This window comes from Gracilinanus agilis, chromosome 1 (assembly GCF_016433145.1).
Source record: "Gracilinanus agilis isolate LMUSP501 chromosome 1, AgileGrace, whole genome shotgun sequence".
Taxonomy (NCBI): domain Eukaryota; kingdom Metazoa; phylum Chordata; class Mammalia; order Didelphimorphia; family Didelphidae; genus Gracilinanus; species Gracilinanus agilis.
In genome coordinates, this window is record NC_058130.1 from 86,311,810 (window position 1) to 86,383,898 (window position 72,089).

The following is a 72,089-nucleotide window of genomic DNA, read 5'->3' on the forward strand; positions in this document are numbered from 1 at the left end:
CCCTAAAATAATATCAAGATGAATATATGCCTGGACTCCTACAAAATGTCTGAGGCCACATTTGCACTCAGGAAGCTGAGTCTTCCTGACTCTGGCTCCTGGTCTGCACTGTACCACCTTAGCTTGCATTTCATTGAGGGTGGGGGAAGTCATAGGATCTCAGTGATTGTTTTTATGTCTTTGGGTTTTATGTCTCTTAGATTTCCTAGTGTCCCTTTACTGCCCCTCCTCCTACCCCAGGAAGTCATCCCTTATAAGAAAGAATTTAGGCTACTACCACCACCACCACCACCACTACTACTATTACTACTGTTGACTATTGTTGCTGCTACCTAGAATGTCTATGTTGCTTTAGGATTTACAAAACACTTTACAAATATTTCCTTTTATCCTCACAACCTAGGGAGGTAGGTGCTATCATTATCCCCTTACAGTTGAGGAAACTGAGGTGAAGGGAGAACAAGAGACTTGCCTAGGGTCATACAGCTAGGAAGTATCTGAGGCAGGAGACACCTGATGACCAGTCCAACATAGTACCACCCAAGTGGATAGATTTCAAGATGGAAAGGACACTAAAAACCATATGGTCCAAACCTCTTATTTTACAGAGGATAAAGCCACAATACAAAAATTCATGCAAGGATACCCAGCTGCACAGTTTCTGGGGATAGGATTTGAACTCAGTACTCTGGCTCCAAGTTCAATGTCCTTCCTACCAAACTTTGTTGTATCTGAATGGGGGTGGGGTGGGTGGGTCTCTCTCTTACCTGTTTGTGCCCATTCTCTCCTTTCCTCATAACAGTGGGTAGGGAGGTGGGGATTTTACAGATGCTGCAGCCAAAGCAGGACCAGAGCTCTAGGTTAGAAGTCGATTCTTGGGTTCCATTCCTAGTTCTCTCTCTAACGGGCTTCTGTGAAGATGATGAAGTTCCTTCCACTCACTATGTGTTGAAAAGTTTCCCCATCTTTCAGGGATGGTCTTTGAAGTCTCAACTAATGTTGACATTCAATGCTAATCAAAAGTTAACAGAATCAGGATCTGAAAAGTTTTAGGCAGACCAGGTTGATGATGGAGCAGAGGGGGGAAGTATAAGGGGGATAAATGTGAAGTTCTACATTTGGTTTTTAAAATACAAAAGCAGCAATCACACAAATATAAAAAGGCTGAAGTTTGGCTCAACAATAATTGATTTAAACAAAGATCTGGGGAGTTGAGTAAACTGAATTTTGATATGGGTCAATAGTGTGGTGAAATTTTCTCTTGACTGCATTTTCTTTGTCTCAAAGACGACTAAATTATTTCCACAATCCCTTCTAGCTCTAAACAGCATAATGTTTTTACTTTGGACTACATCAATAGGAGCCAAATTTACAGAATGAAAGAGGTGATCATCCTATTTGTTTTATGCACTGGACGGCAGCGTATGTTGGGAAGACACTGACAAACGGGAGTACTTCCAGAGAAAGGCAACCAGAATGGGAAGAAAATTGGAAACTCTTCCATTTGGTGATTCATGGACGATACTGAAGATTAGTCAGGAGAAGTGAAAATCCAGAATGGGCTGATGACTCACTTCTACTTATCCAGCCCTAACCTCTCTGTGGACCTCACATCCATCTCTCTACTTACCCATTGTATATCTCAAGCTGGATGTCCCAGAGACATTCAACTCAACATGCCCCAAACTGAAGTCATTGTCTTTCTCTCAAAACCTCCCTTCTCCTTCCTAATTTCTTTATTACACAACCATGTTCCCAATCACCCAGGCTCCCCATCTCAGCTCCCCATTCTCTCTCATCTTCCATATCCGATCTGTTGCCAAGACCTGTTGACTTCTCCTTGGCAACATCTCTGGAATAAATACACCCGCTTCTCTCCATTGGCATTGCCATCCCTCTAATGCAGGCTCTCATCATCTGCCAGCTGGATGGTTGCAATAGCCTACTGGTGGGTGTCTCTCTTCCACTCAGCTGTGATTTTCCTAAAATGTTGGTCTAACAGTGTCAGTCCTTACTACATAAATAGAGATGGCTTCCTATGGTGTTCAGGACCAAACATACTCCTTTTTTTGGTGTCCATAGCCCTCCACAAGCTAGCCTTCCTGCACTTTCCTAATCTTTTTTTTTTTTTAATTTTAACTTTGCTTTAAAATCAATACACATATCAGTTTTAAGGCAAAAGAGGGGGGAAAGCTCAGCAATTGCGGTTAAGTGACTTGTCCATGGTAGCTAGGCAATATCTGAAGTTAGATTTGAACCGAGGTTCTCCTGTCTCTAGACCTGGCACTCTCTTCCCTGAACCATCTACCTGCCTCTCTAATCTTACCTTCCCCCATCCCCACCTCACCTCCCTGCCAGGTACTCTGCCAATCAGGCTCACTCATCTTCTTGCTGTTTCTCTCAAACAAGACACTCCACCCCCAGGCTCTGGACCTTTTCTCTGGCGGTCTCCCATGATCAGAATGCTCTCTCCTTTCTCCTTTCTCCTTTCCATCTCCTAGCTTCTCTGGCTTTCTTCAAGTCCCAGCTAAAATCCCACTACCTACAGGAAGCTTTTCCAGATCTCTACTCATTCTAGGGCTTTCCCTCCCCTGCTTATTTCCAATTTATCCTATTATCTAGCCTGTTTGAACATAGGTCTTTGCATGCTGTGTCCAAATTATAGCGTGAGCTCCTTGACAGCAAGGACTGTCTTTTGTCTTTTCTTTTATTTTTTTGTATCCCCAGCACTTAGCACAATGCCTGGAATATAGTAAGCCCTTAACAAATGCTCACTGACATGGTTGCTATCTTCCAATATCTTAAGCAGCGTCATGGAAGGAGGGACTGGAATTTGTCTTTTTGTAGAATGAAAGAGATGGCCTTTCATGAAATTTGGGGGCTGTCTTGATTATCCTGATTTTTGAGGTGAGGGGGTACCAGGGCAATCCTGGATCTCTCCATCTCTTAAATCCAACTATCCTATCATGACCGGCCCACATCCTCTTCTGGTCCCATGGGACTTGATAATGTCTTTTAGGCCATTTCTTGAAGGCCATCATTGCTTACTCACTTATGCTGGGAACCTTAATCTTTGGGTCACCTTAGATTGGGATTCTATGATCATGGCAAGCACCTAAATGCCATCTACCCCATTTCCGTTTCTTTTTTGATGGGTTCTTAACTAGGAGTTCATGAGTTAAAAAAAATAACTATTTCACTAGAATTAATTTCCTTTTTAATTTACCTAGTTTATTTTAAGCATCAAAGAGTATGATTCTGAGAAGAGGTCCATAAGTTTCTTCTTATTGCCCAAGGGGTTCATGGCACCAAATAAAGATGAAGAACTCCTGTTCTATTTAATTCGGAGCCCAGCTGAAGTGATTGAACAAGACATAAGTGTAGACAAACTGACTTATTCTGACTGCCTGTCGCACTCTGAGCAGCATGTGATTTTTATCCATTTGATTTTTTTTCTGTTTAGGCTGCAAAGTTGCTTTTCAGAATCAACCTAAATCTCCTTAAGGAGGCCCTGTAGTACAGCAGAACTTGATGATGATGAACACATATCCAAACAGAAATATCTGGAGATTCTTGTGATTAAAAATGCAGACACACACACACACTGTAAGGTACTCACTTTTTGGTATTTTAAAAACATAGTTTGACATAATTGGCTTCCTTTTTAATCCCACATATTTGGTTTTCTATTTTTAAAAACATGATTCTGAGAAGGGAATTCCAAGAAGGCTTCATGGGCTTGACAAAGGGTGTCATGATACCCGAAAGGTTAAGAACCCCTGGTCTCAAGACAGGAGCACTGGGGTGCGTTTCCTCATCTTATTAGATGGAAATAATTCTATGAGCTGCCTCACAAGGTTGTTGAAAGGTTCAAATTAAATAATGTTTGTGAAGCACAACATAAATGGCAACTATTATCTTCTAAGTACTTCCTCCCAAGGTAGCCCATTCCACTTTGGGAGAACTTTGTTTTTTAGGAACTTTTCCATAAGATTAGATCAGCAAATCCTCATTCTGGAATCTGGTTCCACTGAGGGAAAAGGAATGGTATTTGGTGGGGGAAAAGGGAATTCTGTCCAGCCATCCCTTTTCATGCCTCTCCAGCAGCTGAAGGATTTCTGAGCAAGGCCAGCCTCGGAGGAATCTAGTTTCCGAGGCCAGAGCCTACTCTTTGTCTGGGGGTCGGTGCACCCTCTCAAACATTATCCTCTGAGTCACTGTGTCTCACACATGCCATTGCCTCCTCCACTTTCATGTGTTCCAAAGTCCTCAGAGTCAGCGTCCAGAGCTGAGCTGCTCTTTTGTCCCAAAGGCAAGAGGAATTGGGGAGAGGGTCCAATTTATTTCTCGTCCCTCAGTTTCAGTACTCCAACTGGCCTCAGCTCATTCTGGGCTTTGGGGAAAACTTGGTCATCGCCAGCCTCCCCCTGCAGGGTCCAGGGTCATTTCCTGCTATTGAAATGGCCTGTTTCTAGTGCAGGGGGTGGTGGCGGTGAGCTGTGCAGATATCCACTTCTCTTCCCCAGCCAAAGATGGCCCCGTTTCATGGCGCGGCTGGGTTTATTATGAGCAGGGGCCAGCCTCAGCGAATGGTCCCAGGGACCACTGGTTCATTGGTCCACACCAGGAAAGACATCTTGGGTTTGCTCTTCTAATGGCTTGCTTTAGGAACGCAGGCAGAAAGTTAGGGATGGGCAGGATGGTAGAGGTCATCTTTCATGTTGTAGAGGGGAAGCTGAGGGCTTCTAGAAGGAAGAGACTTGTCTAAGAACACATAGGAAGTGAGTGGCAGGGCCTGAACCAGAATCCCTATTTCCTGTGTTCTTTCCACAGCACAATGTCTTCTGCTTAAAGCATGAGGGTCTTCCATTCTAGTTCTTGTATTATCATCATTAGTCATTCTTTTGGGGTTAAAACCTGCTGATGTGAATATGAAGTCAAAATTGGGTGAGGGTTTGTTTGTTTTTTTTCCTTCCAGGGACATTATTTCCCTCTAAAGTCCCGGGTGATTACAGGCCCTCTTTGCAGCATCTGAATATATGGTACTGTTTTTGCAACAGGAAGTCAACTTTGTTCATTTTTAAAATAAAGTTCATTCAACAAGTATTTACTGGTATCTACTACATTCAGGGCCCTATGTGGGAAAAGGAGATGAGTAATGGTGTCCTTTGCCCTCGGGACTCTCAAAGGCTAAGAGGGAAACTAAGGCTTAACATGACAAAAATAACCATGTTACAAAGCAAAATGTAGTGAGCACCGAGGAATGGCAAAAGGCTCTTGTTGAGGGGGAAGGGGTGATAATTTTCTATTTAGGGAGTAGATAGAGGATCAGAGAAGGCATTACAGGTAGTATTTGAGCTGGGCCTTAAAGAAGGATGCAACTGGCCAGGGTTGGGTTGGAATAGGGAATTGTTCTGGATGAAAGGCTTAAGAATCACTATGGGTCAGTTAGGTCACTCCGTGGATACAGCGCCAGGCCCAAGGACAGGGGGATCTGGATTCAAATCTGACCTCAGATGCTTCCCAGCTATGTGATCCTGGGCAGCTCACTTCTCTAATTGCCTAGCCTATACCAATTTTTTTTTTAAACCCTTACCTTCAGTCTTGGAGTCAATACTGTGTATTGGCTCCAAGGCAGAAGAGTGGTAAGGGTAGGCAATGGGGGTTGTGACTTGCCCAGGGTCACACAGCTGGGAAGTGTCCGAGGCCAGATTTGAACCTAGGACCTCCCATTTCTAGGCCTAGTTCTCAATCCACTGAGCCACCCAGGTGCCCCCCTATACCAACTTTCTATCATGGAATCAATACTTAATATAAATTCTAAGATGGGTTTTAAAAAAAAATCACTGTAGACTCTTCCTTATATAGAACCTGGAAGGAAGGCCAACTTTTTTTTTCAAAATTTTTAATAGATTTTGGTTTTACATTACCTACATTTCCCACTGTTCCTTCCCACCCACCTTCCAGAGCATCCCCTTATTTAAATTTTTTAAAAAGGGAAAAGCTAAATTAATCAGTATACCAAAAGCGGATGTTATATGCAGTGTTCCATACCCTTGGCCCACAAACTTTGCAAAGAATGAAAGGAGAAATTTATCTTTCCTTTGGGCCATTATAATTCCAAAGCACTGGATTTTGATGGTTTTATTGCTACTGTTCTTTCCATTCACATTATTTGATCATTTTGTGTTTATTTTCTTAGTTTTGCCTTTTGTATAAACGTTTTCAAGCATCTCTATATCATTTCATCACTTTTTTTTCCTCAAGGGTGGGGAAAGGTAGGGAACAAGTATTTATTGAGTTCCTGCATGCCAAGCACTGTGCTAAATGCTTTTCAAATATTTTCTCATTTGATCCTCATCAGGGAGATGCTATTATACCCATTGGATAGTTGAGGGAAGTATGGCAGAGGCAAATTAACTTGCCCATTCACAGAAGTCTGAGACTGGATTTTCTGACTCTAGACCTAGCCTTCTACTCACTTTACCATCTAGCCACCACAGGACATTAATATTTCTCTACATTCATGTCCCACAATTTGTCCAAAATAAAAGGCTAAATTTACTTTGTTTCCAGGTTTTTAGTATTCAAAAAATTCTGCTTTACATATTTTGTTGCATATAGGGCCTGGTATGTGCCTAGCAGTAGAATCAATGGATGAAAATGCATCATGGATGTTTTGGTTGTTCTAACTCAAAGTGGCTTTCCAGAATGACTTGGGTAAGTCTCAGTTCCACCACTAAAGTGCCCATCTTTCAAACTCTGGAATTAACCAACTATAATCAACAGCATGGCATGGATTGAGATGGCACAGGAACTCAGATTTAGACCTCAAAAGGAACAAAGTCATCTACTCCATCTACTCTGATGCCCTCATTTTACTGATGAGGAACCTGGGAATTTGAGGGACTTTTTAAGGAGGCCATGTAGGTCTGTGTCTAGCAGACGGCAGAGGAACAGAATAGGATTGGATTAAGTTTCTTGTTCAAAGTATATGGCTAGGAGTCCTTCGAGCTTAGGAGAGAACCTTCCCTGGATCTCTAGTGAAGGTCCCAGGTCAGGCCAAATCAGTCTGAAAGCTGGGTAGGCACTTGGTGAATTTGGCTTATAAAACATTGCTCCCTTGTCAACCCATATGGAAGTTGACTTCACTGTGTCCTCTGAGAGGCTAAGAAGGTGGAATTCAGGCTCTCATTGCGTTGCCTAGGGGTCTTCCAAGATCCCCAAGAGTCTATGTCTCTAGGTCTGAGTTAAGCTGGAAGGAGGCATCAGAACAGCATGGCTGCAGAGTTGGAGGGTGGGGAAATTTTTATCTGAAGTGATGTATGAAACAATCTCCTTAAGGCAGAGGGTCTTTACCTTTTTGTGTCACAAACCCCTCCTTTGAATGTTCCTAAAAGGTTAAAATAGAGGATGGCAAAGGAAACAAATTGAAAGAGTTCTTGTTCACAGATCTACGTTAAGAGGAGAGTTGATTTGAACTGGCTCTGTGGAAGAATGCCTGTACCTATGAAGCCAGAAATCCTTGAAGTACTCCGAGTAGAGAACTTTCACTCTACACAGACTGACTCGATGCAGATTTTGAAATCCACTTTCCAAAACACACCTACTCACTTTATTGTACTATGCATGCTTTCTACTCCCACCCTCCCATAAAAAAGCCTTTAAAAAAACCCTCCAAGTGAAAATAGAACAGCCGTGTGGCAAGATGATCACTGCTGCATGATCAGGAGTTTGGCTTGAGACCTCTGCCCATCTGTGCCTGGGGACCGGGTGTCTGTGCCCAGCCCCTGTGGGTTCCTCCTCCTGCTCTCACTTGTCTCTGTCCTCTCTCCATAGGCACACAGCCCCCTTCTCTGCCTCCCTCCTCCCCTCCTACCGGCAAAATTCCCATTTTAGCCAAATCCCTTTACCTAGAGGTCTGCAGAATGGTCCACTTATGTGAAGCAAGAACTGCCCCAATTTTAAGTGAAGAGATGGGGTTTGGAGCAAGTAGAAGAGGGGCTATTCCTAAGCTATTCCAGTCCCCTTTCTAGACTCTCCTAGATGCTGCTGCTCCATTTCAGAGATGAACCTGTCCTCCCCAGAGGCTCAGGAGAAGCGTAAATGCAAAAAGAGGCTCATTCAGAGCAGCCCTTCTCCCTCCTGAGATATTCCAGCCTCATCTAGAAGGACTGTGACCCAAGAAAGCAAGGCTGTGTCAAATTCCACTTTATTGGTACTGTGAAAGGAAGCAATGGGGTAACACTCGGTGCGTGGAGGGTGGATGGCCCAGTGTTCACTCACATGCATCCGGTCATCACCATCTTTGTTGTTCATGACACACATGCACGTAGATTCTGGCAGAGACGTTCCTGGAGTGAGCGCGTGCCACTCCCCCACCGAAGTGCCGTCTCCACACGTGGGGTATCTTCATGTGAATTTTGCTATGAGGTTCATGATTAGCAGCAAAATAAAAACCAATTTTGACACTTCATAAAAAGACAAATGTAAAAGTGTCCCTAAGATCATATTAACTTAAATGTTTAGCAGCACACCCAGTAAAATACAGCTCACACGTACCACACTGCACTTTGGGACATCACGAGCACTTCTCTTGCCATGACTGACAATGGCGTGGGTTGGGTAGACAGATATATACAGGAAACGAATGGGGAAATAGAGAAAGCCCTAGACAGCCTTGTCAGGCCGATCTGACTCCTTCCAGTTCACGCAGGTTCCCAGGAGGCAGAGCAGGAGAAAGTGTTTACATACTTAGGATAACAGAAGCGGCTGCCGCTGCCCTGCACACACGGGAAGTGTTCTAGGGAGGCTAAAGCCCTCACCTGGCCTGGGCCGACTTCTCCCAGGCCTTGTTCTGGTCCCTGCCCATCGCCGGGCATGTTACCCCGTGAGCTCGAGGGGTAGCTCCCGTCCACACAGCGTTTCCCACTGTCTGGCGAGCATGGAGATGAGCTTCTCTCGGCTCTCGGCACTTGGGATGAAGATGTACCACTGCACTTCCCTGCCCCCATCACGTCCCCTGGCTCTGGGGACTCCCTGGGCAGTGACCAGAGTGTCTCCAAAGTGATCAAGGGTCAGGTTCTGCATTAAGTCGTGGTTTTGTACATCATCGAACACGAAGGTGAGGGCCTGAGGGTACATCTGGTAGCCCATGAGTACCCGGTCCAGGTCCCGGATCCTCCGGCCATCAGCAAGCTGATATTTGTCTTTCTTTGGCGGCTCCTTGGCAAAGTCAGGCAGTGGGTAACTGACGTGGTCCTCGTCAAAAAGGAAGAGATCTGAACTGGTCAGAATGAGTGTCTTTGGCTGGAGTGAAGTGCTGGCCAAAGTACCTTCCCCAGGATTCACTTGGAATGCCAAAACATAGAGGAGGATGTTCAGAGCGGGGCGGTCTGCCAAGCCATCCATCTTCTCGGCCACGATGAAAGCCAAGTCTCCAATCTCCTCCTCATTAGGGTAAATAAACTTGACTCTGCTAGAGTGGATCAACTCATAGTTGTCCATCTTTCCTGCAAAGACAAACACATGAATGGCATGTTGTAACTTCATAATTCTTGATGTAGTTTAGTGGAGATAACACAGAATTTGGGAGTCAGGAGATCTGAGTTCTAGCCCCACAGGTCTGATGTAGAGCAAGTCAGCTTCTCAAATTGTCACGTTCCTACCTAGAAAATGAATACTACACCTGACTTCACAGGGCTGATTAGTTTAATCATCATTACTCATGATTTCTAAGGCAGAGTAACCCATGGCCCTGGGAAAGGGTTAGAGCAACTAAGGCTTTATTCATTAATTCATTAAATAAACATTTTCTGAATTTCTATCACATGATAAATCCTGAAGGAGATAACAATGACTGACCCTCTGAAACTTGGAATTGTCAGAAATAAATTTAAATAATGTTTAAAATAATATTTAAATTAATAAAAATGTAACTTAAAATTTAAATAAAAATATGTAATAAAAATAAAATAAACAGAAATAAATTAAATAAATAAACAAATAAAAAGGAATAAAGAAATTCTGAGCTAAAGATCCATCTTTAATTGTGGGAAATTAGAGCTGATGGTCCCCAACCTGTGTCAAAGACCCTTATTTAGATGTTCAACAGTGTGTTTTATAGACTTGACAGTTAATTAGCATGAGTGATTAATAAAATGTTCAGACCATGTTAAAAACATGTTATAATAACATTTGGTAACAAGTTTTGTAATTTGATAAGAATAAATAAATCCTAGTGCAAGGTCAAGACAAGATAATTACTCTTATAACTACTAGTCCAAAACTCTCATACTAATACTGGGGAGAGTTAAATCAGAGGAGCCTGTCTTTGACTCTAAGACTCTAAGGAGCCTGTAATGGGTATAAATTTTCACTGAATCAAATATCACACCTTGACAAGCCAAGGTAGTTTCCCTCTTATCTCATTAGGCCTGCTGTGCACTCATCATTCCAAAGGAGTCCAGCTCCTCTCCTGCTGTCTGACTTGCAGCTTCCCTAGATAACTGCACAGATCTGAAGTTTTTATTTCTCCAACAGAAGCTCTTAATCTAGTTGGTTGCTATAATACACCAAACTCCACTCTTTCTACTACTCTGGTTAATCTACTATTAGAATCAATATCTTATATGCAATAGTTTACTAACTGGGTCTAACTCTAAGAATCATAGTTGTAGGGGCAGCTGGGTAGCTCAGTGGAGTGAGATTCAGGCCTAGAGACAGGAGGTCCTAGGTTCAAACCCAGCCTCAGCCACTTCCCAGCTGTATGACCCTGGGCAAGTCACTTGACCCCCATTGCCCACCCTTACCACTCTTCCACCTATGAGACAATACACCGAAGTACAAGGGTTATAAAAAAAAAAAAAAAAGAATCATAGTTGTAGTTACTTACTCAAAGGATTATGTGATTCCTTATTCTATAATCACTGATATAAAACTAATAAAGACAATTTCCTTTTCAAAATCTAGCAGAGAACCAAACTTGATAACTCTGAAAAAGGGTCCTAACCTCATTTCAAATTCTGTCTCTTCCCCTTGGCTAGGTGATGAGGGATAAATCATGTCACCTCTCTTCAAACTAAGTCTACAAATAGATTTTGGGGAGAACATTACTGTCTCCATTTTGCCTTCTGTCCCTCTTTTCAGTGACGCCTCTTTAACAATTTCTTTGCTAACTCCCTTTCCCCACTGTTTTACAATTACAAAAATAAAACTCATACGATTTTGAATGTCCAACACACAAAACAGGAATTAATGTTGTCTGATAAAGATGCAGTTTAGTGTGTGTGTGTGTGTGTGTGAGAGTAAGAGAGAGAGAGAGAGAGAGAGAGAGAGAGAGAGAGAGAGAGAGAGAGAGAGAGAGAGAGAGAGAGAGAGAGAGTTAAGTTTCTTTTTCCTGGTGCATACAGTGAAAGTTTAGGCAACTAATCATTCATGTGGTTTCATTTCTTTCTCTATTCTCCATTTTCCTTTTTCATTTCCCACAATACTTAGGCATCTTATTGAATAAGTAGATAGATAGATGGATGAAAGAAAGAAAATGCATTTATTAAGTACTTAGTATGTGTCAGGCACTGTGAATACAAATAGAAATCACAAAACAATCTCTTGGCTCTAGAAGCTTACATTTTAGATCAGTGTTGGGAGTCAGGAAGATCTGAATTCAAATATGACTCTATACACTTACTAGCTATGTAACCTGGAATATGTCAATTAACCTCTCTCCATCTTAGTTTCCACATGTATAACATGATGAGAATAATGGCACTTATCTCACAGGGTTGTTGNGAGAGAGAGAGAGAGAGAGAGAGAGAGAGAGAGAGAGTTAAGTGACATACATGTGTCCATGGGTCCATCCATCCAATAAATAAGTGGCTAAATAAACTAAGTACCTTGTCTTGTCTGTTCTATTTGTTTTTATTTGTGTTTGTGTGGTGGTTAGCAAGAGCCCTGAAAATTCTTGTGACATAAGTTATAGATGGGATGGGATCTGCTGCATTGGTGGAGAAAGTTTTCACACTGACAAAAATCACAAATCCCTGACATATGAAGATAGCATGTGTAGAAGAGCCCAAAGGATAGAGATCAGGGTAGCCTGGAGTAGTCAGGGAATGCCTATCAGAATTGTGGTATTTGAGCTGGATGTAAGAGGAGATCCAATGTCTAGGGTTATTGTGAAGCTTTGCAGAACAGGAACAAAGGCCATAGAAATAAGCCAACTTTATGGTTATCAATCCTTATTTGAAGGTAGGGAAACTGAGGCTCACTGAAATTAAATAACTTCCTTATGGTCACACAGGTTCCATAAGGAAGTTATTTAATTTCAATGAGCCTCTACCAAATAAGTTTTTGCCAGCTCCAAGCCTAGGATTCTTTTCTAATACATCCTGCATATTCCAAACAGGGAAGTGAGAAAGATCAGCCCACCAAGCTAATTTCCTGAAGGAAAAGAGGAAATCGGAGTTTTTCATTACCTGTATTTTTGTTTCCAAATTCAGAATAAAAATCCTTGTCGACTGGTTCTGGGGAAGGTGTACGGGCCAGCAAGGAGAGGACAGCCATGAGGTGTTGAATGAAGGTGTGAGTAGAGTAACTGTCTCGAGTCAGACAAGTTACAATGTGATCTGCAGAAGAGCCTAAGGGAGAGAAGTCCGTGCTACTTGGAAATACCCAGCCCCATTCCCTTGCCCACAAGGCCCTGGGATTTTTACTCTGCAGCTTGTTTGGGAGGGAGCCTTTGGAAATCAAACAACAGGATGAGACGTCCTGAACAGCTTGAATATGGAGCTGAGAGACTGGCAGCAGTTTCGAAGGCAGGAAAGGCTGACACACATTTTTTTTGGAATGGATTAGGAAGGCCAAGAGAAAGAGCTGAGCTTTCTCTCTTTAAAATATATTTAGGAAGTGTGAGCCAGAAACATCCTGCATGCTACTGAGAGGGAACTCTGAGGTTCATTCAGTCTGTCTGTTTATTATTCTGTTTACTTGGTTCCTTGCTGACAGGTCACTGGTGAAATTCTTGACTTTAGACTATGGTCAAAAGGGCAGATTCAGCAACCTCTGTTGTTTCTAAAAGTTCATGGTCACTTCCTCCCTCCCCAGCTACTTGGCTGAAAGTATCCATGCATGCACAAAGAAATAAATCTGCATGTGATAATGAGGGCTGGATATAAGAAACCAGAACTGAATAGAGCTATTTGTTTGTTAGAATAAGAACAGAAGAAATGTCACTCACCAGTAACTCGAAAATACTGATCAAAGAGCCCAACATTAACTGACTGTAGGTCGTTGAGCTTTAAAACAAAGCACTGGGACAGATGGAAAGGGCTATTGTCATAATCAGAATTCCTTTGATTCCAGAAGTCTATGCATAAAAAGGAAAAACAAATTAGCAAAGATCAGTTCAGATTTCCCTAAGTGGGCGAGCCACTTCAAACTCCCCACCCTAGGAGTCTATGTGTTTTGGATAAATAACACATTTCTCTTTTGGAAAACTCATGTCCAGGAGCAAAGTACATTTTTAGTACCTAACAAACTGTGCAGAAGGGAACACAACTCAAGCCTCTGAGAAAAGATATAGAAGTCTTTTTCCTAAGTCAAATGAACTCTTGTTTGCACCTTTGTAAAACACCCCAGGAGGCCAACTGGAGGCAGAAGAGTCAAAATACTAGCCTGGCCTTGTGTGACACAGCATGAGATCAGTTTTAACTAAAGCCACCTTGGATTTCTGTTTTCTGAAGCAGTGTGTATGAGTTCTGTCCCAGAGTCCAATTCTAAAAAGCCAGTGCCCCAAAGGGCAAGGCCTGTGCCAAGCATTCATGCAGAATAAAGGCATCAGTTAGTCTAATCTCTAAGAGGAAAGGAAGTTTTCAAGGATAGAAAGACCTAATGGCTAGAAGTCACCAATCAATCCAAAAAAACATTACCAGCCAAATAACTGCAATAAGTACAAAAACTTTAGACCAAGCTTCAGGGTCAATAATTCTCAGGAAGAAATATAATATTGCTGTATCATATGCTATTTTGGGCATGTAAGGAACAGATAAGTCTTCCAATTCAGCTGGAGTTTCACCTAAAGAAGATCACCAAATCCAGAGAGCTAAGTTAGGACTTTATAGGTGTGGAAGATTAAATGAGATGAAAGAAAAGTGGGCATGCATCTTGTAGACTCCTAGCATCTCCACCTCTACCGTGGTGATATCCAAATAGCTCCATGTCACCTTACCTAGCAAAGGCTCACAATGATGACGAATAGAGTCATCCAGAAGAAAGTATACAGCTTTGGTTGTTAGTAACACACAGGCTGTGACTTCCACATCAGGGGTTTTGTAAAATAAAACTGATGACCACATGAGGTGTCTCAGCTCTTCATTTTCAACCTAAAAAGAGAAAAGATTTGTGGACTTGCACTCACTATATATAGCCACTCCTAATTTCTCATTTTTTTTCTCTATAATATTTCAGCCTCCCACACCTCACCTCCCAGTGCCACCAAGAGGCATTACCTGAAAATAATACTAGTGGGACACAATGAAGGAGTCAAAGTTTTAACCGATTAGGTATCCTAGTCACATCTTTCACACGGATGGGAAATGATGTGAAGACCCCTAGTCCCAAAATAACTACCATACGAAATAATCACAAAATAACTAGGGAAGGGAGAAAAGCAGTTTTTTATAAAAAGCAAACACCTCTGAAAGGGGCAGTATATTAAAACTATTATCAATCACCAATACCTTGGCAAGAATGAATCAATTTCCCAGGTGAATATTTTCAAAGAATGAGAGCTGGTAGGGAAGGAGGGCAAAAGGGAGGGAGAGGAAGGAGAAAAATGGGATTCTTGGGAGGGGATGCCAGAAGCATAGAGAGTGACAGTACTTGAGGCCTAAAATGACCACTAGAAGGAGACTGAAAAGCTGAGAAAACTCAACTGGCCTGAAACACTCTAAAGAATAGCTAAAACTTTGAAAAATGACAAAGTTCTTCATCTCATCTCAGCTTTCACCAGCAACTTCTGAAATTGGACCCAAAGAAAACTTTTAAAAGTCTTATTCTGGCCCTAAACCTTGGATAACAAGGTTAGAACCCAACCAAGACAAAAAGCCAAAGACCAATAATTGGGGGACAATACCTCAGCAACATTGTTATGGAAAAACTCAACAATGGCACTTCCCCTTAATCCAGCCACATACTGAAGAGAGGAGGAAACTGGCAGGTAAAAAGGAATCTGGTTGTCTTCTGTCATCTTCTGCATCAGAAATTCACTTGGGTACGGGGAGGAAAGAGTCAGATGAGGCTTGGAAAAGCTATAAAAATTCAACAAAGATCACATTAGGTGAAAGTGAGCCTGACATAACGAAGCATGTTCAAAACAAAGGAGGAATTTTTAGGCAGCCCAGACTCATTTTGTGTATAAGAACTTTAGCCTGAGCTTCCCAGGGAAAATGAAGATTTAAGGATAGTAATAGGAGAGAAGTGCCTGAAGGGTAAGGAAGCAAAGGCCAGAAAGACAAGAAAGGGGGATAAAATGAAGTGAGTGACTCTTGGATCATCGGAAAAGATGTTTCCAACTAAAAGCCTTAGAGTTACAAAAGCCAACTTTAAAGCAGGGGTTTCTAAGCTATACTGTACCTTTGCCCTCAGAATACTGCAGAGGAATGAAGTGTTAGAGGATAAAAAAAACAACATGTCTCATCTGGGCTTCCTCAGGCAGTAGGATCCCCAAGACTGGTTGACAGTCACCGCATAAGGAGACAGAGAGAATAGCAAAAAGAATCAGCCTAAAAATTATGCTGGGCAGGAAAAAGTTAAGAGGCAGGGTACACCCAGACTAAATATTATACAGGGGTTTGAATGTCAGACTGAATAAGTTAGATTACATTAAAGGAAACAATCACAGAGTTCTTTGAGCAGGGGTGTGTGTCTCTGGATGATTAATCTGGTTTCAATGTGGAAGATGGACTAGAAAGGAAGACCAGTGAGGAAGCTGATGCAATACTCTAGGCAAGAGGAAATGAGGGCCTGGACTCTGGTGTTAGTAATAGGGAATGGAAATAGAAAGATAAATACAAAAAAGAACATGAAGAAAGAATTAAGAAATTTGATCATTTGACATGGGGGATAAAGGAGAGGAATAAGAGAAAAAGAGTTTAGATTTTTAGGCCTCAAAAACAACTTGAGTGACTAAACAAAGTCAGGAGTCAAGTGTTGTAATCCAGATTATATTGATAGCCACATGACTCTGGACAAATCCTTTTTCTACCTTGGGCCTAGTTTTCTTAAGACTTCATTCAGCCTGTATAACCACCCTCCAATAAAACTCACTTTCCCCCACTGGCTCCCAATTAGAAGTCTTTAAATAAGACCCTTCTAGGCTTTCCCAAAGAAGGTTGGAGGAGGAAGGGGCAGGGGAGAATAGAAAGAAGACAAGATTATTCCATTGTAGGAATGGACATTCATTTTTAAATTGGCCAGATTTCAATGGTATCAGTAGTGGGGGATGCACTTTGTCTAACATACAGCATCTAAGAGAAGATCTCAGAGACACAGATCATTAGTACTGAACAGAGGCCTGCCTCCAGATAGTATATTCCAATGGAATGACTGAGAGGTAGATGACCCAGTTACAAATAACAACTGTCTGGCTTCTCATACGACTTCTGTGGACCTTGATTTCTTTGGCTATGAGAGATAGACTACATGACTTGAAGTCCCTTTTAGACCTGAATCTGAATGAATGAATATTCCAGACTACAAACTGTTGGAGAGAAATTATTAAGGTTTCTAGTTCCTTTATATCCACAGTAATCAGCTGAGAGCTCTGTATATAGGAGATGCTTGATAAATGGCTACTGCTATATCAAGCACAGCCTCCAAATTTAGGCCAAGAAACTCAAGAAAAGAGGCACAGTTCTGATTAAAGAATCATTTTTCTCTCCATGTTTTTCCCTCTATTGGTTTAAGGAAAGGCTCTGTTTGAAACAAGCTAGCTGTACTATCCCACAGCTTTTCTGTGCTTTCCATAATCTGGCATCTCAGTCATGGACAATTAAATCTAGAGGAAACCTTGAGCCCACATTGAGTACAAGCACAATGAATGACCATGCATCTTTTTCTTCAAGGGATGGTCAGTAATCAGCCCTCCACACCTGGATATACCACTTACATGAGCATTATTTGCCCATTTATGGTTCTTGATAAGAACTGATTGCTGCTACTACATTTGCATAAAAGGATCTTTTGTGTATATTCTAAAATAACTTGAGCTTACTATCGTTTGCATCATGCCGAGAATACAGAATTGAGGTCAAAATCAGAGTGAAATAAGAGGAATCAGCAAGTTCACATATTATGAACTCTGTTCATACTTTTGTCAAAAGTTCTGGGTTCAAATTTAACCTCAGACATTTCCTAGCTGTGTGACCCTGGGCAAATCACTTAATCCTAATTGCCTAGCCCTTACTACTCTTCTACCTGGAAGTGATAAGATACTTAATGTTGATCTTAAGACAGAGGGTAAGAGATTTTTTTAAAAAAGACTATCTCTGCCTCACTAAAAATCAAAGAAATACATATTAAAGCCATTCTGTAATACAATCTCACAACCTTAAACTGGTCAAAATCACTGAAAGTGACAAAATTCAATGTTGATGGGGTCTGGAGTTGTAAGCTTTGTAGAATCTTTTTGGAATACAATCTGGTAGCACCCACATAAGCATATATTTTTTTAAAGCCCATACCCTGTGAACAAAATAATATCAGAGTAGGAATTGTATTCAGAAAACTGTCAAGGGCAAATAAAAGAAGAACTAGTTGCTTTTAGGAGGAATAAAGTTCCCATATGTTAAAAAAAAAAGAACTAGTTTAGCTGTTGTAAGACTTTTGTAGCAAGATTGTTTTCACAAATTAATTAAAAAACAAACCAGAAGCAAACTAATGGAATGAAAAAACAGCAGTTGCAAAGTCAATCGTGATATATTCACGTAAAGGAACAATAAGTCAAGAGAGAACTACAAATTTGAGGAAGAAAGACCTGCAAAGACCAATGTATAGAGAATGATTAGAAGCAGGGTGTTAGAGGGAAAGAATTAAGTGAAAGAATGAAGCACATACATATAAGATTTATCAAGAAAAGAAGTAAGAACAAAGAGGCAAAGGAACCTAATGACGACTCAGAGGGACAGACCTGCAGGAGCTCAAGAATGTTTTATGAAATGAAATTAAATGAAATATAAAATTACTGAGAAATTTTCCCCATTGATTTTCCCTAATATAGTTCTAATAAAACATTTTTAAATGATGCTAATGAAAAGTGTTAAGACAGAGTCTTCTAGCTCAAGTGAATGATGTTACTTGTGAAAATTCACACACATCTACTTTTATTTGCTGCTGTACACTAATAAGGGCAGAATTATAACGTGGAATTTTAGAACTATACTCTGCTATTGTGCGCACACACATGCTCCATTTATGACTTAAGTAAATTCACAGAGGAGGAAAAAATGAAACCAGCATTAAAGAGGCCACCTAACTCTTACTATTGCAACCCTGGTGAGGGACAGGTCATAAAAGGTACAACAAATAGTATTATCAGTAGGTTTGTGGTGGGTCAGTAAGGTGTTAATACTGAACTAAACTTCTGGAAGTCCTTACCTGGCTGCCTGCAGATTATTAGAGTCCAAAAGATGGTTTCTTGCCATTTCCAAATTTTTGGAAGCTTTGAAGATAACTATAGTCTTCACATCCTGTAGGAAAGTCCTCAAGAGGTTGTAGATTCTCAAAAAGTGGAATTTTTCATGAGGTAGGACAAAGACTGCAGTGACAAATCTGTATCCAACCAGCAGTTCGAGCACATGACCATCAGAGAAGGAACCTTCAGGCTGCGTAGAATGGCGGGTTGGATGCAACAGAACAGAGGCCAGAGGAATCCGGCTCAATCGGAAGATCTTTCTGGGGTCAATGGAGTGCCACTCTTTTTCTGGCAAAGCACTGAAATCTGCCTTTACTATGTTTAGGTGCTGAGGTGTGAGGAGTATCCAGCAGGGCTGTCCTGCAGAGTGCCCGGCTTCGGCTGACTCACAAGGCCTCAGGTTGTGCCCGGCCCATTCCGTCTCTCCCTCAGGCGGCTGCTGGCCCCAGGTCGGCCAGATGTCCCTTTTATCCCCACAGATCAGATAGGCAGGAAAACACGCCTTTATCTCACTGTCCTCGGAGGATATGTGGTAAAATCCCATAAGCTGGTAAATGAACTCCTGCAAGCTAGCCTTGCCACAAGAGAGCATGGAGTCAGCCAGCACGGGTGGCTGTTGGGGCGAGCAGCAGGTGTGTAAACAAGAATGGAACGCCTGGAGATGGGAGGCGTCTGCGATGAGACACAAGCAGTGCCCCCCGCTTCTCACCTTCAGCACCAAGCACACTTCAGGCACAAGGAAGCCAAACTCAGTCAGGTCCCCGTATGGGAAGCACAACACTAGCTTCAAGGCAGAGAGGATGTGGAGACGGTTCCCTTTGGATGCCTGGTGAGGAATCTCGAATACAGCGATGACGCTGTTGGTCAGAACCAGACAGGCCGCGAAGTGCCGGATTCCTTTGTGAATCTGAATGGAGAAGCCCCAGAGGACCTGGAGGATGTGCAGGTGCTCGGCCGCCAGGCCTCCGTCAGGGGCAGGAGTGGCACTCCACTCCAGAGCCGGCTCTCCCTTAGGAAGTCCCATTTCAAAATAGCCACCCTCCGTGTCAATGTCTCTGGAGTCACTCCCGGGGCCCCTTCTGCTGGCTGCTTCAGTCCAGGAGAGCGGCTGTCTCTGCACTACCTGCCTTATCACAGCAGAAAGGTGCTGCATGAAATCCTGGTTGGTGGTTGTGTAGGCTATGCAAGTGAATGGCAAAATGATGATGTTACCTGGGTCAGGCAGCACAGGACGTTCATCCTCTGAGTGGCCCAAACTTTAAAGGAAAATTTTTTAGTTAAGAGCACATTGGGACATGAAGACATCCTGCATGGCTGGGGACACCCCAGTATCAAATGGTTCTTCAAGCTGGCCCAAACTAGGGTTCCCATGACAACGAAGGAGCCACTCTTCTGAAGTAGGAGTGCTCTGCTATTCCCAAAGGACATTAGCCATTATATCTATTATCTTGCCCAGCCCTACAATATCTGCCTCTATCCAAGACTTCCTGAAATGAGCCTTTAAGGAAATTTATCATAATCTGTTTAGATGAACAGTTCAAAGACTGAAAGATAAAAAGCACTAAAAACTATACTCAAGATAAGCAGGTGAAAACTAGTATTTCAATGACCACTGTTCAAATGAATGAAGAAAGGACAAGGGAATGAGCTAACGGCAGATTTTAAAAACCAACCGAAGCCATCTGTGCATTTGGGATCCACTATGGCTCTAGTTTGGCAAACATCCCCCACATTCAGTTTTAGGACACTCAGTTTAAGGACAAGATCCTTTGTCTTTAAATAGCAATCATTGCTACAGAAGCGGCACTGGCTTAAGGCTTTCTAGGTTCTGACACGCCGCTTTATGTGCCTGTTGCTGGTCAGATTTCGATTGGCAAATCTTTGAAATGATATGTATAGTCACTTTCAATTGGTTTTATTTGAAGGGAAAACATTCCCTAAGCAAAACCGTATTTTTTATTTGCTAAAAAACAAATACAATTGGTTGTTGGTGCTTAGGTACCCAGTAGTGCCTAATGAAGGCCACCAAACAAACCTAAGCCTGAGTTTATCAGCCACCCCTCACCATGTGGGATTGTCAGCCTCAGAGTTTTTCCTTGAGTCCATTATAGAAGCCGCCTGAAAAGAGAAGGAAGGCATGTGTCAACAACACACTAAAAGCAATCCCTCTTCAACTCAATTCCATTACCTTTGGGTCTGAGGCTCCAGCACTGCTCAAAGTTCTCTGTGAATCACTGACTAGGAATGCATGCACGTATCTGGCCTACTCAGTGCCCCCATCTTATCTCTCTTTTGTTTGAAAGCTTTCAGAAAGCAAGGTCTAGTCTAGAAATTTGGCATAGCTCCAGCCCTCAGTGGTCAGAGAAATCTGTGGTAACAAGAAGACATTCGGATATCCCACAGAACTGCTTTTGAGAAATCTTGGGCAAAGGGAAGATGGATCACAGAGCTGAATGATATACAAGGAGTGTCAAGGATATGGACAGGAAGGATAGCATTCTGCTGCCATCTCTTTTTTCTGAACACAGGAGGAGGTCAGGAACCCATATCAGCAGCAAAGCAGAAGTGTAATGTTACACAATAATGATGCCGTGCTATGACTCTGAGAACTTGACGCAACACTGCCAGATATAGAAACACCACTATGTGCCCAACTGCAAGCAGAGATCTCTTATTCCCGGTCCTGGCTGGCTACACTCTGGAAACATTCTACAAAGAACCATCCTGGGAACATTTTCCCCATGAAATAATTCCATTAATGCTATTCTCTGAGTAAATGGAAGCTTCTTCATTTAACATTAATTTTTAGAAGTTCAAAGTAAACTCCCAGTAAGACCCTTATTACTAAGACTGAAACACGGTTTATTAGCCTTCTTCTTAACACAGAAACCTGAAAGGGAAAGAACAACAGATTCAAAAAGACAATGGAAATGGTTAAGAAATCAGAAATGGTTAAGAAATGGTTACTTAGAGACATCAGCTGGCAACCAATGGAGCTAAGTCAGTTTCTGCTTCCCAAATTTTCTCATATTTTAAAAATGAATTCACTTTCCCAGATAACAAACATCCCCAAAGCCACAGTTACCTGTCCTTTATGTGTAGACAAGAGAGGGTTGGAGTATCTCTGGGTAAGCAAGGGAGAGTCAGGAGTCACACTAGCAGGTGGTGATAAGGTGCTGGGTAGGGCTGCTTTTCTGTGTATTATTTCTAAAGTAAATACAAAAGGTAATTATCCTGAGAGTAAAATTTAAAACCATTATCCTGTTATTTATCTATTAAATCAGAGACATAATCCTAAGGCCACAGAAAACATGTGGTAGCAACCAGTCATTAAAACCCATTAGGAGAAATTTTGTACCATTAACAGATCTAATTCTTCTCATACCTAATCAGCACTGTCTTCCTAGTTTAAGATGGACTTAATGATAAGTGTGATGTTGACATTTTTCAAACAGGATAACTGTTGCCTATCCACAGATAAGTTAATCAATGATCAGTGTAAGCTTTCTCATTTTATACACTCCCTTTCTGGTTTCAGGACAAAAAAGGATACTTCTTAGACCACTCAATTTGTCATTCACAAATGAATCAATATAAGTGAGAGTCATCAAAACTTTAGGGACTCAATCTATAGTTTGCAGACTCCTGGCCCAAGTATACACCCTTCCCTAAATAATAGAGTAGTATTCATTTGAAAAAAGGACAAGCTCCAGAGCTAAAGAGGCTCCTGTCACTAGTGAAACTGTTTTCTCTACATTTGATACTAGCCTTCCCAGTAGCTGCAGCACCTTTCCAGTGACACTTACTTATGATTTATGTGTCATGGAAACAGATGGTATTTTCAAAAGCCAGAAGCTCATTTATAAAAGCAGCACAACCGGAAACTTTATTTTATTCCTGGCATTTTCTAGATTAGCTGAGAGTGAAATAAAGATACCTAGCATGCTCCCAAGTATAGCAAAATTATGAGAACTTGACAAAAATAAGCAGCCAATTTAAATAAGCACAGCATTAAATATCAGAATGCTCACATATTCTTAGAAAGTGTACCTGAGAAATAAGAGAATCTCCTTTTAAGAGAGCATTTTCCACGAGCTGCCTCCTGATGCCTAAAATTTGATCTTTACATCCCACAGTATTTATAAAAAACCCTCTATTAGTCAAGCTACACCATCAAGATAAATCATTTAGAATATGTTACCCCTCTGCTTTGCTCCCCTATCAAGGCACAATTTTCTTAACCAAATAAGGGGTGAGCTATCCAGTGATCTTTTTTATCCTGGGTTTCATGTTCTAAAACAAAAAGATTTTTAAGTATAGTAAAAGAAAAGCCATAAGATTCCTTTTATAGAATGCTCTAATAACTCTGCCATTTCTCAGTTCTTTCCACTATTTTGATTATTATTTTGTGGAGTCAAAGAACAGGAGAATAACTAGCTCCCTAGAGAATGTGTGCCAGTCACACAAACTCCATCCCCCAATCCCCCCACCTGCCCAATCAACAGTTTGCAATATTTTGGAAATGATGGCAGGTGTAACCCAAAGCCACTGTTGGGGAGGTTTTTTTTGGCTTATTCAAAATGCTCTCACTACCACAGAAAAATATGACTACCTATTGGATGTAAATATAAGTGCCTGACTGGATTGTAACATACAACTTTTTACAACCATTGTGGGCTGAGATCAAGCACCAGTAGAACCATGGGAAAAGTCTCTTAAGAGCAAGTTCACCTATTATCTAGTTCTACTTAAAAAAGGAAAAAAATAATCAAGCTGGTGTCTGTTTTATTTGTTAATCTAAAACCACAACATGTTTTTGTAAAGATCTTGAAACTTGCTGTTTTTCAGTGCTGTTCCTAAGTGAGAGAAAAAACTGGCTCATGATGCAGGCTCAGCTAAAACCAGTGAAAGGTTGGAAGTGTGCCCTAAACATATACAAATTGAGATATTCACACTTCAGTAAGAACAAGAAGGCAGCATTTTCTTGGGTCTAAAGCACAGGTCAGAGATTGGGTAAAGCAGACCAGGATAAATGGCTTCATATTATCTATACAAATATCATACTGGGAATGATACCAAGAAAAAAACTTCAACTGGGAAACTTTATGAAATTTCCAAGCAGAGAAAACCAGTGTATTTTTCCTCCAAAGTCTGGAGACCATAAAAAGAGTGGGGAGCAGTTAGAGTGAATAGCCAAGTCTCTGGCATGCTGAGAACGATCAAGGGTCGAGTCCCAGGGCAGGGAGATGGGGTTAGCTACAAGGTGGAGCTCTTATTCAACATCTGGTTCTGTTCCAAGTCAAATTCTGACCTATCCACAGACTGATCAATAATGACATAAAGAGAAATGGACTACTTTCTTTCCTGTTTATAACACAACTTCTGTCTGGAACTAATTTCCCTCATGGTTTTTTCCACTAGAATCTTCCCACCATTGTGTCACTAATTCTCCTGGGATCTACTCAATTTATTCAACTCTAGAATGTATTTCAAATCTAAGGGATTTACCTGACTGGCCACAAAAGTTCTTCAAAAACTCTACTGCACAGATGATTTCTCACATTCTACGGCACCATATAACTTACAAGGACAGCAGAGAGAGCTGGCCATAGATTCAGGACAACATGGGTTCAAGTTTCACCTAGACCATGAACTGGCTGCTTAGGTGACCCTGGGCAAGTCACTTAGTGACTCTACTGCAGGCAATCCTCTAAAGGAGTGATGGGCAAACTATAGCCCTTGGGGCAGATGCAGCCCCCTGAACTGTTCTATCAGGCTGCCGGACATTATTCCTAATCTGATAAATACAATGAGTAGGATACAATACAATGAAATTTCAAGAGTTGCCTTAGAAACAGACTGACAGATGAGCATTTCCCTTTCCTTTGGCCCCCTCTTCAAAAAGTGTGCCCATCACTGTTCTAAGGAGAAGAGCCCCAGAAGGCACTAATATGTAAAATGGTTGGAAAAGCCCCTCACTGAAACCTCCCTATAAAGAAGAAATCATGAGTTCAGTTAAAAAAACACAAAACTCACAATTTATGAAGTGCTTTCTCATACATCATCTCATTTCCTTCTCAGGAGGGCCCATTATTATCCCATTTCTCCAAGTATCAAAAAAGGGAAATGATTTGTCAGGACCACACCATCATATTCTTTTGGTAAAACTAAAGAACAAGAGAGCAGCTAGATGGCTCAGAGGAATAAGAGCTAGGTTTAGAAGCTAGGAGGTCCTGGCTTCTAGTCTGGCCTTAGACACTTCCTAACTGACCCTGAGCAAGTCACTTAACCCCAGTTGCCTAGCCCTTAGGCAACTTTTTTTGCCTTGGAACTGACATAGCATTGATTCTAAGTCAAAAGGTAAGAGTTAAAAAACCCCAAAAACTAAAGGACAAGCACCTGTCAGGAGGGACATCTGCCTCTCATTTTTGGTCCTACAAATAGAGAAGTTTCCAACTGGAAGTTGGACTAGAAGGACTTCTATAGCAATGGAAAATTTGTCTGTGTCACCCACTATAAGGTCAGAACTCTCAACTGGGTAAATTTAATGAACAGATGACTAACATTTTAGCCAACTCTCAATTATTATAGACTTATTCTCCAATCTGTAAAGCAGAGGTGTCAGACTCTCAGCTTAGGCAAAACTCCCCAATGCAGCCTACATCAGATTAAAATGTAATCAAGAGGGGCAGCTGGTGGCTCAGTGGATAGAGTACTAAACCTGGAGTTGAGAGGTCCCAAGTTAAAATCTGGCCTCCAAAACCTCCTCACTGCTTGACCCTGGGCAAGTCACTTAACCCCCACTGCGCTGCCCTTCTGGCTTAGAATTAATACAAGAAGGTAAGGGTTTTTTAAAAATGTAATTGGGAAATATTTAACAAAATCAATTAATGCCATATGCCATAATGCTAATTTGTGATTTTGAGTCAATCTGTGGCCGGCACGTGAGTTTGACATCGTTGCTGCAGAAGACAGCGTCGATCCCCAGGTGTCTCAGGGGCCTCCACAGGACATGGCTCTCTGTTCCCTCCCGCTGAAGTGACTGTAGACTGACAGGCACTAATTAGGGCATTTACTAGGGTTATTAGGTCTTCTTCACCTTGTTGGCTCTCACTTTCTGCCATTAAAGCAGAGCCTGCAAAGACTAATATAACAGCGTTTGCCTTGTCCTGCTGGAGACCATGCAACTTTCTGGCTGTCTTCTTGCCTGCTTCCTACCCCCAACTCCCTCCTCCCAATTCCCCCAGCTTGACCTGTCAAGTCTTCCCCATACGTGGTAAGGGGCCAGGCCTCTCCACACCACACATGTACACTCTTCTCTCCCCCCTCTGTTTCCCATTAGCTTGTAAGCTGCCACGTGGCAGGGACTATTCTTTTTTGCTTTTATTTGTGCTTAGCACGGTGCCTCATTAGGGAGTATGTGTTTACCAACTGCCTGCCTGCCTCTCCTAGATGGCCTAGAGAAGTGGTACCCAGAAGCGGCCCTGCTCATCAGCACGATACATACATGATTACCTTGGCTGGGGCTGAGAGGCCGAGGCAGAGAGGGAGAAGAGGGACGAACAGGGAGAGAAGAACAGTTTGATTTGGAGCTGGCGGCAGTGAGCCGGGAATCCTCACTGATCTAATAAAGAAAGCACGCGGGGTTAGGGGTTAAAGACAAAGGAGAAGCCACCTAGCACCACCGAGGACGGCAAGCGCACACATGACTACATCAGTGGGGGTGTCTTGTTCAGAATCTGTCTTCCCTCCTTCCACAGACCAAAACACATTTGTAAGGCAGCTGTGGGGGTCAATTCCAAAGCGCCTTTCCCCACCTGGTAATTGCACACAGGAAGGAGGAAAAGAAAGATTGGGAAGAACAGACATAAAACAAGTCAAAGGGAGTGGGAAGGTAACTGCACAAAACACCAAGCAATTCTCCAGTCTTTCCTGAGCAGACAGAAATAAGCAAAACGATTCATTTCATTTGGGTTCTGGTCGTTGGCCAGAGAAGAGCCAGTGACTGAGATAACATGACTCTGGGTCCTTGTAAAGTCCTCGGCTGCCCCCTGTGCTTGCCCCACCCTCCCACCACCCACCAGATGGTCCCCAACACGAACCCACCTTTTTATCAGAATTATTCAGTTTGTACTTAGCTTCCTTTGCTTTCTGAATTGCTTTCAACACCTCTACAGTGTCAAGCTCCTTCTCTGTAGTCATGACATTATCCAAACAGACCTAAATAAAATCCACAGGAAAAATAATTTTCAGGGTATTCTCATGCATGTACTGTGCTAAACAGGGATCATAAAGGTCTTTAGTTAATCTCTGTGGTGAGGGGCTCCATGAAGAATACCAGGAGGAGAGGCCCTCTCTCTGGCCCTTTATCTCTCTACTCACAATATCGACAATAATATCCTTAATACACTATAACCACCCAAGCCTCAGGGAAATACTGCTGATTCTCATGAAATCAACCCTTCCAGGTGCTCTTTGTTTTGCCCTGGCTCACAGAAATTCTCCATCCCCACCCCTGCTCAGGTCTACCTCCAGATGATCAGGCCTACGTATCTGGAGAAGTCCCTGGCTCTGAATGGGGTGCAAAGGCTTCACAAACATGGGTAGGCCTGGAAGAATAAAGGGATGTGAATCGTAGGCAGAGAGGAAGGGGAACAGTGCAATGAAAGGTTAGAGTTAGGCATGAATAGTATGTACATGAGGTCCAAAGAGGAGCTGGACTGGCCGGAGTGAAGAGGAATGGCTATCAACCGGAGGTAGCACTGAATGCCTGGAAAATGACTTTATGCTTTATGTTCCAGGTTATCAGGAGACTTGATAGAAAGCAGCAGTGTTTCGGAAGTTTATCTGGCAAGAGTGTGTGGAAGGGAGGGGAGATGAGACTGATTAGCCCATGAGGTAAGGGAGTGGAGTAGAATCAAGGATCATTCAATCAACATCTATTAAGCGCTTGCTTATATTTGTTGTCACAATTTGTCTAGAATACTTTATCATTATTTTAAATATTTTTTTTCCAATTCTGTCAATAAAAAGTTATTAATGGCCAGGCTCAATTTGGGTCCTTATCTGGAGACCTCATATTTAAGCCTTAGAGGTCCCTCTTTCACTTCTGGTATTGCTGGCAAAGACCAGACTAGAAAATGCTTCTCAAGGACACATTTCGACTGTTTTCCTGACACAGCTGACACAGCTTGGCAAGTAGAAGATAATGGAAGAAGACAGATGACTTCCCAGAACTATCAGACACTCAATTTGAATTGAGGAAAAGTTTTTTTTTTTAATTTTCCAAATATAGGAACTGTGTATTTCTCATTATTGCGGTGTTGTTCTCTTTTGCAACTATCATACTCTATCCTCTCTGTTAACGACAAACTCAGTGAGGGCAGGGCTCATACCACTTGAATGACTATTTCTCTTAGTCCATAATACTTGATCTATTATGCAGAATACTTGGATATTAAATGAGAATATGAACATGTAGCAAAATATGGCCTAGCAATTCCATAGGGCCCTGAGAATCCAAGAAATCATAGCAGCTCAACACCAACATAGGACTTTGTGTTTTTCAAGTATGGCTTACCTCAGAGGCCCTTTCCCCAAACTGAGCTAGTACTTTGGTCCTATAATCAGGGATGATACTCAGAGGATTGCTGGATAATACCACTTCTTCCAAGCAAGGGAGGCTTCCTATGTTTTTGATCTCATCAATCTGAAAGAACAAATTGTTAAAAACCTTTTGGTTCCCAAATCTGACAGTAAATGGTACTTTAGTAGACTTAAAGACAGTTAAATTATTATTATTATTATTATTATTATTGTTGTTATTTAAACCCTTACCTTCAAGACTTAAGAGTCAATAGTGTGTATTGGCTCCAAGGCAGAAGAGTGATAAGGGCTAGGCAATGAGGATTAAGTGACTTGCCCAGGTTCACACAGCTAGGAAGTATCTGAGGCCAGATTTGAACATAGGACCTCCCGTCTCTAGGCCTGGCTCTCATTCCCCCGAGCCACCCAGCTGCCCCCTAAATTATTATTTTTTAAATAAAAGGAAACATTTCTAACTTCCCCACCACAACCGTAAAAGAAATTATCACCTGTTCAATTTTATTGTTACTGAGATCCAAGTTGACCAGAGAATATAGTTTGTTTAAACCACTCAGACTTTCCAGGAGGTTCCCTGCTAAATTCAGAGTCTTGATGTTTCCTAGTTTGGTATGAACGCCTTCTAATGATGTGAGTTTGTTGTATGACAAATCCAAATGAATAAGATTATACAGGTGCTACAAGCCATGAGAATAGGACAGAAGAATAAGAGTTTCATCAGTTCAACATGAGTGAAAGTTGCACTAAAACAAATACAAAATAAAGTTGTCTGCATAGCTAAGGAAACCATCTATTTAAAAATGCCTGTAATACAGAGAGATCCTTTTGATTGGTAGGTACTTAACTGAATAGTGAATATTCAAAGTGAATACTCAAATTCGCTGTAATATGAGTTCTAATCTTTTGAATGCAACTAATTACAAAAACACCTTCATATATTTGGAAACAATATGTATGGCATATTACTTATTCAGTCATAGAAAATGTTTATTCAGATATGTATCCCCCTTTCAATTCCCAAACTTCTTCAAATAAGCAAGTGCCCTTATCCCAGATGTCAGTAGCTCACAGACTAGGAACCACTATCCCAGAACAGAATAAATAATTGCTACAAGGATTAGATTAACTTTAAATAGGGCTCCCATAAAGCAGTTTCACATACATCATTTCATTTGATCTTAGTCCTTGATACTTAGGCCCTAAACCAGGGGTCAGCAACGTATGGCTCTTTCTGCAAGGAGCCATAAAGTCAATTTTTTTTCAGGCAATGTTACAGGAGAGCACTGTGAGCACTGTACGGCTCTCATGAAATTACATTTTAAAAAATGTGGCGTTTATGGCTCTCACAGCCAAAAAGGTTGCTGACCCCTGCCCTAGAGGAAAGAAGATATATAAGTCTTAAAGAACTGTGGCAAACTTTAATTATCCTTGGATGCCTGAAGGTTTCAATGTTTATTAAACTTTGTCTTTTGGAACAAATGAAATAGATCTCCTATAAAAGGAATTATTTCTTCAAAGAAATTACCTGGAGATTTTCCACTACCATCACTCCATTGTGACTCAGATCTAAGAACTCAATCTTTGGAATAAGTTTCTAAGGAAGTAAAAAAAAAATAGTCAATAGTAATAATCTCATGATAACTGTTCATGTTTGCACAGCAATTAACAGTTTATACAGCCCTTGTATATACATCAACTTTTATTGATGTTGGATCTTTAATACTGCTTATGATTCCTTAGAAGTTCCAAGGAAAATAAGACATTAGAGAACTTCTGTACATTTTACTAATTCTTGGGCATCTGAGGGTTTTGACAGACTACCATGGAAGAATAAACACTCTTGGCTTTTCTTCAAACATGTGCACATATGTGATCGCTACTTCTCCTGATAAAGTGCTGAAAAAAAAAAAAAGGTCCTATTTATAATTGTTTCTTTAGCCCTTCCAGCCTACTATCTGAACGAGCACAGAGAAGACGCAGATGAAGACTGCAATTCCAAGAATCCAAAAGGATCCTCTATGGAGAAGCATGATGATTACCATCCAAAAGATGATAACATGTTCCCAAAAGCAATAGGCTTCTCAATTCTAACTCTTCATTACTAAAACTAAGCCTTGTTCAGAATCACTGATGCTAAGGAATAACATCTCTATGTAAATTAACCTTCAGATAGAAATACAGAATATTAAAACTGGAAAGAACTTCAAGAATCACTTGATTCAGGTCTCTCGTTTTACATATGGGGAAACTGAGGCTCAGATTCAGAGGAAGAGACCTTTTGTTATAGATTTATTATTGATTCTAAAGATTTCTCATAGATACTATATGTTCTTTAGATTACAAATTTATATCTATAGAATACCAAATGAACTTCTCTCCTACCCTCAACTCAAACCTTAGATCTTTAGTGTGGAACTTCACCTTTTGGGCTATTTCTACAGTGAAAAGCACACAGAAGGTATTGATAAATATTGGTTCTTTTCATGCAAATTAAAACAACTCTGAGGTTCCACCTCAGACCATGCAAAATTAAATGGATGACAAAAGATGGGAACAGCCATTTTTAGAAGGGCTAAAGGAAGACAGACACAGTAATGAGGGCTAAGAAGAAATGCCCCAAATATTCTGGATTTCAACTTATAACCATGTAAAATGTCTAAAATGTCCAGATGCTTTGACCTAGTGGATTCCACTACTGGGCAAATACTCAAGGAGATCAAAGACAGAAGCAAAGGACCAGTGTATAACAAAGACCTCATACTTTGCTCTTTGTGCTAGCAAAAAAGTAAAAACAAAATGTGTGCCCATTGTCTGGAGAATTGCTGGTGGAGGTAGGGGAGAACCCACATATGATTTTATTATGCAGTAAGAAGTGACAAATCAGGAATTTAAAGAAAAATTTATATGAAAAAAAATCTGTATATATAAAAAAAGAACCAAATTAACAATACACATGGCTATGACAGTATAAATGAAAAATCACTGGAAAAGTCCTGAATAAGTAAAAACCAATAAAGGATCCAGAGAACAGATAAATATAACTTCCCTCTTTATGATGGAAGTATGGTGGGGGGAGTCTAAGAAAAGAATTTATTACATACACTGCCAGCTATGGTCACTGTATTGGATGTTTCTGATTATTTTTCTTTGACACAAGGAAAGGTTTTATCTGGACTGGATATGTGTGAAATGGCATCAACAAGGGGTATTTTAAAAAAAAGTTTATTTCATCCTGAAATATCTCTTCACTCACAAAACAACATATGGAGTTCTACATCTGGTTAGCCTATGTTTTATAATTTTGGCAAACCAGAGAAATTCCAAAAGATCCAACCTTTTCAAAATTCATTCATTTACGTAATAAATATTTACTGATTACCTAACTCTGTGCAAGGCCCACTCTTGAGAACTTAAATGGAGATTTCCAAATTCTTACCACAGAATCATCAATTTGTGAGATGCTATTGTGACTCATATCTAGAGTAGTTAATGTTTTCCATGTTGGAATAACTGCAGTTACAGGGCAATTATGATGTGCCCCCTCTGGCTCCCATTCATCAAATTCTGAGGCTTCAGGAACAATGATTTCCTGTGTAAAAACAGTTTAGAATATCTATGAATGTGTACTGAATGTTTTCCTTTAAAATTCATCATTTTCACAATCACTAAGAAGTATTAAGGATTCTATAAATTCTAAAACATAGCTAGAAGCCTCCAATTATCTGCATTAATGACTTCTTCATGAATTGAGAAGCTTTAAAAAAAAACCATTTGTGAAGTTTAACAAGTGTGGCAAATCACTTTTTAAATACATGAGTTATTTAATGTATGTTATGTATCAACAGGTTCCTCTGACTCAAACTGACTAAAATTTACTATATGTGTGACTGGTAGCATCATGATCCTTTAGAGCAGCATGGTTTTTTAGCAACTATTCTGTGGGTAGATGACTTACCTTTCAACAAAAAAATCTTCTATCCTCAGTATAGGATAAAAGATTTGTCTACACTGCACCTATCCCATCTGACTTCACTACACCAAATCAAACAAAGACTAATTTGGAGGCATAGCAACAGTATTGGCTTTATACAAATTCTGAAACTAATGGAACAAAGGAAGAAAATCTTTTAACACACAAAGGAAAGGTCACTAAATCTCTTTTTTTAAACTCTAAACCCTCTTCTGTCTTAGAATCAAGGCAGAAGAGTGGTAAGGACTAGCCAACAGGGGTTAAGTGACTTGTCCAGTCACACAACTGGAGGCCAAATTGGAGCCCAGGTCCTCCTGACTCCAGGGCTGACTCTATCTACTGAGTCATCTAGCTGTCCTAAGATCACTACATTTTTTTCTAGTGCCTACAGACTATAAAGCAATACTTCTTTTGGAATGATTTGAGATTTGAGGCAGAAAAGGATGAAAGCAAAATAAAGCAAGATGGGCGATTCTAATAATTGCCCAACTTACTCAAAGCTTTACAATTGGAAAGGACCTTGGAAACTATCCAGTCTGAGTTCTTAGTACTAGATCTATAAGCTTGGGTTTAAAAAAATACATATTTTTGAAAACTGATTATTTCAATATAATTATTTTCCTTTTTGAAAATACTATGTGTATATATTTAAAAACAATTCTGAGAAGATGTCTATGACACACACACAAATTAAGACACTCTGATCTAACTCTTCCTAATCAGAGATTGAATAATCAAATATTCAGTAAGCCTTGTCCAAGTCACCTAAGTAGAGCTGGTTAGATCCTAGGTCTCTTTATACAATGTGTTCCCCTCCCCCCCACAAAAGGCAGCCTTTTCAATACATAACTCCAATGAAAGATTTTTCCTTCATGCCCCAAATCTGTACAGCAAAGACACACTTTTTTTTGTACCTGGAGAAGGATTTATAAATTAATAAGCCAATTCAAAGTTTAAAAAATATGGAAACTTTTAAAATTCACTTAAAATATTAAAATATTTCTCTTGCTAAATCAGAACAAAGTCCCCTTAATAGCCAACATCCTTTGAATATGTCTAGTACTTGGCCCTTTTTCAAAAGTTTCCCCCATTGATGACTCATTTGTTCTACCTCAGCCAGTCCCCCTTAAAATTCACTAAGAATGAGAAATGAAATGTTATTTAAGCCTGTATTTAAGCTAATGATATTTATAATTCAGTTTAGTATTTACTTTTAATAATCTGGTTCAAGCTAAAGTTACATGATTACCAAATGCTCACATACATTTTTTACTTTAAAAAGAAAAACTACACAACTTCATTAAGTATCTTATTAATAATACCCACTGATATAAATTAATGTCCAAGAGGAGGAATATTTTAAAAGTTGGACTAATCAAAAGGATCATTATGATAATAGATTCAGGGAGCTGTCTATTAGCAATTACCCAGCTTAACCTCATTGTGACTTGCTCAAGGTCATATTCCTAATTATGAGGACTGGACTAGGACTCAAGCCTTGTAATTCTCAGTCTATGCTCCTACCATACCAAACACTCTGCTAGGGAGTGCACAGATTAGAGACAGGGAAAGGGCACTTATTCCAAATCCCCAATAAAAAGACTGATAAACAACAACTGTGTGGACCATAACCTTAAAACTTCTTATGGAGCACCAGCTGAACCTAACTTTGAGAGCAGGATCTTGTCAGAGCTTTTCCAGACAGGAAGGACTCAAACTTACTCTCATGGAGGCTGCTGAGAAACGGACACTCAGTGTGGCTAAGGTGTGTTTGGATGAGATCAGCCCTTTGATACGCTTTGCATCACAGTGGCTTATCTGTTTAAAAAGAGAACAAAATTCATAAATTCCCTTTCCCTGATAATAAACAGTGCTAGGAATGGGAAGGCAAGAAGACAAAGACCTGAATCACTTTTTTTTGTTTGTTTGTTTTAAAATAACTGTATTTTATTTTAAATAAATCCTCCAGCATGAAATGGAAGGAGTTCATGGTCTTTGCTTGGAAGAAGGCTGTGTAAACAATATACTTGTCAAATGCATCTGTGCAGCTTAGCAACAGTTCCTTATTGGAAACAATATTTCCACATTGGTGGATGAAAAGACTTTTTCATCTCAAAATTCGGTCTCTCCCTTGGCTTGTTTCTCCCTTGACTCTACCCAGGCTTTATTAAAAGTTCTCTTCATTTCATCATCTCCATCTTCATAAATCTTCAAAACATTCATCAGCCTTTCACTAGGATCTGTGTCATTATCAAAGGAAGATTTTTCTTTCTCTTTGCATTCTTTCTCCACCTGGGTCAGGTAATCCCATTTCTGTTCCTGTTTCTTTTTGCATAATACCAGAACTGTATCAGTCTTGATCTTTCTTAAACTACCTTCTACAGAGATGGGCTTCAAGAGGTTGTTGACAGTCATGGAGTAGTTTTTCCCATTAAGATTCTTTATAAAAACTTCAAATGACCTCTCTTTGAACTGCATCTGTACATTCTCAGGGGGGGCATTCTGAACACCAGTTAAGGTGATGTAGATTTTTACAAATTTGTCTAATTGATTCCATCCATAATTTTTTATTTTCACTGTATATCCGACTGAAATGGGGGCAACCACAGCTGCTGGTTTCTCAATTTCAGCAGTTTCTCTTTTCTCCTCGCCCTTTTGCTTTGTCTTGTGCTTGATTTCTGTCTCCAATTTGGACTTTTCTGCTGTTAGAATATCACAGACTCATTTTCTTGTGGCCTTTCCTAGCAATTCCTTCACTTCTTCCAAGTCCTTCCATAGCTCCTCCAGGGCTGCTGCCATGGCTTGCTGCCAATACCAAGAGTAACTCCAGCTGCTACCATGCCAAAGATTGCTTCTGGGACCCCTCGTGCTGCAAGGGGTTGGGCACAGAATGCCCTTCTCGCCACGGCCAGAGTGCGGACGTGAAAGGCAAGAGATGCTGTCCCCAAGTCACTCTTGCAGAGAGACTTAAGCACCAAGTGAAAACTCACCGATATCCTTCTCATTCTCCTATTTAATGGTAAGGTAAGGAGTTAACACTTGAATCCATTTAGAATACCCTGAGCAATGACAGGAGAGAAAGGATAACTACAGCTATAGCCACACTTCTGCTCAAACAACCTTCATTTTGGCAATTAGTTTGACTGCCTGTTTCCACCTAAGTATGAACTCCTGACACAATAGTCACAAGTTGAAAGAACTATTGGTTTACAAAAGATCAATGAAACAAACACAATTTTGAGCCCATTGTTAGCCTGTTATTTCTTTTAAAATATTTTCTAAACAAGAACAGCATAAAGGAGCTCATACATTTATACAGTCTGTCATAGTCCACAAGGACTTTCTTAGGCAAATAAGTATTAAAAACTATGTAATTCAGTACTAATATGAAGTGCTCCTAAGAAGAGTCAAATCTCAAATCACAAATGTGAACAATTCAAAATGGTAGACAATTCCTACCCATCAAAAATTTCATACAAAATAATCAGGATAAGCTGTGAAAACTTCACTTAGGAAGGGCTTAAAGTCCTCAGGTTTTCTTTAATAACAAAAAACTTTTTTTTAGTCAACAAGCATTTTTCTCTCCTATGTCCTCCCTACTGAAGAGAAAAAAAAAACCAAAATAAACAAAATAAAACAAAACAAAACAAAACAAAATAAAACAAAATAACAAAATGTGTGTGTCACCTGGAAGTAAGAAATACTTTTTGGTAAAGGTTTGCTACTTGACCAGGATGGGTCAAAAAGACAATCAAAATAAAAATAATTTCTTCATAGTTCTCAGAACCTTATAAACTATATCTATTTAAACCTTACCTCTATCTGATGAAGAGACTTAAATATTGACAAATCAAAAGGCAAGAGATGCTCCTGAATGTTGCTGGTCCCAAAAGGTCCTCCTGTGCCAGACACCTTGGAATTAAGAATTTTGTTAGGCATGATTCTCTAAGGGCTCCTGCACAAATGTTCATATCATCAGTGTTTATGTTAGCTACCAAATGGCATATGGCTAAATCATGCTTTCCCAAAGTTTCCCAACTAGCTTTAGTTGAGCTCTGCTGTGAGTTGTTAATTATACAATGAAGAACTAGATGAATCTGTGTGTTTATAAAAGCAAAATAAATCAACAGAGCTAAGCAAGGCTGGAGAATATCAACTGTAAGATCCAGCTGCCACCTTGTGTCAAGCTACAGTAGTGCCCAACCATCTTAGCACATCCTGTTTTTAAATCGAGTAGAAAGATCATTGGACACAAAGTTAGGAAACCTTCAAAGATGCTGAAAAGTTCATCTTCCTTGGACAATCTCCACCCCGCCACAAAATAAGAAGAGTAAATTCTTACCTATTTAAATAGTTGTAACATTACCCAACTCCTCTGAAATACATAAACCACTTACAAACAGGTCACAGGGACACAGGCCATAAGAGGGGCATGAGTTACCTTCAGGTATCGAAGTCTACATGTGAAGTCCAGAATATGACCCAGGTCAGTCTGGGCATCTCCATTAGCACAGGTAGGTTTCCCCTGCCTCAGCTGTTGAGTGATTGCATATAACTGCAATGGCCTAATGGCAAAAACCTCTCCAGCCACTAAGAGCTGTTCGCCTGAAAACCAACAACAAGAGACTTAGTTCCTAATGAAGAAAGTGTTTTAACCAACCTGCACATCCATTAGTACCCACGCCACCTATTTATCCCAGCCTCTACTGGGAGGCTCAAGGAGAGTTGCCAGTAAAAGATGCTTTCTAAAAATTCCTGCAGTCCTAGAAGGAATTCTGTTTTGCTGCTTGTACACCACCTGGAAGGAGGCAGCTAGTGGCAAATGAATAGAGTGCTGGGTTTGGAGTCAGAAAGACTCAATTTTATGAGTTCAAATCTGGCTTCAGACATTTACTATCTCTATGACCCTGGACAAGTCACTTAAACCTGTTTGCCTCAGTCTCTTCATGAGCTGGAGAAGCACATGGCAAACCACTCTGGCCTCTTTGCCAAGAAAACCCCAAACGGGATCATGAAGAGTTGGACATGACTGAAACTGAACACCACCACCATTCCCATGAAGGGATACACACCCCGACAGCACAAATTAAACTGGGAAGCTTGTATAATGAGGTCCTGGTAAAGGGAGGACAGATAGTGAAAGATCCTAGTCTTTTGATTTCACTGACAGGGGAACTCCAAGATGAGGAAACTACTTCTCCTCATGCATGTGGTCTTCTGATTTGCAATTCTCCTTTAGCTCATAGTCTCAGAGAGTGGCCTATGGTCAGAGAAGTCAGTCTGTGTCCACCAGGACCATGTAGGTCCTCTTGTAAGTCCCCCTCTTCATTTATCATGGCAAAAGGTAATAATAATTCATAAAAGTTAAAAATTTAGGAATTTTGGTTCCAAAAGGAGTACAAATAAAACAGACTGTGTCCAAACTTTCTGAGGAAAGGATTCATCTCAGGGATGTTGATTATTTAGCTGTCACCAGAGGCATCTTATCAGATAGCATATATGGCTATATTTTCTAACCACTAATTAATTAGGAGCTAGGTAGGATCTATTTTATAGAAACTTGTTTGAGGTAAAAGAAAAATAAGCTAGGACAAAAGAAAAGTGACCAATGGACTAATAGCAACTAGGAGTGCTAGTTAAAATATTTTAGGTCTTTCCTTACCTTTGTGAAAGAGCTCCTCAGCAAGGGCAGCAGTGATGCCATTTATTTCCTTAAAAAAAAAAAAAAAAAAAGGATGAGAGTATACCTCCATCACATGTAAAATATTTAGTTAACTCAATATTTACCCAGCTTTAGATATTCCCAAACTGGCAGGTGAATGAATATCTAAAGACTCCCTAAAATTGTTGAAATTCTGACATCTGAAAAAATGAAACAGAATTACGTTTAAGGTAAAGCTGTAAATCCTTAAGAAGGTTAAAATGTAAAAAGGTATATAAACCAGCAAAGTTTACTTATAAGACAAAGGGTGCAAATGAAATCCCCTAAAGGCAACAATTCTGCAACCACAGCCAACAAATAACTCCAGGAGCTACCTCTCCCAGAGTAAACTGGCCCAGGAAGGAAGCTGTTATCTACCAAAGCAAAACAATGCAATGCTCCAGAAGACTAGGAAAAGAGAGGTGAGGAGCAAGGGCATTGATCTTTATTCCTTTGGTAGTAAAATACACATCTCTCCAATGACAATAGCTAACACTATAAAAGTTACATACATTTATCATTTAAGTCTACCAGTAAGGGGGATACTCCAGATATTATCCCCATTTTACAGATAAGGAAACTGCTGCTCAGAGAGGTTAACAGATTAATCCAGGGGGACACAGTAACTATCAGAGGCCTTCCTGGCTTTAAGCAAGGCACCAAAAAAAGAAGCACCACTCCCCACATTTGACCAGCACAAGCCTGAAAAGTTCCAACACTTTCTGGAAGGGTCACTGTAGTCAGCATTCCTGATATTCATTTTTCCCAATCTAAAAATCATTGTTAATAATTTTTCTAAAAGAGTAAAAGAGAGCAAACAATTTTCTTTCTACAGCTGGGATTTTAAAATTTATATTGATTTTTTAAATAATGGAGGGGGTAAATTAAAAGGAAATGTGTCATGTTATACACCAGGGCTTTGGCCTGCCTAGATGCTTCAACTTTAGAATCACTGGGTTGTTGCAGTTCTTCAGAAATCATTAATGGAATTTTCACATCATTCAGAGACATAGTTAATAGTGCTATTTATAAACATTTCCAAAAAGAGAATGCTTTCCTATAACTTTTGGTTTTTTTCAATCATCTCATTTTGTTTTAATATTTCTTCTTGTCTCACAAAATAATTGCTTTCTTTCTGTTTGGTCCAATCTAACTTTCATGACAGTCATTTCTTAGGTAAGGTTTGCCACCTTTCCCATTCTTTCCTATATAGCTTTCACTTCACTTAATATTATTTTTTGTATCTTGTCTCATTTCTCTCAGGTGCTCCTGTGGTCCTTGTGGCCAAACTATTCTTCTGAGGCTCTATTTGGATTTTAATTGTAGAGTTAATTCCTCCCAGCTGGGTTTATTGCATGGGCTTCTCTCAATTCACTATTTCTTCATTAGGTATGGTACATTTCTTAACTCAGTTCCTCCATCAGGTTCTTGTTTTGTGCCCTCCTTATTTGTGAAGGGTTTGCTGGTTTCTGGAAGCAGTGGCTAAGACTAAGCTCTGCCTTCTGCAGGAATCCTGGATTTGGGCTCAGTCTTGTGGAGATTCACCTTGGGCTTTGATTGTAGCCTCTCCTCTCTTTCCTTGCACAGTCCTGAAACCAGAGTTGGCTCCCTTTCTATGGGCTGCTGGACCTTACACCTCCTCCTCTGGCTTATCTTCCCTTAGCGCCTCCCTTAAAGGTTTTTGGACGAGTTCTCATGCAATTGGGGACTGAACAGAGCTTATTGTTATTTCTATCTGGTTTTCTTTGTCACTTTTTTTCTGGTTCATTTTAGAACTTTACTGGGGTGTTTGTTGGGGATCTGGGTCCCTTTAGCTCCTACCGCATGGCACCTCAGCCAGAAGTCTGATTTCTGGTAAACTGTCAATTTATGTTAGAATTTTCACCAATTGAAAGTCCACCATTAGGTTTAAGATATATAAGTCTCTAACAAGTAATCATTTCCACTTTCCTCAGTAGAAGCAGAGTTACTAGCCATATCACAGGCCTTTAGAAGTTTTTCACAGGCCTTAAGAAACTACTCAGTATAACACCTTCATTTTACATATAAGGGCCCAGAGAAGCCACTGTAGCTTGTGAAAGGTCCCACAAACAGTTATAAGATCACATGGACTACAGGTTAGAGTTGAAGGGATCAGAGAAGTTACCCTAGTTTTACATCTGTTTTACAAATGGGGGAGCAGAGGCTCAGTAAGTTGAAGTAATTGCCAAAAGTCCCACAGGCGGCAAAACAGATTTGAACCGAGATCCTTTGATATAAGATAGTAGGCTCTTTCCTCTGGATCATGATGACTCAAGTTAACAGCAGAGCCATCATCTTCCTTAAAATAATTTTGCATATGAAGAGAAGCAGAGGGGAAAAGAAAAAAGCAAAACCCCCAATGAGAGGCTGTCAGGACATTTGCCACACTAAAAATTCTTTCCAAGACAGTTATTTCTGAACAGTCTTGTGACTAGCAAACAGCTGGAGTCTTCAAAAATGCAGGAGTCAGAAGGAAAATGTGAAGAGGAATAAATATAATAAGCATTCTAGTCATACATCAAGAAGATAGCATCAGGAAAAATTCTTTTGATCTAGATAATATTATTTCTGAACAAAGTATACTTTTACTTCTGACAAGACAAAGTAAACTTTATTACCTTCTCAAACAGCTCTCTACAAGGAAGAAATAATGAACATCCTATTGCCCAGAAAAGCTTATGTGACCCCAAAAGTACAATAATGTTTTATTTCAAATAATTTGAATTTTGTATTTAATCTTAATAATCATAATTAAGATAATATCTTTTCCTTAAGTAAAAAAGGAAAGCATGATAGACCCTACTATCAGGGCAAAGGTTTTATCATTTTCTACATTCAGAGGACTATTTTTCCAGAGCAAGAGCAGTGGGAAACAAGCCTGGGTGTTTTTGTTTTAAGCTAATTAGTTTTACAGGAAACGTTTCAATGTAAAGACAATTTTGTGTTGTTGTTCAGAACAAGAGTCTGAGGTTTGAGGAACTTTAGGTGTGGACACTACATTCTTAAAAGTAGTGTCCTGGATGGCCCTGAAATAACAATAAAAACAAAAATAATAGCAGCTACCACATATCACCTTAGCCATAGTTGGCTTAAAAGTTTGCAAAGTGATTTACATATATTATCTCATTTGAGGTTTGCAATAGCCCTATTGAGGTAGGTGTTCTTACTGTGTCCATTTTAGAGATAAGGAAACTGAGCCTGAGAGAAGTTAAATGACTTGCCCAGGTAACACAATCAATATTCATCGGGGACAAGACTTGAATCTAGCTCTTGTTCTGAAGGCCTGGCCCTCTATCTACTATCATGTTTGCTTCTCAAACCAGTTCTGATTTAGCTATAATTATGAGCAAAAGATCAAATTTTGTAAAAAGCCAGCAGTTAAACAATAATAACAAAAACTTGAACCTTTTTATTGCTTTATGGTCAGTCTTCTTCCTTTCTCAGAGTTCGGCATCTGACTTACTGGCTTCCTTCCCTGAAACTAAGAGGACTTCAACATCCATGCTGATGCTCCCTCGAACTCTTCCCAGTACTCTTTTACTTTGCCTACACAAGGACACCTTATGATAGATTACACCCACAGATGTTTCACTCCTACAACCATTCTTTGCCCTCATAGACCTCCACATCCCAGTACTTTCATCACCTCTACTCTGACTTCATTCCCTTCTCTCTCCAATCTTAACCCTATGACCATCCTCTACTCTCTAATCACTTGCTCCATCATTCTATCATCCCTCTTCCCTGGTCAAATTACATTCCTCAATTATTCCCAACATTCATCTTTTCTCACCATACTCATATGCTGCCAAACAGAGGTATGTCATACAATTGTAATGATGAGGAATGATATAAATTCATATCATCCAACTTCAACTGGGTCTTCACTACAGCAAGAAAATCCTCGTATTCTTCCGATTCCCTGTCTCTCCCCACAAATCTTTTCCAAACCTATTCTCTTAAGCCTCTCACTCCCACCACTCTCCTCCCCATCACTGTCCTTCTCCCTAGGTTCTGACAAAAAGAGAGTTACTGAAGCAGAAGAGTGTGCAGCAAGAGAGGACCATGAATAGTATCAGAAGCCTCAGACAGATCAGGAAAGGGGAGAATGGCCAAGCCTCAATGTCTTTTCTCAGTTCTCCCCCTTCCTGAGGTGAGACTCCTGATACTATGAATCGCCCTCTCCTGATTCACTCCACTGCTCCTCTTACTTGTTCCTTCCTGGCCTCCTTTGCTGGCTTTTCATTCCTATCATGCTCTCCAAAAGGGGGTGTTGCTCTTTTCTCTACACAACTTCATCAGATCCCATCCCCACAAATTCACTACTTGACTACGATAATACAATCCAGAAAATACATTAAATATAAAGGCATTCCAAACATTATTTCCAGCTTCCTGTTGGACTTCAAGACCAGAATCAGGCAGGTATCTATGGAAGCTGACAATTAGCAGATAAGTCTGCAGAAACGGATAGATCCCTTTGGACAATGGACACTTGATCAGTGAATATCCTCTGAAATAACATGAATGAAAAGTAACATAACAGTAAACAGAATTCTAGATCTAGAATCAAGAAGACATGAATTCAAACCTCCCTCAGGTACTTATTAGCCATGCAAACCTGTACAAGTGAGCTAACCACTAAAATCCTGGTTTTCCCATATGCAAAATAGGGATTAAAACACTTGAAGTATCTAACTAAAAGGGGCATTACAGGTAATCACAGAATGTTGAGTTGGAGGGGAACTAAGAAGTCATCTGGCTCAAACTGTATGATGTCACTTAATCTACCTGGGTCTCTGTTCCCTCTCTTGTAAAATGAGAAGGGCTGGATGATATGACTTCTGAGGTCTCCTCCAGCTCAAGACAGCTCTATGCTGCCAAGAATGAGAATATCCTCTGTAGTGTATTTGACAAGGGGTCATCTAGCCACTGTTTTTGGACAGTCCTCATGTGTGGAAGTGTTTTCTTGCATCAAGATTCTTTTCACCTTTCAGTTGTTACCCTTAGTTCAGCCCTTTTGGGCCAAGCAACTCAATGTCCTCCCACTTAATCCTATCTGTCCACATCTACTTACATGGAATTTCCACCATTAGACTGTGGGCTCTCTCAGGAAAAGGCCATTTTTTGCCTTTCTTTTAGTGCTATTTAAAAAAAAAAAAAACAAAAAGAAAAGAAAAGAAAAGAAGGAAGGCCAGGAAGGCCAGTCAAGCAGGATAATTCTGAAAGCAACAGGTTGACCTTATTATATACTATTTTTTTTAACATCTGGGGAAATACAGTCTTATCTCCCCTCAGAGTCCCACTCCAGTGTCTCTCTCTGACATAGAAGGAAATCTAGGCTTTCAAAAGTAGTGCCAGGGGAGCCTGATGTCAGCACTATGGCTCATTCAAAGAGCCCAGTGTTAATAAAAAGTCTTTGTATTCCCAGAACCTAACTACCTGTTTCATACACCTAGCTTCCAATGTGTTTTCAAATCCATTTTAAGCAGTGGAGAATGGCCCAAACACATTAACAACACTCTACTCATACCAACCTTGCAGCAAGCAATACAAACAAATGAAAGCTCTCAAAAAGATTAAGGAAGGTCTTAAATACTTTATCTGACACTTCAAAGTCATGAGCTTTCCTGAGTTTTGTCCCTCATTCTATCCATCCTTACAATACAATCTTCAACTAATCAACAAGCACTTACTTAATGTTTACTATGTGCCAGGTACTGTTAAGTGCTTAAGTTACAATGAAAAAACAACTCTTTTCATCTACTTATTTATATAGGTTTTTAATTATCTTCCATTAATACTAAAGTACCACACTAATAATCAAAGAATGCCAAACATTTTCATAAGGAAATTATAATCCTTAACCTCCTTCAAACAAAGCAGAAGTCCAACAATTTCACAACAGGAAACTAGTTAACCACAGCCCCTGAGTAATAAGAAGTGTACTGCACTGGTCCCAAGCTATATATATAGTATACAATATACATATGTATATTCCAACTGCTGACTGCTGCCATCTTTCAGATATGGCCAGGTGGAGTTTTGTCAGCAAAAGGATATTAGCAAATTTCCTTCTGTTTCCAAGTAAAATAGCCCTTATTTACCACTAAGGGTTATTTTAAAAATAACTCATAACTCAAAAATCACTATTGATAGGGGGCAGCTGGGTAGCTCAGTGGATTGAGAGCCAGGCCTCAGACACTTCCCAGCTGTGTGACCCTGAGCAAGTCACTTGACCCCCATTTGCCCACCCTTACTACTCTTCCACCTAGGAGCCAATACACAGAAGTTAAGGGTTTAAAAACAAAACAAAACAAAATCACTATTGATTAGAGAAATGCAAATCAAAATAATTTAGAGATACCACCTCATACCTAAGAGAGTGGCTGCCAAAATGATAGACAAGGAAAATGACATGCTGGAAGGGATATGGAAAAATTGGGACACTAATGCATTTTGGGTGGAGTTGTGAGCAGGATGGTTTCAGAAAAACCTGAGAAAACTTATATGAACTGAATGAAAAGTGAAGTGAGTTAAACCAGGCTTAGAGACAGGAGGTCCTGGGTTCAAATCTGACCTCATTCACTTCCTAGTTGTTTGACCTGCTGTAAAAATACATATATAAAATTTAGATCAAAACTTTAAAAAACTCATAATCATAACTGGTGGGGGGTGGTTCTAGGTAATATGGCCAATGGCTTTTAAGGATATGAAACACTTGATTCATTGAAATGACAACTGGCTTTTTTCCCCAAAAAGTGAACCATGAGAGAGAGAATGGCTATTGTTTCTTAACGTAAAGCCTCTGTAATTCTAGAAGACTAAAGTTTTGTAGAAGTATTTCTGTGAAAATCACTCTGTCTGTAAAGAATGTTCTTACCTCACCATCTCAATAGCTCTGAGTTTGGCAATGATCCCTCAATTCTGACTACTGAGCACAGAATAACAAATGAATCATTATGCAGCAAGGTCATCTGGAAACTCTCTGACCCTCAGTCTGGCAATCAATACCACAACACTAAATCATTAATATTTTAAATTAGGCATCAGTTCCATTAAGATGATAACCTAAATTTTTAGGTTAACAAAACCAAGTAAGCTATTTAAAAGAAGTTTCAAAGTTTCTGCTCCTTTTGAGAAGTCCTCTTGGCTTTGACATCTGCACTTATCTCCAATTACAATGCTTTGTGGTAAGGGAACTCCTAAGGGTGCTTTTAATCTGTTTAATTTGAAATAGATATGATAGATAAACCATTGTCCATACTAAAAAAAATCAGACTTAGTTAATATTGCTCAATCATTCTAACCCTAGAATAAAACTGAATAATCTAGAACTCAAACATTCTAATAGACAAGTTAAGCCAGCATATCTTTCCACAGCATACTTGATCTGGCATACACTTCTTCCATAACTCAAGTGATACCAACAAGATCATAGAACCACAGAATTTAAGAGTTAGAAGATCAAAGATTAGTCTAACCCAAGCTGACCCCACTTTATGCTTTTCTCCCTCATGCTTAAGACCATACAACTTACATATAAGTGAAAATGTAAAAAGTGTGACAACACTTTAGGTGCAGCAACAGGGAACTTGGTAAGAAGCGTTTGTAGGTAGACTTCCAAATCTTTCTGTCTTTTCTCCACCAGACTTTTGGAATTTTTTCCAATTATCTTTTTAGGAGGAAGTAGGTTCTTATCAATCTTCTTTTCAGCAATGAGCTTTAAGAAAACACAATCAGATTATAATTAGATAAAATAGAAGGCCAAAAGCTTGAAGCACAGCATTCACCCCATCTTACATAGTCCCTCATCTGATTTGTGGGATAGAATGACTGGAATATGGTTCTGGGAATCAAGAGTATCCAAATCTGACTATACAAACTACATTGCTAAACACATCAGCACATTTCAGGATAGAAACACCATTGGGAAGCGTCCAGGTATAGTCACAAAAGCAACATCATGAAACCAATTCCCAAACTCCCATGAGAACTTCTTGAAGGAGGCAGCTGGGTGGCTCAGTAGATTGAGAGCCAGGCTTAGAGACGGGAGGTCCTAGGTTCAAATCTGGCCTCAGACACTTCCCAGCTGTATGATCCTGGGCAAGTCGCTTGACCTCCACTGCCTAGCCCTTACCCATCTTCTGCCTTGGAGCCAATACACAGTATTGACTCCAAGACAGAAGGTAAGGGTTTAAAAAAAAAAAAAAAAAGAACTTCTTGAACTTCAGTTCTGGTACTTCCTTAAAACATTTAGATGGAAAGTAATCCAGTGGAAGGGCTTTCTCTTAAAGAAAACTAGAGCAAGATCCTACCACTGGGCTGAGCAAAAATAGCTATTAAAGAATAAAAGATAAAATTTGAAAAGCTAAGATACACACACACACACATATATATATATATATATATATATACACACACACACACACACATCAGAACAAAAAGTTCAAATCCCACAAATTATTTCTGTCCACTTCTCAAATCATATGCATGGGGTTAGTTATCCAGTGAAGAACTCAATATAAGAGTCAATATATTCTCTAGATAGTCTACCTAAAATGTCAAAGCACTAAAGTATCTAAAAAATTCTGGAGTCAACATTCTGGGATCCAACTATTATAGTTTTTCTTTAGTAATATGGGGACCTGTGCCATGCCCCACCCCCACCACAGACTGTGTGCCCCACCCATCCCTTCCTTGGGGGAGGGAGGGGCACGCCTGTGCTGCTAAGGCAGCGGTTCCAGGCCTGAGGTGGGGGCGTGGCTGCATTCAACCCTTGAGAAGGTGGAGGGAGGCTAGAATGCCCCATCCACTGTGTTTGGGGGCAGGGTCAAGCTCCCAGCCAGCCAGGGGCCTTCTTATGTTCCCAAGAGAGAGTTCTGTGTGCCATTTTGGCAGACGTGCCATAGGTCTGGCATCACAGCTCTAGCCTTTTTAAGATGCTATTTTCCTCATAATACACCACAATGAAAAATTTGCTCAAATAGTATACAATCCTGGGGGAAGCTAGGAGGTTCAGTGGATAGAAAGCCAGGCCTAGAGACAAGTGGACCTGGGTTCAAATTTGACCTCAGATACTTCCTAGATGTATGACCCTGGGGAAATCATTTAACTCCCATTACCAAGCCCTTACCACTCTTGTGCCTTGAAACCAATACATAGTACTGATTCTAAGATAAAAGTAAGGGTTTAAAAAAATAGTGTACAATCCAAGAAAATAAAGCATCTATCTCCTAGTGGTGTTTACCTTTTCATGCAGATCATGGAAGTCACTGTAACGATGTTTGACTGTCCACTGATGGCTGCCAACAGTAACTTGGATAATATAGACCTAAAAAGGAAAACCACAGCAATGTCAGGTATACCAACCAGCAATGTGAAGGAGATCCCCTTGCCCAGTCAAAGTCAGAGCAATAAGTGTTAACTTTCAACAATCCCTCCTAGAAATGAAAATTCAATAGAAAAAAACACGATTGACAAGACCCAATCAGGACTGACTGACTGACATCCGAGGCTAACTATCCAGATCTCTGGCCGCTTATATGACTTTTGCACAGTCTACTTTTCTACCTCCTTCTATTACTGAATTTCTATGTTTAAAAAAAAATATATAGATAGATATATATATATGTATGTGTGTGTGTATATAGACATATGTATACTCACACACATATAAAATTATAAAGAAACACATTTTACTTATTTTTTTTTCAAATAAGACAATAATCATGAAAACCAGATTTATGTTACAAGAAAAGGGATGGCACTTTAGACAGGGAAAACTGGAGAGCTGGCAGCCTCTGTGAAGCCAGATTGGCTCACTGAAGGTCTGAGAGAAAAGCAGGTGTATTTATTTCAGAGCTGAACAATACTTCTTTCTCCATCAAGAGGAGTTATGAGTTCTAAATCTGGCATTAAAGGCTCTCTATACCCTTCTCTCCACCCATCTATTTTTTTTTTATCACTTATCTCTTTTTAAAAGTATCAATTATGCCTTTTAATTTTACAATAATCATTTGCCTACCATAGTATTTCAAAGCACTGTACTGATTTCACTATGTTCTTTAAAGCTACCTCCTTAAATCCACTTTACACCTACCAGATTGGCTAACATGAAAGAAAAAGAAAATGACAAATGCTGGGAGGAATGTAGAAAAACTGGGACACTCATTCACTAATGTGGAGTAGTAAACTGATTCAAACAGTCTGGAGAATGATTTGCAACACTACCCAAAAGGCTATCAAACTGTGTCTCTCCTCTGACCCAGTAATATACCACTACTAGGTCTGAATCCCAAAAGGATCAAAGGAAAAGTAAAAGGACCTACGTGTACAAAAACATTTATAGCAGCTCTTTCCATGGCAAAGAACTGGAAATTGAGGGTGCCCATCAGTTGGGGAATGGCTGAATAAGTTGTGTTCTATGATTGTGATGGAATACTTTTAAGAAACGACAGCCAGGCCAGTTTCAGAAAAACCCGAGAAAACTTATATGAACTGATTAAAAGTGAAAAGAGAAATAGGAGACTGTTGGACACAGAAGATTCTGAAGGATTTATGATGAAAAATGCTGTTCACCTCCAGAGAGAGAACTGATGAACTCTGAATGGAGATTGAAACATGCTTTTTTCACTGGCTTTGCTTCTCAAAGCAATTAGGTCCCTTCCAATTTTAAAGGCAGAGTATCAGCTTGGTGTAATGGAAAAAATACTAGATTCCAGAGTTAAGTGGGATCTAGGTTCAAATTCTACCTCTTACACTAACTATGGGGTCATAGAAAAGTCACTTGATCTCTGAGCCTCAGATTCCTTTCACACATGAAAAGGAAATAACATCTGTAGTATTTTTCAAAGGTGTCAGGCCCAAATGAAAATTTTGTGAAGTGCTTGCTGAGCCCTACAATTCTGTGTAAACATTATCTATTATGATTACTAAAGTTAATGGGATGCGTTGGCTAAGTGGGGTTAGGGAGGTTTGGGGGAGAGGAAAAGAACATGAAATATGTAACTATGGGAAAATATTCAAAATTAAAATTAAAAAAAAAATAAAGTTAATGGGACGCAATCTAAAAAGTCTAATCCAAAACTATCATTTAGCATCAGGTAGGTGGCATAATAGATAGGGTGCCAGGCCTGTAGTCAGGAAGTCTGAGTTCAAATCTGACCTCAGATGCAAGCTGTGTGAAACTTGGTGAGTCAATTAGCCTTCTTTGCCTTAGATCCTCATTTTTAAAGTTAGCTGGAAAAGGAAATAGCAAACCACTCCAGTTCCTTTTTTTAAAACTCTTACCTTCCATCTTACAATCAATATTGTGTATTGTCTCCAAGGCAGAAGAGTGGTAAGGGTAGGCAATGGGGGTCAAGTGACTTGCCCAGGGTCACACAGCTAGGAAGTGTCTGAGGTCAGATTTGAACGTAATATTTCCCATCTCTAGACCTGGCTCTCTATCCAGCTGCCCCCTTTGCAGGATCTTTGTTAAGAAAACTCCAAGTAGTGTCACAAAGAGTTGGACACAACAGAACAACAAGTGGGTGAAGGGGATAGAGAGTTGGGCTGGAGTCAAGATGATATGAGTGCAAATTCAACCTCAGACACTGCTTAGCTGTGTAGCACTTGGATAAGTCACTTAGCCTCTGCCTCAGCTTCCTCATCTGTAAAATGGGGATAATAACAACATGTAAGGTATTGGTAAAGTATTTGGCAGTGACTGGTATACAGCAGGAGCTTAAATGTTTATTCTCATCCTTTCTACTACATGGGGTTAGGAGGATCAGATCAGATAGCACAGGTAAAGTTTGAAAATCTGATTCAGAGAAAAATAGAGACCCAGAGAAGGGAAACAATACTGCAAGTTTATTCTTGCCTCACCAAAAATGGGGAAAAACAGGATCTTTCTTTTAATTGTGGGGCTGGAGTCAAGACAGAGAAAATCTACCTCATCCAGTGTGGTCAGCTATCTTTGTTTTCACACCTCAATCCCAGTAACTTCTGCTGCTATCAGAACATTAAAAGGTCTTCTACGGACAGAAGGGAGGTGACTCCAGGATTCTGTTGATCACTGACAGGTGAGGTAAGGGGGGGGGGGGGAACTCAGGCACAAAGGCATTCAATTAGTTAATGTTTCCTTCCTTGGGAAAGACCAAGGTCTAACATTCTGCTTTCAGGGACAGTGTGGCAAGCTTAATATATAAGCACAACACAAATACCAAAGCTCTGGTCGAGTGTTAGGCCTCTTCAGAAAAGTCCCTGCATAGCAGTATCAAGGCAGGTTGCAATTAATCTATCAGAAGTACATGAGGCAAAGGCTATTTTGTATGGTTCAATCCATACCTATCTAAGCATCACTTGCCAGTCTTTTTGCCCCACCTTCTCCAGCATACAGGCAAGAAGCACTTGTTCTACACTGATGTTTAAGGTCTTGGCTGTACAGGCCCAACCAACGTTGCCTACAACTATTACTGCATAAAACCAAGACCATTTCATGTGCGAAGGTTTTCTTTGCAAAACTGAGTAACAATGCCTTCAAAGTGAGTTAAAAGTGAGCATTCAAATGTGAGAAATTACACTTCATACCCAATCAGATCAAATTTCCAACTGGCTCTGGAGTAAGAAGACTATGTTCAAATTCCTGTCTCTGTTACATACTCTGTGTAGTCATGATGAAGTAAGTCACCTAACCTCTTGATGCCTGTTTCTTCAACTATAAAAGAAGGGTACAATCTAGATAGCCTCTGGGGTCTTTCAGGTCCAAAACTAAAACTCTATGATCTATCTTACAAATAGAATAGCAAGTTTAGCCACTAAAAGATTATCTCAGAATGTAGGCTCCTTGAGGGCAGGGGTAGTTTTTGTCTTTTTTTGTATGTCTTGACTAGCACAGTATTTGGGGCCATAGTAACTACCTGATAAATGCTGATGGATGACTGTTTTCTGATTCATTCAGGAACCAGTAAAGAAAATAAACATGTCGTCCAATGGTCCATTAGCAAAAATCTTTAAGCTCTGGTGGCTCTACTGGGTCTATCGGACCTGCTTCACTAATCAGTTCAGATTAATTTAAGTATTCTTGCATTTGTAAAAATGAGCTGCTACCACATTGCAAAATCGCCTTTCAGAACTCTTCCTCGATTTAAAAGATGGAAACCAGTTAAAGTGTTGCAAATCAATATAAAACAACATAAAACACTCTCTAAGGCTTTGAACTGGAGGCTAGGGGCTACAATGTTTAAAGAATGAGAAAGAGACAAAAATCTCGTTTAGGCTTCCAGACTAAGTCCCATATGCTTGTCCTCTCCATTCACCCAGTGGGTCGGGAAACCAGAGGGGGAAAACTCCAAATCATGTGGCCAAGACAAGTAAATCCGGTCTCTGCACAGCTGCTCCAAGGAAGAGCACAGACACACTTTAAGTATCTCAAGAATATTCCCTTTCAGTCTCAGTTTAAATCCCCACCCTATCTTGCCTACATCACGTCTTTGCATAGTTGCTTTCAAGCCTTCTCCACCCCACGGTGTGGTCCAGGAAAACAGGGATTATCTTTTGCCCTTCTGACATCCCTCAGGTCTCAGTGCCAGGCAGACAGCAGGGGCTAAATAAATGCCGGATGACTTGTAGATTCAATTTTCCCCCCATCTCATCTTCCCCAACCATCTCCAATTCTCCCCAAGCAAGAGTCTTTTCATCAATTTCCCCAGATTTCCAGGGAAATTAAAGAGGTTAGCCGCCCTCCTCCTCCCCAACCCCTCGTGCGCATGCGTGCTTCCGGGCTGCACTTGACCGACAGGGGGAGGCCACCGTTAAGGTCCCTCCTTGCCTCCCACCTGCCCCCCGCAGCTAAAGCCCTCCTTACGAGCGTTTAGCTCCCTAGACTGTGAGCTGCAAGAGGGCAGGCCTCCCTTTTTTGCCATTCTCGACGTCCACCTGACCTTCAGACCCATCTTCTCTCCTTCAAAGCCGGGGTGACTGGGCCTCCGTGCCCCCCCCCCTCCGCCGCGGCTTCTCACCGTATAGTTCTCCACCAGCTCGGAGCCCGGAATCCGTGCCTCCTTGGCTGGCTCGGCCTCCTCTTCCTCGGGCCCAAAGCCCCTGGCGGCCGCCGCCATGGCCCGCGGAGCCCGCCCGCGGAGGGGTCACTGACACCGCCGTCGCCCGGCGGCCGCGCCACAGGCCGCTGCCTGGCCCCCACCGCAGCCCCCCAGTTCGCGGACGTCCCCGCCGTAGCAGCCACCCTGGGCCTGCAACCCAGCTCCAGCAGCGGCTACCGCCGCCATGTTTGTTTGCATCCGGCTTGCGGAGGAAACCCCGCCCAACTTTATTGGCAGCTACTGGACACGCACTCACACACGCTAGGGGGCGGGGCCTCGACCCAGGGCATGCTCAATACGGCTCTGCCTGGAATTCATCGAAGGTGTACTTGTTCCTAACCCTAAATGAGTCAAAATGTTTTTAAATACTATTCAAACCTTGTTTCTTCCTAACTCTTCCTATCTCCCAGAGGAGTCACGGATTTATTTATTACCAGCTTTAATTTCACGTTCTCTAAACTCGAACTGGGCCAGGAAAATTTCAGCACTTTACAGTTGGGGAAACTGAGGCATGATGCAAGGAAAGGACTTCGAATCCCAACAAAGTCTGGTAGGAACGGTGAAGCCTAAGAGTTTCCCAACCAACTGTTGGTCTTCCAAAGCACACCAGGGGAAATTTTGAGGGGTAATAAAAGAGATAACTATCTAGCCTTTTGAAAACCTCTAAACCTAAAATTCTGACTTTTTAATCATCAGCTTCCTTCTTTATATTAATTCATTTTTCTATAGCACTTTCAGATTGTAAAGACTTTCTCCCATGCAATAATAACCCAGTGAGGGAGGCAGGGCAAGTATGTTTGTTCCCACTTGATATATGAGGAAACAGAGACTTAAGGGAGGGATTGTGACCTGTCCAGCTAATGAATTTGGGGTCAGAGCTTGGATTTGAATTCAGCTCTCCCAATTCCCAAGTCTGTCTTCTTGCATCTTGTTCTTCCCACTCCAGGTCCTCTTGATTCTCAGCTCCTAGAATCTTAGTACCTGATTCTAGAGCTAGAAAGGGGCTCAGAAGTTCCGTTGTCCAACCTCGAGCCCCACCCTCCCTATACAACATCCTTGGCCAAGTGGCGAGCCAGATCGCTCCTAAGATTCTAAGCTCCTTGAGGGCGGCATCTCCCAAGGCTTTGCACACTGCCTGGCACATAGTGAAAGCTCAATTAATGTTTATCAATTATTGATTGATTGAAAACCTCTAGAGTCAGCTCACTATATATGAGGCCATAGTACTTTTTCCTGGGTCTGTGAGAGGGAGGGAGTCTCTGACTTTTGGACAATTCAGAAAGCATTTATTAAGCATCTACTAAATGCAAAGCAATTGTGCACTTAAAGTCTTGTGTATCATGCTGAAGTCGAGCAGCTTCTTGTTACATTTCCCCTCATGACTACTAGTTCTGTCCTCTGGAGCCAAGCAGAGCGCCTTCAATCCTTCCTGGTGGATTGTAGTGCAATGGAAAGAAAGACCTTTGATTTTAGAATCAGAAGAGAGGTTCTAGGGGCAGCTGGGTAGCTCAGTGAATTGAGAGTCAGGCCTAGAGACAGGAGGTCCTAGGTTCAAATCCGACCTTAGACACTTCCCAGCTGTGTGACCCTGGGCAAGTCACTTGACCCCCATTTCCCACCCTTACCACTCTTCTGCCTAGGAGCCAATACACAGAAGTTAAGGGTTTGAAAAATAAATAAATAAAAAATAAATAAAAAAAGAAGAGAGGTTCTACTCCTAGCTGAGTCTGTTTCTCCATCCACAAAATGAAGGGGTTGGACCTAATGAGCTCCACGGCCCCTTGCAGTTCTCAATCATGTGAAATATTTAATATAGCTATTTTATGCCCTGATGTCTTCTCTTTTAAGGGGATAAAGCATCCATAATTCCTTTCTTTCTGCGACCACTCCTCTCCCCATTTTGGTCCCACCTTCAGAGCCACTGAAAACTGGGAGGAAATTGCCAGGGATGGCAATACCCAGGAAAGAGAATGCAGATGTTTGACTGGCAACACAATCTTTAGGGATGAGAACCCTAGATATAATCTTCCTTCCTTCTTTAAGATAAAATTGAGTACAACTCTATGAAACAAACATTAGTGAATTTGAATGTAGAGCACCTAATGGTGAGTCCTGGTGGGGAGAGGGGAAGGCATGGGCAGGTTCACAATTTAGTTAAGACCTGATCTCTTTTTTGTGGACCTTACTATCTAGTACAAGACATTAATGATTACTCCTTGCTTAATCCTCCCCCCTCCCCTTTCTAACTCTAGTTCCCCAATATGTGTTATTCTTCCCTATAGAATGTACATTCCTTAAAGGCAAGAATCAATCAATAAACATTCATTAAATACTTATTATGTGCCAGGCACTATGCTAAATGAAAGGGATACAAAAAGAGGCAAGCGGCGGTGCCTGCCCTCAAGGAGCTCACAATCTAGAGAGGGGAGACAACATACAAACAAATACTACATACAAATGAGCTATTTTGTTAATGTTGAATTGTTCCAGTTGTGTCTGATTCTTTGTGTGTCTGACTCTTCATGAACTCTTATGTGGTTTTCTTAGCAGATACTAGAATGGTTTGCCATTTCTTTCTCTAGCTCATTTTACAGATGAGGAAACTGAGGCAAACATGGTAAAGTGATTTGCCCAAGGTTGCACAGCTAGTGTCTCAGACCAGATTTGAACTTAGGAAGACAAGTCTTCCTGATTCCAATCCCAAGCATTCTATCCACTGCTCCATTTAGATTGACTTCTGAATGTACCTAGTATGGAAATTTGGACTTTGATTATGTTTTGGTGATAAGTTCTCAAAATTAGATGAAGGTCTTGACATATAAAATTGCACTGACAATTGTAAAGAAAGTGAAATTATTTTCCCATTTTTAAGAATCTATTTAAAACTTTTTTTTAATTTAAAAAACTGGAGATGTTCATTTTACAAGTTAGATTTTATTAACTTTTTTTTTTTTTAAGATTCTAATAACAGGTCCAGGGTTTAGGTAAAGACAGAAACAGCAAGTGGTATTTAAAAACTGAAATTCTCTAAAGTTTCAGGTAAATTATGGTTTCCTAATTCAATGTTCGTCTTCTAGCTCTGTGTTAATGCAATTAACTCCATAAGGCTTGAACTGGTTTTCACCATATGAACTAGTTATTGGGAAACTAAATGTAGTAGGTTGTACTAAATTGTATTAAAATGAGCTGGAGAAGGACATGGCAAAACACTCTAGCCCCTTTGCCAAGAAAATCCCAAATGGAGTCATAAAGGGTTGGACACAAAATGATTGACAACATAGTTCTTAGAAAAAAACAGTATAATCCTGTAGCTTTCTCAAAATTTACTATACCATTTAATTAGAAAATTTTTACCTTACATATTTGTCTTATTGCTTTGTCTAATTTCCCTCAGGAAGATATCATCTCTATATTATAATCTGACCACAAATACAGATTAAAATTGAAAGATTTTTTTTCATACTTGCATCCTATTAAAATAACTCAGGTGGGGGGCAGCTGGGTAGCTCAGTGAATTGAGAGCCAGGCCTAGAGACGGGAGGTCCTAGATTCAAATCTGGCCTTAGACACTTCCCAGCTGTGTGTCCCTGGGCAAGTCACTTGACCCCCATTGCCCACCCTTACTGTTCTTCCACCTATGAGCCAATACACAGAAGTTAAGGGCCCAAAAATAAACAAACAAATAAATAAATAACTCAGGTGTACAAGGGTGAATCTATTAACTAATAGATTTAATATTATAGTTATTATTACTCTATCACTCTATTTGTGTATTACTCACTTGCCCTAATTATAGAAATTTTCTGTGAAAGGAAAAGAAGGGACATCATTATAACAATGTCAGGACTCATCTCTTCAAGGTGCAGACTCACCTTAGCTCTGTTTGATTCCAGTCAGGGGTGATATCTGTCAACTGTGGTAGGTGAAAGATGAAATGACAGAGAAAACAAAGGTTGGAGCTTCCAAGCACATCAATTTATTAAGCAATGCATGCTAATTGCTTAAGTAACAAATCAGGACCAGGCCTCTTCAGCTCTGGCACTGGACCCTGAATACAGGGAAACAGATTTTTATGCATTAAAAACAATTAAATAAAACCAATCAATTAAAGAAAACAACCAGTAGGTAGTCTTGGATTCTAATTTCACCTCAGATACTTCCTAGCTGTGACCCTGGGCAAGTCACTTAACTCCAATTGCTTAGCCCTTACTACTCTTCTGCCTTGGAACCAATAATTAATACTGATTTTAAGGTAGAAAGTAAGTGTTTAAAAGAAAAAAAACAGGATATATAAAATTTGATCATCTGATTCCTAATTGAAGGAAACATTTCCAAGGGGGAGATTGAACAAGTGCAATTCCCTCAAATCAGAAAAAGAGGTATCCTACTTCCCCCAAATATCTGAAGCATATAAGTGATTGACCAGTATGGTGCTGTGGAGATTAAAATTAATATACCAAAATACTAAATATTATATTTATAAATATTTTATTAATAATAAACTAATAAAAGAGATTAACTAAAAGGTACTAACTAGCTTGCTCCCAGGAACCAAAGAGCAAGAGGGAGGAGTTAAAGCCAACCATAAAACAATAATGTGACCACGCAAACGTGAGGCACAGAGAGATTAAAGGGAATTTGGGGAAAACTAAGGGATTTATGGGGGATGCAGTCCAAGGTTCAAAATTTCCATTTATACAGTACCAATGATCAGATAAGACATATGAGTGCCTTGAGATATATACAACTGTGAGAAAATGCTTTGCATCAGTCTTGAGATTTGACTCAGTTTCTGGTCAGCACAACCTTAGTTAAGGATGTCAAAGCAGCAGATAGAGGTGGTCCAGCTTCCTGGTCATGCAGAGCTAGGTTCAAACAATACAATAAAGTTTTCCTACAAGACAAAAACTGGATTAGACCCACAATTAAATAGAAAGGGAACTGAGCTAGACAGAACTGAGGATAAGTGGACTGTGTATACTTTTGGTAATTAAATCTAAAAATGGGCAGGGTAGAGTTATTCCCATCTTCACAGCCAGAAAGGAATTGGCAATTGGAGCAGTGAACCAGATGCAGTAATTAATAAATATTAATATATTGATAATAATAATATTATATAATTATATTACACACATATAATTATATAATATAATGATAAATATTATATATAATTTTAAATGATAATGCTATATATTTTATATGTTATATATAAATTAGTATTTAACTACTAAATACACTATTCTATTATAATAGAATAGGATATATGATAATATATCTAATATATTATATATTAGAATATAAAATAGAATAGTATATTTAGTATGGTTTTTTATTGTTGTTGTTTTAGTGGTAGATTTAAGGAGTTCAAAGGAGGCTGGGGGTAACCAGTGAGAAGCAGATCCACGAGGACCAGTGGGACTGGGATAAGTTAGTAGCCCCTTTAGATTAGGGAATAAACTTTTACCTATCCTTAAACCCTTTACCTTATTAAACAGAGGTTTTGTTTTTATAACCTGTCTCCAAGCCATTCACTTGGTTTTATTAAGTAGGCCCAAATTAGTTACATTTCAGCTCACAACAACTCAACTTCAAAGGACAGCCAGCTGGCCCTTTGACAACAACAATAACAACAGAGACTGTAAGATACTGTGTCTAAATTATTCTTAACAGTCTGAACCCCAAGTATTGTTTCCTCAGAGCTGAATCTGAATTACTCAACTGATAACTTGAGACTACTTCCTGTTTATACTTTCTATATTTTGAATGTATAACTCTTTACCTGGGGCCTCTCTAGTAGAATACGAGCCCTTGGAGAACACCGACTGCATTTTTGTCATTTTGTGTCCTGTCCATGCTTAGTCTGGCACATAATAAGTACTTCATAAAGGCTAGTTGACTGACTGACTAATGGAAATAGAGAAAATCCCAATAACAATTCTAAACTGTAATTGTAATTAATAATTCAAAACTCAGAACTGTCACAAAAAAAGATAAGCTGAAAGTCCAGACTTCTTAACATGGTATTTAAGGCCCTTCTCCTCACCACTGGTTCCACCAGATCTGTTTCTCCTTTACACTGGACTCCTCACTGACTTCTCTGTCTCTCTCCCCTTGAGCCACGAAGAATATCTTTTGAACTAGTCAAATCTTACTTATCCTTCAAAGCCCAGCTCTAACTGCTCCTCCATGAAGACTTCTTCCCTAAATGCTGGCAATGATCTCTTCTTTAAATCACTAGAGAAGTAGGTCTTTGCCTCTATTATTCATATATCACACTCTACCTCATATAGTAGTTATCCCTTTGGCTGTGTATAGCCATCCCAATAGAGAATGGGTTTATTTCTCCGCTTGTAAGCTCCTTGAGAGAAGTGCCTAAGTTTGTGGAAGAAAGAAAGGAAGAAAGGAAGGAAGAAAGAAAGAAGTGAAAGAAAGAAAGAAAAAGAAGAAAGGAAGGAAGGAAGGAAGGAAGAAAGAAGTGAAAGAAAGAAAGAAAAAGAAGAAAGAAAGAAAGAAAGAAAGAAAAAGAAAAAGGAAGGAAAGGAAGGAAGAAAAAGAAGGAAGGAAAGGAAGGAAGGAAGGAAAGGAAGGAAAGAAGAAAAAGAAAGAAATTTTTATTGATATCCTTTGTCTTTCTATCACAGTTATTTTCTCATATTTCTGTCCCTTGAGACAAAAGGAATAGGAAGACAATTAAGTAAAGACATCTTATACAGAAACTACATCTGACAGTGTATACACTCTTATCTTACCATTCTGCCATGAAGGAGAGGAAGGGGAAAAGGGGGGTAACAAAGGTTTGATCTTCTGAGTATATCTGTTTATTAAGCAATGCATGCCAATTGCCCAAGGAATCAGGACCAAGCCCCTTCCTCAATTTAGGGCTAGACTCCATTAATCAAATAAGATCAATTAATTAAAAAGAAACAATATAACATTAGGTAATCTGATTTCTAATTGGACGAAAGCTTAGGGACTTTCCAAGCTAGGAGGAGGAGAGTGAACAAATGCAATTCCCTCAATTCAGAAAAAAAGGTGTCCCATTTTTCCTCAACTATCTGGAAACAATCAAAGGAACATGGAAACAATAACTGATTGATCAGTATGGAGCCAGTTTTCAGATAAGACATGTAGGTTGCTTAAATTGTACAATTATGAGAAAACTTCTTACATCAATCTTAGGATATGACTGTGTTTCTGGTCAACACAACCTAGATCCTAGGTGGAGAGTCTCTAAACCGAAGGTACAGATGTTCCCATTTCCCAGCCACAGGGCTAGGTTGGAACAATGCAGTAAAATTTTCTACCACTTCTCACATTTGAATATACTTGGACCAGGCCCATAACTGAGTACAAAGGGAACTAAAACTAACTCCAGAATTGTCATGAGATGAAATTAATGTGGTTTATTCAATTCTATAATGCAACATTTGGTGTCCTAATCCCCTCAATTTCTCACAGGAAGTAGTGGGCAGAAACAAAACTGACTTTTGAAGAGGGAAGGGGAAGGGAGGGAAGGGGGGTAAGAAAGATTAAACAGAAGAAAATAGGATGGAAAGAAATACAGTTAATAATCATAACTGTGAATTTGAATCAGCTAATCTAACTTATAAAACATAAGTGGATAACGTAGTGGATTAGAAACCAGAATCTAACTGTGCAGTAAAAGAGTAAAAAAACAGTAAAAGAGACACACTTGATACCAAAGACACAAAAAGAGTTAAACAAAAGGGCTGGGAGAGAATCTATTATGCTTCAGCTGAAGCATAAAAAAAAAAAAAAAAAAAAAAAAAAAAAAAGGCAGCAGCAATCAAGATAAAGCAAAAACAAAAATAGATCTAATTAGAAGAAGAATAATCAGGGAAACTACATTTTGCTAAAAGGTACCAAAGACAATGAAGTAAAATCAAAATTTCTACAGCAAATTTCTCTGATAAAGACTTCATTTCACAAATGAATAGAGAACTGCATCAAGTTTTTAAAAATAATAGCCATTCCCTAAACAATGGTCAAAGGATATGAAGTTTTCAGAAGAAATCAAAGCTATCTAGAATTGATTAGAGACATGCAAATTAGAACAGCTCTGAGGCGCTATTTCACACCTATTAGAAATGACAAATGCTGAGGGAATGAGAGAAAATAGGTAGATTAATGAACAGTTGGAGCAGTGAACCGTCCAACCATTCTGGAGAACAATTTGGAACGATGCCCAAGGGGCTATCAAACTGTGCAACTCTCTGACCCAGTAATACCACTACTCAGTCTATATTCCAAAGAGATCAAAGAAAAGGGGAAAGGACCTATATGTACAAAAATATTTATAGCAGCTCCTTTTGCAGTAACAAAGAATTGAAATTGGGGGGGGGGTGCTCATCAATTGGGAAATGGATCAACAAGTTATGGCATATGACTGATTGGAGTACAATTGTGCTATAAGAAATGACAAGTAGGATGGTTTCAGAAAAACATGATAATTCCTATATACGGCGATACAAAGAGCAGAACCAGATCATTATACACAGTAACAGCAATGTTATAATGACAATCAACAGTGAAAAAGTTGGCTACAATGATCTAACCAAAGGACTTATGGTGAAAAAAATGCTATCTACATCCAGAGAGTGAACTGATGAACTCTGAGTTCAAATTAAAGTATAATTTGTTCTATTCGTTTACTTATTTTTGCAATATGGTTAATGTGGAAATTGATTTTGCCTGATTTCACATGTATAATTGGTATACTATTGCTTGGGGGTGGGGGGAACAGCAGCTAGATGGCTCAGTGGATTAAGAGCCAGGCCTAGAGACAAGAGGTCCTGGGGTTCAGATCTGGTCTCAGATATTTCCTAGCTGTGTGACCCTGGGCAAGTCACTTAACCCCCATTGCCTAGCCCTTACTGCTTTTCTGTCCTAGAACCAATACACAGCATTAATTCTAAGATGGAAGGTAAGGATTTAAAAAATAAATATTATATTACTTGCTTTCTCAATAGGAGTGAGAAGGAGGGAGAGAATTTAGAACTCAGATTTTTAAAAGAATATTAAAAATAATCAATTTGAAAAATAGTATAGATTAAATTTTAAAATGTGCCTCACTCCCTTCCATCTAGGTGGTTATTAAACATTTAAGAGCTCACACTTGTATATATCAGATCTTTTTTTTTTCCCCTCTATCTTGAGACTCTATACCTACCAGTGGCCCAAAGGATATGAATAGTTCAGGTCCTTTTCTTGCAAAATGAAGACTGCATGTGGGAGTGAAATCAAGAGAAATGGTTGGACCTCTTCATAGCCATACTAGGAGTACATGAGTGTGCTTGTCTTCACACAGATGCTCCGGCTTCCAGACTAAGTCGTTCCCATCTTTTACCATCTTTGCCAAGTTGCCAAGTGAAATCTTGAAGTTGCTTTATTTTATATTCCTCCAACTACTAACGATTTGGAGTATATTTTCATATGGTCACTTCCTTTGTCTTGGGCACTATACCAGAGCTGGGTATACAAAGATAAAAACAGTGTAGGAGCTTATATTCTACTCAAGGGAATTCTTTGCATACCCAATGGGAGCATAAGGAAAAATAGGGAGAAAAGAATACTAACAGCTGGAGAGGAAGGTGGTGGGAGATCAAGGGAGTCATCATGGAAGAAGGCAAGGATTCTGAGAAGAGACATGAGAATTGGTTGTAACCCCAGAGCTGGTAAGCCCAGAGGAGTTAAATGATTTGCCCAAGGAAGTGCATTCCAGCATGAAGAATGGCTTGTGGGAATACACAGAGGCAGGTGGGGTGGAGCATTGGGTTTCAGGGTGCGTGGGAGCCACGCTGAAAAGGGCTTTAAAAGCCAAGCTAAGGAGTTCATAGTTTACCCTAAAGGCAGTAGGGAGCTGCTGAAGGTTTTTGGTTAGGGGAGTTTATGATCAGAGCTGTGCCTTAGGAAAATTCTTCTGGCTGCTGTACAAAGGATGGATTGAAAAAGGGGAGATGTGGAAGCAAGAGGGGCCCATTAGGAGGCTATTCCAATAGCCAAAAGATGATTGTGTTAATGGACAGACAAAAGGGATGTGAGAAAAACGAGGCTTAGCAGCTGATGGGAGAGAGAAGAGTCACGGGTGATTCTGAGATTAGAAATCTTGGCAACGGTGACTAAGAGATGATTGTGCCTTTAACAGAACGACAACCATCTTTTTTTTCAAAATCCCATATTGTCTGTCTTAGTAACAGCTCACCAAGACAGAAGGGCAAGGGCTAGGCAAAAGGGGTTTGTGACCTGTCCAAGATCACAGTGCTTTAGAAAATGTCTAAGTTCAGATTTGAACCCAGGACTGCCCAAAATCCATTGTGCCAGCTAGTTGCCCCTGTAGCCAATTTTTTAATCTCCCTCTTCTTTTCCCCCACCACTTCTCTCCTCCCTCCCTCTCTTTTCCACTGTATATATAGGTAGCCCTGTGGTTGGCCATGCTAAGGAGGGACAGCGATGGGGAAAACTCAGCTCCTGCCCCCTCCTCCTTACAATATTCTAACTCTGGAAAACATACAGTATTCCTTAGAATAGACTCTGTTTTTACTCATCAGTGTACATGTTGTCTCTTCCCCCTCCTTCCCTCCCACTGCAAACCCATGCTCCTTGAGGGCAGGGAGTGTTTTTTGGTTTTGTCATTGAACCCTGGCACTCCAGGTCTTGGACACAACAGACACTTTGCAAATGTCTTTCCAATTGATAAAAATTGAGAGAAGCTTGGAAATGTGAACCCAGGCGATCTAGAAAGTCAAGCAAGCATTTATTAAGCACCTACTGTGTGCCTAGCACTATGCTAAGCACTTAAAATCAAAAGAAAGACAAGGGGCAGCTGAGTGGCTCAGTGGATGGAGATCCAGGCCCAGAGATGGGAGGTTCTGGGTTCAAATGTGGCCTCAGACATGTCTTAGCTGTGTGACACTGAGCAAGTCACTTCACCCCCATTGCCTAGCCTTTACCACTCTCCTGCCTTAGAACCAATGCACATCATTGATTCTAAGACAGAAGGTAAGGGTTTAAGAAAAAAAAAAAAGACACAGTCCCTGGTCTCAGGGAGTTCATACTCTAAAGAGAGAAACAATGGGCAAATAACTATATACATAATAAATTGGAGATCATGGAGGAAAATAATTCCAGGCACGGGGGACAGCCAGTGAAAATGCCTTGGCTTGGGTATCAAGCACAAGGAACAGACTGTGTCCCTGGAGTAGGAAGAAAGGTCTAAGACTGGAAAGGTAGGAAAGAGCCAGAAATGACTAAGGACTTTGTTCTTTTTTTAAATTAAATTATTTAATGTTTTTAGTTACAGGTAGGAACAATTTTTGACAATTGTTTTCTGACATTTTAGAAGTCAGATTTTCTTCCTCCCTCCCCGAGGTGGTAAATAGTAGTGTGAAACAGATTCTATCTTTCATGCATTATATATTTCCATATTGCTCATGTGGTAATAGAAGACACATATCACACATATAATAAAAATCTATGAAGGACTTTAAAAGGCAAATTGAATTTTATATTTGATTCTGGAAGTAATAGAGAGCCCCTGGAGTTTATTGAATGGGAGGAGAAGTGTGTCATTGCCATACCCATTAACTAAGAGTGAGAGGGGCAGAGGTGAAGGAATTGTAATGAATACCTCACCACCAAGCATACATCTCAATTCAACAAATATGCATTAAGGACATCCTCTGGGCAAGAATGAGAAGATCTTAGACCAGATCAAGAAGGGATGGTAGAGACAAGTCAGTCCATCCAGTCCTCCCTCTTTTGCAGATGGGCAAATGGATGCCTTGTTATTATTTTTTTCTGGTTCTATAAAATGGTTTTTGGTAGTTTGATAGGTATGGCACTGAATAAATAAATCAATTTAGGTAGGATTGCCATTTTTATTATATTAGCTCAGTCCATGAGAGCAATGAATGTTTTTCCAGTCGTTTAGATCTAAATTTATTTGTGTGAAAAGTGTTTTATAATTGTGTTTGCATAATTCCTGCGTTTGTCTTGGCAAGTAGATTCCCAAGTATTTTATATTATCTAGAGCAATGATTCCCAAAGTGGGTGCCACTGTCCCCTGGTGGGTGCTGCAGCGATCCAGGGGGGCAGTGATGGCCACAGGTGCATTTATCTTTCCTATTAATTGCTATTAAAATGTTTTAAAATTAATCTCCAGTAATATTTTTTCTGGAAAGGGGGCGGTAGGCCAAAAAAGTTTGGGAACCACTGGTCTAGAGTGATTTTATTTTATTTTTTTTTCTGAGTACATTTTATTTTATTTTATTTATTTTAGGTTTATTTGGAATATTTTCCCACAGTTACATGTTTCATATTCTTTCCCTCCCCTCAAAATCCCCCTAACTCCCCTTAGCCGATGCACAATTCCACTGGGTTTTACATATATCATTGATCAAGGCCTAATTCCATATTATTGATAGTTGGACTAGAGTTATCGTTTAGTGCCTACATCCCCAATAATATCCCCAACAGCCCATGCGTTCAAGCAGTTGTTTTTCTTCTGTGTTTCTCCTCCCATAGTTAGAGTGATTTTAAATGAGTTTCTCTTTCTAACTCTTGCTGCTGGACTTTGAAACAGATGCCTTCGGAGTGGGAAGGGACTTGCCCAGAGTCCCATAAACAGTAAGAAGGCGAGGGGAGATGAGAAGCCAGATTCCCTAACTGAAGGGCTCTTCCCACTATGACCTGCAGACTCTAGGTCCACTGCCTTTCTCTGCCTTCCTTCTCCCTGCCCTGGCCCTCTATCTAGAAAGGGGATAGGTGTGAGTCGATAAAGTTCCCAGTGACTCATAAGCCCATGAAGGGAGAGTGGCAGAGGGGAAGGTCCCATTCAGCACCCCGCACCCCCACCCCCAGGCCAGAAGGCTTCCCTGCATCTCCCCACCCCCTTCCTAACTGGAGAGAGAGGAATGCTGATTGACAGACCGGGTGCTATATAGCCCAGGGCAGGATAACCCAGCCTCAGACAAGTACCCTGCTGTGTGTGAGCTGCCACTCCCTTTCTCCCACAGAGGAGCCACAATCATCGTCATCTCACCATGGATGATATCTATAAGGCAGCGGTGAGTGATTGCTGAGCATCTCTAGAGGCCACAGGCTTTCCTTCCCCGACACATCCCCCACCCCACATTCCATCCCATCCCTAAGGCTGTGCTATCTTAACCTGGGAGGGTGGGCAATCTACTCAGTGGCCACTTTTCCTAGAGAGAGAGCATCCTCAGCCCTCCTAGACAGCGGTTCCCGGGGCTCCTTCCTAGGAAGAGGTTCAGCTGATTGGGGAGACTTTGCGTCCAGTTCAGAGAGGAAGCCCTTCCCCTGGGACCACTGCCATAGTTTGGGTGGGGGGTGGAGGCTCAGCTCTAACATCAGTGCCTAGGAATGAGCAAGCACACACTTACTGGTGTCCACCCTTGGGACATTCAGGTCCCGAGGTGCCCTGGAGCCAGCATAGGAAAGAGCTTTGGGCTGGAGTCTGCAATTTACTAGTTTTGTGATTTGGGGCAAAATGCTTCACCTTTCTGGATCTCCTCAGTTTTCTCTTCTGTAAAACAGAGAGAAGAATCAGATGACCTCAAAGGGTCGTTTCTGGCTCTAACTCTTCTGATCCTACCAATGTAGCCTCTGGTCTGGAGCTCCTCAGCAGCAGAGCTTCAGGACACCCCAATTATCTCTTCCTTTTGCTGATCTGAGCCCCTGCACCTGTGCCATAACTCCTAAGGAGATGCCCTGTATTCTAGAGGGGGACCCTATTGCCACACACTTTCCTGGGGGAAAGCAAGCTGTCTGCAGTGTTGGCAAGGCTGTAGGGGCTAAGGAAGGGATGAAAAGGCAAGGATGTGATAGTGGGAAAGAGAAGATGGGGGCAGGGAGGAGATGAAGGGGCAGGGATGAATGGAGGCGAAAGAAGGTAGACCAGGAAGCAGGGCGGAGAGAAAACAAAGGAGCAGGAAAGATATGTGAAATTCCACTTTTGCTACTTTACCCAGATGACCTTGGGCAAGTCACTGAACTTTCTGAGTCTCGAGAGTTTTCATCAGAAGGGGCTAGACTAGAGAGCCTGTTCTAAATCTTAGGGTCCTAGGTGCATGGAGGGCAAGTGGATAGGAAGGTAAAGAGGGACCCAGAGAAGGAACCTGGAAGATAATGGAAGTAAGGAGGAGGGCTTAGCATCTGAGAAGACAGAGACTGGGCAGGAGAAGGGAGAAGGGAAGGAGAAGGACTGAGCTTAAGGGGCAGGAACAAGATATAAAACTGTCTGAGGAGATGCCTAACCATTACACAGCACTGAATTCTTTTAGCTGACATCAGGACCTGAATATATAGTTTCTCCTGGTCTCTGTCTCTTTCTCCCTTTCTTTTACATATACTTTTCTTCTCTCTCCAACAACCCTGTTCATCCCACCTTGTTTTTCTCTCTGGGTGTCTCTGTCTCTGTCTCTGCCTTTCTCTGTCTCTCTGTCTCTGTCTCTGTCTCTCTATCTCCCCGCCCCCCTTCTCTCCCTTTCTCCTCCATTTCTCCCTCCCTTCTTCCCTCTGTCTCTCTTCCTTTCTCTCTGTCTATCTGTCTGTCGGTCTGTCTATCTTTCTTTTTCTCTCCCTCTCTCCCTCCCTCTCTCTCTTTCTCTCCTCCCCTCCCATCTCTCCTCCTTTCTGTCTTCTCTCTTCCCTTTCATTGTTTTCTCCTTCTCTTTTCCCGTGACTCAATTTTTCTCTCAGCCTCTGTTTCTTTTTCTCCTTTGTGTCTCATGCTCATTCCATCTCTCTCACACACATTCCTTTCCCTTCTCACCCTTGAAATGCCTCCCTTCTACATAACAGTGGGAGAGGAGGCAGGCTGAGGGGACTGTGAAGGGGAGACAGGAGAAACATGAGCTTTGAGGCCAAGAAAGGGGTCCCTTGAGTGGATGGGTAGGTTGGGTGGGGATTTCTTTTATGCCTCTGCTTGTAGACCATCAAAAGGAGTGGGAGCATCTTGGTCTGGAGTTGGTTTGGGGGTCAGATTATGGGGAACAGGAGGGAGTTCCATAAATAGGAAGACTGGAGGCCAATGAGAAGAGAACTGAGAGAAGTGAAGTCCCCAGGTCCCTGCCCTCATAGGATGGTCTTGAAGGGGTCAAGGTGTCCCAGATTTAGTGAATAGGGAGATGTAGGGACAGAAGGCCCAAGGACACAGGGGCTCTTTTAGGCCTTAAATGCCATTCTCAACTCCTGTTAGGGGAATAGGAGGAGGGAGCTGGACCTTCCTTCTATGACTTCCCTGGTTCTCCTAGGCACAGCTGGAAGCAGTACCTCTGGGAACCCCAAACTATCCCTTACCCTCTCCCTCTGTCTCCTTTGAGGGTACAATAAAAAGACCTCGCAGTTTACCTGGCCCAGTTTGGAATGCTGCTAGGGTCCTTCAGGACATCTCAGCTCCAGCCAGGGCAGAGGATCCTGGGATGGGGAGAAGGGCACAGCGCTTGCTGCCCCTGCCCTATTAAAGGCTCTCCCCTCTGTCCACAGTGACCATCCCTGCTGAGACATGGCCCCAGAGCAAACTCCCGGGGTCACTCCAGGCTGGATGGAAGGGTCTTTAGGGTATCAGGGAAAGGGGAGCCAGTCCCTTCCACCCCATGCCCATAAAAGGCTCCAGGGGCCTCTGAGCTAATTTTGGCCCTGTAGGCGCCACTGAGACAAGTGTGCAGATAACAGTCCTTCCTCACATGCCAGAGCCCCTAGCTTCAGGAAACAATCACCAGGTTTAGCTTTGTCCACTGTTAAAAATAGTCTCCGTCACTACCCCCAGGCTTTGGTTTCAGGCTGGTGGGGGGTGGGGGGGGAGGGAGCCTCCAGCCCCTGACCAGGCTGGGCTCTGCTACTAGAGAGGATCCGGTTTTATTGTCCCCACAATAAGAGGTCGGGCAGCTGCCTGGCGGGTGGAAGAAGGCAGGTGGGGGCAGGGGTGGGGAGAGGGTGGCTTGGATTTCACTAGGACATGGCCTGGCTGGGAGGGCAGGGGGCCAGAGGACTATTGTTACTCCTCCACTGTCTGGGTTGGGCTAAGAGGGGTGACCTTGGTTAAAGGACCTCCCTCTGCAAGGCTTGACCCATGGGGGAGGGGGGAGATGGCCAGAAGGTCTCTGTTCATTCTCAGCTCCCCTTGTTCCCCAGGTAGAGCAACTGACAGAAGAACAGAAAAATGGTGAGTTTGGGGCCCCCTTCCCCGCTCCCCCTACTGCCTGGGACACCAGTCCAAGGGCCAGGTTCTGTTAAGTGAGAAAAGGCGTGATGCCCAAAAGCTCCTCAGGATTCAGTCATGTTTTTAAATGAAGTTCGATTGGATTGGTCACAACAGCAGCTAGACACACTCAACATACAATAACATATAGACTTAGTATGAATTTGGACTGGGGACCCTTTTCAATAACTCCAAGGTACCCTCGTCAATCATTCAATCGACAATTAATAGTTACTAAAAGCTAAGCACCTGATAGTCGTTCGGTTGTGTCGGACTCTTCAGGACCCTGTTTGGGGTTTTCTGGGCAGAGATACTGGAGTGGTTTGCCATTTTCTTCTCCAGCTCATTGGACACATGAGGAAACTGAGGCAAACAGGATCACACAACTAATAAATGTCTGAGGCCGGATTTGAACTCACGTCTTCCTGACTCCAGGCCTGGTACCCTTTCCAAGAACCACCTAACTGCCAGGCACTTTGTAATCACATAATAAACCATCTCTGTCCCCAACAAGCTTAATATATTTTCTTGGGTACAAAATGCATACTCAGAAATTACAAGGGGATGAGGGGAGAAGGAGAAGGGAGGATAAAGAAAGGCCTCAAGGCAGGAGGGTAGCATTTGAGCTCAACTTTGAGGTGAGGAGGGAGTGAATTCCAGGCATGGGGGTACAGCCTGTGGCAAGGTGTGGAGATGAGAGAAGAAAGGCCATGTGTGAGAAATAGAAAAATGGTCCATTTGGATTGTCCAGAGAATGTGTAAAGGAGATTAATATATTCTATAATTGGGATAATATCATATCATAACATATTAGTAATGAATACATTATAAACTTAATATATAATAAGGTGGATCAGCTGAAGGGTCTACCAGTTGGGGACCACTGAACTCTAAACTATCTCTAAGGTCCTAAATCCTATTATTCTGGGAGGAGAGGAATAGCACTTGTGGATCATAAAAGCCTGGAAGGATGTGGGAAGGAATGGGGAAAGGATGATGAAGGCTTTCCCTCAGAGGTGAAGAAAGTGGACATAAAAGAGCTCTGGCCTTGGAGGCAAGAGACATGAGTCTGAGTCCAAGTTCTGTCACTAGGTGGGTGACCTTGGGACTCTGTTTTCCTCTCCAACTATGAGGTTGGTGGACTCTCTGCCCCAAAGGATTTTTCTAGATGGAATACGTTGTGATTCTGTGAAACCATCCCTTGCTCTCCTACCCAATCTCACCTCCACTCCACAGAGTTCAAGGCTGCCTTTGACATCTTCGTTTTGGGTGCTGAAGATGGCTGCATCAGCACCAAGGAGCTGGGCAAGGTGATGCGGATGTTGGGCCAGAACCCCACTCCGGAGGAGCTGCAGGAGATGATTGACGAGGTGGATGAAGATGGTAAGTCCCTTCCCCATCCCCTGGGCCTCCCTTTGAAGGGAGAAGGTTAGATGAGGATAATGGGGCTTCCCTTCCAGATTACTCTGTTGGGTGAGAGGGGAGGTGGGATAATTGGAAGTTCTATCCTCATATTCTATCATCCCCTGATGGCTACAGAGCCCTTTAACTCCTGTGTGGCCCCAACATGAGGCTGTTTGAATGAGCGGCCCAGGAATTAAGAAAGGGAAGAGAATTAAGAAATTGGAAGGCCAATGATGTGAATTAAGCAGTAATGGTGGGAAGAATGCTGGGAGTCAAAAAGCCTTGAGAGGTTCAAATATTGGTTCTGTCCTTGACTTCCTAAATAAAGATCAGCCAAATTCTAATTCTTTTGGGGTTTTCCTGCCTGTAAAATGAAAGTTGTTGTCAGAGGACTTGGGTTCAAATCTTGATTCTTCTTTTGGGCAATTCAATTCCTTTCTTTGGGACTCAATTTCTCCAACTAAAAATAGGGGCAGTAGACTCAATAAGTTCCCTGCCTATCCTTACATGATAGAACTATAAGACCTTAAGGCTGATGGTTCAAGAGTTCAGGCTTCTTTTAACCTCTCCTCTGTTAAAAGACCCATTTTCCAAGGATCCCAGCTCTGGCTCCCATGTCACCAAGGAAGGGCTCATTGGGCAGTTCTCTCAGGGTGACCTCCCATACTTTAGGCAGTGGCACAGTGGATTTTGATGAGTTCCTGGTCATGATGGTTCGATGTATGAAGGACGACAGCAAAGGGAAATCAGAGGAGGAGCTGTCAGACCTCTTCCGAATGTTTGACAAGTGAGTGTGTGTGTGCTCAGGCTGAAGCATGGCTGGGGCTCTCCAGGGCTTCCCACCTTTACCTCTTTGGCTAGAGGGGAAGAGAGTCTCTGGGAAGGCGGGGAGGTGGATAAGGAGGCGACCATCCCTAAGTGTGCTTCACCCTTCTCCTGTGATAAAGGAACGCAGATGGTTACATTGACTTGGAGGAGTTAAAGATGATGCTGCAGGCTACAGGGGAGACCATCACTGAGGATGACATCGAGGAGCTCATGAAGGATGGGGATAAGAACAATGATGGCAGGATTGATTATGATGGTGAGGAGGGGCAGGGCCCACGTGGTGGTGTGTTTCAAAAGGGAACCATCCCAACCATGAATCCCAGGGATCATTTTCAAACCAGGATTTCCTCTAACTCCAAATTGTCCCCATTCCCTCAGCCCCAACCCTGCACTGCCCAAGAAGCCCTGAGGGGTCTGGCGAGAATGCCAGGCCTCCTGGAAGACTCCCCATCTCCAACCTCCAGAATCCCGTTACCCCTACCTTCTTCCCTGACTGACTCTCTCTAACCCAATATCCATTTTTTCCCCTCTTTCTGGGCAGAGTTCTTGGAATTCATGAAGGGGGTGGAATAGAGAAGACACTGACAGAGCCATGCACATGCACCCTTCCCTTGCTTTTCTCCCCTCCCCCATCTGGCCTGGTACCTGGCACACCCTGAGCACAAGGTCAGTGGCCAGGCCAGCCAGAGGAACTGTGGGATAGTGGGCTCTCCATGGTGCTGTCCAGGAATGGAGAAACCAACAGGCAGTACCTACCAGCCTTGGGCACCTCTTCTCTATGCCTATGCCCTTGGGGATATGCTGCCTGCCACTCTGAACTTTACAATGACTGGAGCCACTGAGCCACAGAGCCCAAAGCTGTAGTTGCACTGAAATCTCTTCCTTCTCCTTCCCCATCCCTGCTGTCTCTCCTTTCCCAAGCTTGGAGAATGTCCCTTCTTGGATGAGTGAGATTCCTGGAATAATGCAAATAAAGTGGTTTTCCAGGAGGCCTGGCATCCTCACCAGGGCATCAGAGGCTTCTTGAGCAGTGTTTTTGGGGGCCGAAGGAGTCATCATTGTCAAGAAAGGGTGGATGGAGACACTGCCCCTGAGCTGGATGGGTCACCATTCCTGGAGTGCCAGAAAGTACCACATTTAGAATCCTAGAACCCAGATTCCTTTCCTGCCTCTGCTACTTCTATTTTAACTTTGGGCAAGCTAAGTGTAATTCCTCTTGGTCCACACTTCCTTGTCTCCAAAATGAAGAGACTGGACTAAATGGTAGTAAAGATTCCCTCTAGTTTGAAATCCCATGATCCTATGCTTCAGTTCCCAAATGAGAAACAAAGGTCCCCTCTTTCCCCAGCTCTTAGGTCACTCTGGTCCCCCTCCACCTCCAGCATCGAAGAGAGCAGGGACATTTTTCCTCTTCAGATTTCGGCATTTGGACCCCAGTGTAGCTAGCTCACTCACTTGCTTGTTAGTAGTGCTCCTGTGCCCTACTCCTCTTCCTCCTTGGCAGTCAGGCATTTGCAAATTGGAGGCAGTAAAAGTTCAGGAAA

The 72,089-nt window shown here is 41.2% G+C and overlaps 2 protein-coding genes and 1 pseudogene across 2 annotated transcripts; 1 reads left to right on the top strand and 2 right to left on the bottom strand.

The window, feature by feature from the left end:
- Nucleotides 1-8,196: 8,196 nt before the first annotated feature.
- On the bottom strand, nt 8,197-52,153 carry NISCH (nischarin). The gene is made up of 21 exons (XM_044673859.1): nt 51,993-52,153; nt 47,237-47,320; nt 45,527-45,709; nt 37,927-37,975; nt 36,706-36,869; nt 36,081-36,176; nt 33,987-34,082; nt 31,731-31,883; nt 29,820-29,888; nt 28,786-28,971; nt 28,272-28,400; nt 26,798-26,911; nt 26,207-26,315; nt 21,777-21,898; nt 20,757-20,809; nt 18,655-19,947; nt 15,134-15,308; nt 14,228-14,381; nt 13,238-13,366; nt 12,477-12,638; nt 8,197-9,512 (listed from the first exon to the last, which is right to left on the bottom strand). The coding sequence occupies exons 1-21, from the start codon at nt 52,089-52,091 to the stop codon at nt 8,884-8,886; spliced, it is 4,248 nt and encodes a 1,415-aa protein (XP_044529794.1). The 5' UTR covers nt 52,092-52,153; the 3' UTR covers nt 8,197-8,883.
- LOC123245172 lies at nt 34,216-35,220 on the bottom strand (annotated as a pseudogene).
- Nucleotides 52,154-65,076: 12,923 nt separating the features above from the next.
- On the top strand, nt 65,077-71,557 carry TNNC1 (troponin C1, slow skeletal and cardiac type). The gene is made up of 6 exons (XM_044656918.1): nt 65,077-65,158; nt 68,247-68,277; nt 69,550-69,696; nt 70,390-70,504; nt 70,665-70,801; nt 71,087-71,557. The coding sequence occupies exons 1-6, from the start codon at nt 65,135-65,137 to the stop codon at nt 71,116-71,118; spliced, it is 486 nt and encodes a 161-aa protein (XP_044512853.1). The 5' UTR covers nt 65,077-65,134; the 3' UTR covers nt 71,119-71,557.
- Nucleotides 71,558-72,089: the final 532 nt, after the last annotated feature.

Coding starts and splice junctions, on each gene's coding strand:
- NISCH (XM_044673859.1), bottom strand. CDS start 52,091: ATGGCGGCGGCCGCCAGGGGCTTTGGGCCCGAGGAAGAGGAGGCCGAG. Junction 45,710..47,236: donor TCCATGATCTGCATGAAAAG/GTAAACACCACT, acceptor GTTTTCTTAAAG/CTCATTGCTGAAAAGAAGAT. Junction 15,309..18,654: donor AATAATCTGCAGGCAGCCAG/GTAAGGACTTCC, acceptor GAATTTTTATAG/CTTTTCCAAGCCTCATCTGA.
- TNNC1 (XM_044656918.1), top strand. CDS start 65,135: ATGGATGATATCTATAAGGCAGCG. Junction 68,278..69,549: donor GACAGAAGAACAGAAAAATG/GTGAGTTTGGGG, acceptor TCCACTCCACAG/AGTTCAAGGCTGCCTTTGAC. Junction 70,505..70,664: donor CTCTTCCGAATGTTTGACAA/GTGAGTGTGTGT, acceptor CCTGTGATAAAG/GAACGCAGATGGTTACATTG.